Source organism: Oncorhynchus clarkii, chromosome 19, assembly GCF_045791955.1.
Source record: "Oncorhynchus clarkii lewisi isolate Uvic-CL-2024 chromosome 19, UVic_Ocla_1.0, whole genome shotgun sequence".
In the NCBI taxonomy this organism is placed as follows: Eukaryota; Metazoa; Chordata; class Actinopteri; order Salmoniformes; family Salmonidae; genus Oncorhynchus; species Oncorhynchus clarkii.
Window position 1 is genome coordinate 32,726,749 of NC_092165.1, and position 72,089 is coordinate 32,798,837.

Consider the following 72,089-nt stretch of genomic DNA (forward strand, 5'->3'; position numbering starts at 1 on the left):
CCTTTATTGAAAATTGTACCTTGTTCACACCACAGGGCCTACCAAAGCAAGGTTTCTCAAACAACTGTGGGGTGTTTGTTTTGATGGTAAGATGCTGGCTATTCAGTATATTATATAAGTCATATTTTCTGTTATAACACATGACAAGTTATTATTTCTGTGCTTGCAGCTTGCAAAGCACACTATTGTTATTGCTCATACTTTTTCTTGTTTATTATTTTTGGGACCTATTTCCTAGTTTTTACACTACATAAAACAATTCATACCTCAAACTCCTGCAGAGCTTGATGCTGATGTGTCTTCTACATTCTGAAATATATTCCTGGAAGGGGCTGGTATTATGATTTACTATTATTGTTATCATAGCTATCAAACTTAACCTACTCCTTCTTAACTTACAGTACACTCTGTACATTGCAATGGAAGCACAGGTATGTATAAATTATGAGATGCTCATCACTAGTGGATGTTTTTTTGGGATACTCATCTGATTGTGATTTTCTTTTTCAAAGGAAACATGCAGAACATTAGGTGATGGTGGTGCCTCGTTCTCCTGCAGAACTTTCCCATGCAGTAAGTCTTGAACATTATTTAAAAAAAATATATATATAATTTGCATCCTTAAAATCACTTGTTTCACTGTAGCCAGACTGACTTGAATATATGTTCATATTGAGTGGATGTCATTTACTCACTAAGATCTGAAGAGGTTGAAAGATTGAAAAAGGCGGCGAAAACAAAATGCACTACAGGTAGGTGTCATAGGATGAGTGGTAGTCATAAACCAATGTTTAAAGACTTAACCCCCCTCCAATATATTTCAGGAATATGTAGAAGTTGTCCCCCTCCCCCCCAAGAAAACTCTACATGTCACATCAGCATCCAGCTCTGCAGGATCAGGTACGTTATAGGATATTAGCTAAAGTAAGGTGCATTCCTGTACACACATCCTTAGAGGTTCTCTTACATTACTTAATGACCACAATCTGTTTTCTTTCTAGACGATACTGAAAACAAAATGCATGGTGAACTGGGTATATAGTCTACTGTGTATAATGCTGAAGGCTTGATGCATGGCAAGATATAATAGTTGTGATGACTTGTGATGACTAGTTCTACATATCACTGAAAACCCAATTAGTAATAGTGGCATTGTGAAAGTGGGGTGTAGTTTGACTTGATCACCCAAGGAGGCACTACTCTTAATATTTATTCTTCCTTTTTCTTCAAGGAAGCAGATGTTCTTTTCAGGGACACACTAGAGGCAGCAAGGTGGTGCGAACTCAGTTTTAAAGGCACTGTTTTCCCTCCCTAGTGTAATGGGGATGTACGGGGAAGACCGCATTACAAACCTTAAAGAACTACGGGTTATGAAGAGGAAAACACTCTCCTCAAGGAACCATTCATGTTACAGAGAGATTGAGATGTTCTATGTGGAGGCAGTTGACAAGAATTATTGTCTTTGCCTCTCTTTTGAGGAGGATTGAAGCCATTTTTGAGCTGTGGTCAAACCTTGTTTTTGTCTGTGGTGTTAATTGTTTCATGTTGTTCAGTAAAGATGTAGAAGTCACCCGCGTCTCTGATCTCTTTACTGGAGCTGGTATAACTTAATGTACAAAGCACATTCAGCTTGTCAGTATATTCCTGTCTTGCAGGAAATCACGCACAGAACAAGCAGTAGTCTGTCTCCATTCTCATTTGGAAAGTAAATGGCATAAATCAGGATAGGTAGTAACTGTATATATGCTCAATGAAATATTATAACATTTATCAACACAATTTTAACAGTACATGACAAGTCTTTTCACAGCAACCTTATCAGTAGATTGTATCAAATATAGCATGAAACAAAGAGTTAACACATCTGCTGGTACCACTTTAATATTTCTTACAATCTTCAAAAATGACATACGTTTGTATTCAACGTGTGTGATGTCAAACCTCAGATGAAAAAAAGAATAAGTGGGTGGGGTCAAACGTTTGACTGCCCATATTGAGCCTGGCGCGTTTTGGAGGACGCACGGCTCTCGACCTTTGCCTCTCCTGAGTCCGTATGCGATAAGACAAGACTGTAACTACCAATTGGATACCACTTTTTAAAGTTACTAAAAATATAAAATACAAAGCCAACACAAACAATCACAAAAACATCAACAGTAGCATAATTAACTTTACAGAAAACTTTGATACACACTTCAGTATGTACAACATAAAATAAATCTAAGAATCCCAAATGAAGCAACAAACATTACCATTCAAACAAATGTAGCACCTACCGTGATCCGTCTGAATTATTAAAGTAGTGTAAAATTGTTCCTGAAATTCAACAGCTGAAGCCTATAATAGAAAATGCATATCTGTCATGATGGAAATACCCTACCCAAATCTTCCATAAGAGTCTATGAGGTTGAGCCCTTTTAAATTGAAGTCCAAAATCCGAATGAAACACGTCCCTCAAGTTCAGTAATAGTCTGTTAAAGCTGTGTTCATATAGAACAAGACTGTCTGTGATCAAATGGCCTGCATCACTGTGAGCTGGCACACTGCATACTCCATATTCTTCTTAAAGACTTGGTAGGATGGCACCACAGGCAGCACCAGGTGGTTAGAGCTGGGTTGGCTCTTGGGAAAGGCCCCGGCAGGGTCCAGGGGGTTGAGGAAGGATAAGGTGGGGTTGGGGCTGAACCCTATGGCTGGCACCACATCAGCGGATGTGGCATAGATGAGCACGTCCTCTAGCGATGTTGCACATCTGCCAACTGAAACCAGTGAACAGAGACTGGTGAGGATGGGTAATATATGGAGACAGACAGGGACATTCATGTGCTTGTGTTAGTTTTACTGAATAGACATGTAATAGTAGTGTACACTGTCTGAATGGCCTTTGAGTGTGTATTTTTAATCATCACATAAATCAATCAGTCATTGGAGGTCAAAGTACCTTCACACTCCACTAGGTAGTGTCTCCAGAAGGTGACCACAGCACTCTCCTTCCCTGGGGTCTCTTCCTGTTCTGAAAACTTAACAGTGAAGAGGGCAGACATGGTCTCAGCAGTCAGCTTGTCAGGAGAGGAACAGAACAGACTAACAAAGGCCCCCGGAAACATCTGGACCTGGTCAAACACACCAAGGGTTTTCAAACCTTCACAGAACCTAAAAACACAAAAAGGTTCAACAAAAATAGTTAAAGGCCCAGTAAAATCCAAATTGTGATCTTCCTGAGTTAAATATATATATATATATACATATATCCATCCACACTATGAGGTTGGAATAATACGGTGAAAATTATGAAAATTCCCTTTTAGTGTAAGAGCTGTTTGAAAAGACCGCCTGAAATCTCAGCCAGTTTTGGCCTGCCTGGTGACATCAAGCAGTAAATGAGTTAATCAACCAATAAGAAAGAGTTTCAAACCTCTGCCAATAACAGTTAGTTTTACGTTTTCTACTCCCCACAAGACCAGTACCAGACAGTTCTAGCAAAACTCTTGCTTGAGAAATTGCTCTTTGATAAGAAGCTATTTTGGTTTATTTTTTATCATTTTAATTGAAAACAAGTAACACTGAACCCAAACCGGCTGCGAGCGTGCGCCATCGTGCATAAATGTATTTTGTCCCCCTACACCAAGCACAATCATGACACGCAGGTTAAAATATCAAAACAAACTCTGAACCAATGACATTCATTTGGGGACAGGTCGAAAAGCATTAAACATGTATGGTAATATAGCTAGTTAGCTTGCACTTGCTAGCTAATTTGTCATATTTAGCTAGCTTGCTGTTGCTAGCTAATTTGTCCTGAGATATAAACATTGAGTTGTTATTTTACCTGAAATGCACAAGGTCCTCTACTCCGACAATTAATCCACACTTAAAACGGCCAACCGAATCGTTTCTAGTCATCTTTCCTCCTTCCAGGCCTTTTCATCTTTGAACTTATAGGGTGATTGGCATCTACACTTTTACCACGACAACCGGCAAAACATTTCGTCTTTCAATCACCCACGTGGGTATAACCAATGAGGAGATGGCATGTGGGTACCTGCTTCTATAAACCAATGAGGAAATGGGAGAGGCAGGACTTGCAGCGCAATTTGCGTCAGAAATAGAAAGGAGTTCAATTTTAGCCCTTGGAATCGCAGATGCTCGTTGGCACGTGCGAGCAGTGTGGGTGCAATAACGGAATAAAATTGGTTTCTAAATTTATTTTGCAACGCTGGCGCACGCGACGTGTCTGGTCTGCATGTAAGGTACTTAATTGTCACCCAGAAATGGCTGCATTGGCCCTTTGACATACAGCTAACAAAAACCAGGCTGACAATGTCTTAAACATAGTTAAAGTGCATTCGGACCCCTTGACGTTTTCCTCAATCTACACACAATACCCCATAATGACAAAGTGAAAACAGGTTCAGAAATGTTAGCCAATGTATTTAAAATGAAAAACAGAAATACCTTATTTACAAAAGTATTCAGACCCTAAGCTATGAGACTCGAAACTGAGCTCAGGTGCATCCTGCTTCCATTGATTATCCTTGAGGTGTCTCTACAACTTGGAGTCCACCTGTGGTAAATTCAATTGATTGGACATGATTTGGAAAGGCACACACCTGTCTATATAAGGTCCCACAGTTGACAGTGCATGTCAGAGAAAAAACCAAGCCACAAGGTCGAAGGAATAGTCTGTAGAACTCTGAGACAGGATTGTGTCGAGGCACAGATCTGGGGAAGGCTACCAACAAATGTCTGCAGTATTGAAGATTCCCAAGAACACAGTGGCCACCATCACTCTTAAAATTGAAGAAGTTTGGAACCACCAAGACTCTTCCTAGAGCTGACCGCCCGGCCAAACTGAGCAATCAGGGGAGAAGGGCCTTGGTCAGGGAGGTGACCAAGAACCCGATGGTCACTGACTGCGTTCCAAAGTTCCTCTGTGGAGATAGGAGAACCTTCCAGAAGGACAACCATCTCTGCAGCACTCCATCAATCAGACCTTTATGGTAGAGTGGCCAGACGGAATCCACATGACAGCCAGCTTGGAGTTGGCCAAAAGGCACCCAAAGGACTCTCAGACCATGAGAAACAAGATTCTCTGGTCTGATTAAACCAAGATCAAACTCTTTGGCCTGAATGCCAAGCGTCACGTCTGGAGGAAACCTGGCACCATCCCTACGGTGAACCATGGTGGTGGCAGCATCATACTGTGGGGATGTTTTTCAGCGGCAGGGACTGGGAGACTAGTCAGGATCAAGGCAAAGATGAACGGAGCAAAGTACAGAGAGGTCCTTAATGAAAACCTGCTCCAGAGCGCTCAGGACCTCAGACTGGGGCGAAAGTTCCCCTTCCAACAGAACAACAACTAAGCACACAGCCAAGAAAAAGCAGAAGTGGCTTCGAGACAAGTCTCGGAATATCCTTGAGTGGCCCAGCCAGAGCCAACTCGAACCAATCGAACATCTCTGGAGAGACCTGACTGGGGCGAAGGATTCACCTTCCAACAGGACAATGATCCTAATCACACAGCCAAGACAACGCAGGAGTGGTTCGGGACAAGTCGAACATCTCTGGAGTAGAGGTCGACCGATTAATTAGGGCCGATTTCAAGTTTTCATAACAATCGGAAATTGGTATTTTTGGGTGCCGATTTTTTTCTACCTTTATTTAACTAGGCAAGTCAGTTAAGAACACATTCTTATTTTCAATGACGGCCTAGGAACGGTGGGTTAACTGCCTCGTTCAGGGGCAGAACGGCAGATTTTCACCTTGTCAGCTCGGGGGATCCAATATTGCAACCCTACAGTTAACTAGTCCAACGCAATAACGACCTGCCTCTCTCTCGTTGCACTCCACAAGGAGACTGACTGCCTGTTACACGAATGCAGTAAGCCAAGGTAAGTTGCTAGCTAGCATTAAACTTATCTCATAAACAACAATCAATCATAATCACTAGTTAACTACACATGGTTGATGATATTACTAGATATTATCTAGCGTGTTCTGCGTTGCATATAATCTGACTGAGCATACAAGTATCTAAGTATCTGACTGAGCGGTGGTAGGCAGAAGCAGGCGCCTAAACATTCATTCAAACAGCACTTTCGTGCGTTTTGCCAGCAGCTCTTCGTTGTGCGTCAAGCATTGCGCTGTTTATGACTTCAAGCCTATCAACTCCCAGGATGAGGCTGGTGTAACCGAAGTGAAATGGCTAGCTAGTTAGCGCCGCTAATAGCGTTTCAAACGTCACTCGCTCTGAGCCTTCTAGTAGTTGTTCCCCTTGCTATGAATGGATAACGCTGCTTCGATGGTGGCTGTTGTCGTTGTGTTGCTGGTTCGAGCCCAGGGAGGAGTGAGGAGAGGGACGGAAGCTATACTGTTAAACTGGCAATACTAAAGTGCCTATAAGAACATCCAATAGTCAAAGGTTAATGAAATACAAATGATATAGAGGGAAATAGTCCTATAATTCCTATAATAACTACAACCTAAAACGTCTTACCTGTGAATATTGAAGACTCATGTTAAAAGGAACCACCAGCTTTCATATGTTCTCATGTTCTGAGCAAGGAACTGAAACGTCAGATTTCTTACATAGCACATATTGCACTTTTACTTTCTTCTCCAACACTTTGTTTTTGCATTATTTAAACCAAATTGAACATGTTTCATTATTTACTTGAGGCTACATTGATTTTATTGATGTATTATATTAGGTTAATATAAGTGTTCATTCAGTATTGTTGTAATTGTCATTATTACAAATAAAAAATTGGCCGATTTAAATCGGTATCGGCTTTTTTGGCCCTCCAATAATCGTATCGGCATTGAAAAATCATAATCGGTCGACCTCTACTCTGGAGAGACCTGAAAACAGCTGTGCAGCAACACTCCCCATCCAATCTGACAGAGCTTGAGAAGATATGGAGAGAATGGGAGAAACTCCCCAAATACAGGTGTGCCAAGCATGCAGCGTCATACCCAAGACGACTCGAGGCTGTAATCACTGCCTTCAACAATGTACTGAGTAAAGGGTCTGAATACTAATGTAAAAGTTAATTTATTCAAAACCTGTTTTTTGCTTTGATATTGTGTGTAGATTGATGAGGGAATTATTATGTTTTAAATCCATTTTAGAATAAGGCTGCAACGTAACAAAATATGGAAAACGTCAAAGGGTCTGAATCCTTTCCGAATTTTTATTTATCTGTTATTTTACCAGGTAAGTTGACTGAGAACACATTCTCATTTGCAGCAACGACCTGGGGAATAGTTCCGGGGAGAGGAGGGGGATGAATGAGCCAATTGTAAACTGGGGATTATTAGGTGACCGTGATGGTTTGAGGGTCAAATTGGGAATTTAGCCAGGACACTGGGGTTAACACCCCTACTCTTACGATAAGTGCCATGGGATCTTTAATGACCTCAGAGAGTCAGGGCACCCGTTTAATGTCCCATCCGAAAGACGGCACCCTACACAGGGCAATGTCCCCAATCACTGTGGTATGCAGTGGTATGCAGGGTGGTATGCTGCTGTATAGTAGAATTCTAACAGTTTAAAATAGTCTACGTGTACGTACTGAATATACAACATTTTACACACCTACTCATTCAAGGTTTTTTCTTTATTTTTACTATTTTCTACATTGTAGAATAATAACGAACACATCAAAACTATGAAATTACACATGTAGTAACCAAAAAAATATTAAACAAATCTAAATATAGTTTATATCTTAGAGTCTTCAAAGTAGCCACCCTTTGCCTTGATGACAGCTCTGCACACTCTTGGCATTCTTTCAACCAGCTTCACATGGAATGCTTTTCCTACAGTCTTGAATGATTTCCCACATATGCTGAGCATTTGTTGGCTGCTTTCCCTTCACTCTGCGGTCCAACTCATCCCAAACCATCTCAATTGGGTTGAGGTCGGGTGATTGGAGGCCAGGTCATCTGATACAGCACTTCATCACTCTCCTTCTTGGTCAAATAGCCCTTACACAGCCTGGAGGTGTGTTGGGTCACATTTGAAATCTTTTAAATGGGTTTGGAAGAACAGGGAAAGAAAAGGGAAAGAAAATACTTAATAGGGCTGACTGACCTATGATCTCTGTTATGACTTTCTGGTGAGGCCCGATCACCTTCACTAGAAACACTGAAGACATTGGGTGAGATTTACAGTTTAAGTCGGAAGTTTACATACACTTAGGTTGGAGTCATTAAAACTCGTTTTTCAACCACTCCACAAATTTCTTGTTAACAAACTATAGTTTTGGCAAGTCGGTTTGGCCTTCTACTTTGTGCATGACACAAGTCATTTTTCCAACAATTGTTTACAGACAGATTATTTCACAATTCCAGTGGGTCAGAAGTTTACATACACTAAGTTGACAGTGCCTTTAAACAGCTTGGAAAATTCCAGAAAATTATGTAATGGCTTTAGAAGCCTCTGATAGGCTAATTGACATCATTTGAGTCAACTGGAGGTGTACCAGTGGATGTATTGCAAGGCCAACCTTTAAACTCAATGCTACCAAATACTAATTGAGTGCATGTAAACTTCTGACCCACTGGGAATGTGATGAAAGAATTAAAAGCTGAAATAAATCATTCTCTCTACTATTATTATTATAACATTTCACATTCTTAAAATTAAGTGGTGAACTGACCTAAAACAGGGAATTTTTACTAGAATTAAATGTTGGGAATTGGGAAAAACTGAGTTGAAATCTATTTGGCTAAGTTGGATGTAAACTTCCGACTTCAACTGTAAATGGGCATTGTAAAGACTCATAATTACGAAGAAGTTTATAATTAGTGTAATTTGGAACACGAGAAGGAGGTAGAGAACGCTGCCCTGAATGAGGGACACCTCTCTCTAGTCTATTTTACCATTACCTTATGGCAGTGGTTCCCAAACTTTTTATAGTCCCTTACCCCTTCAAACATTCAACCTCCAGCTGCGTACCCTTTCACCAGGGTCAGTGCGCTCTCAAATGTTTTTTTTTGTTGCCATCATTGTAAACGTGCCACACACACACTCCACATTACATTTATTTAACAAGAATGAGTGTGAGTTTTTGTTACAACCCGGCTCGTGGGAAGTGACAAAGAGCTCTTATAGGACAAGGGCACAAATAATAATAATCAATAATTTTGCTCTTTATTTAACAATCTTATATATGAAACCTTATTTGTTCATCGGAAATTGTGAACTCACCACAGGTTATTAATGAGAAGGGTGTGCTTGAAAGGATGCACATAACTCTGCAATGTTGGGTTGTATTGGAGAGTCTCAGTCTTAATTTTTTTTCCATGCACAGTCTATTGCTGTATTTAGTTTTCATGCTAGTGAGGGCCGAGAATTCACTCTCACATAGGTACGTGGTTGCAAAGGGCATCAGTGTCTTAACAGCGCGATTTGCCAAGGCAGGATACTCTGAGCGCAGCCCAAATTTTTACAGAACCGTTTGTTGCAATTTCGATGAGGCTGTCTTGATCAGATATTGGTAAGTGGACTGGAGGCAGGGCATTAAAGGGATAACGAATCCAGTTGTTTGTGTCATCCGTTTCGGGAAAGTACCTGTGTAATTGCGCACCCAACTCAATCAGGTGCTTCGCTATATCACATTTGACATTGTCCGTAAGCTTGAGTTCATTTACATACAAAAAATCATACTATGATGGAAAGACCTGTGTTGTCCTTGTTAATGCAGACAGAGAAGAGCTCCTACTTCTTAAAGCATAGCCTCAATTTTGTCCCGCACATTGAATATAGTTGCAGAGAGTCCCTGTAATCCTAGATTCAGATCATTCAGGCGAGACAAAACATCACCCAGATAGGCCAGTCGTGTGAGAAACTCGTCATCATGCAAGCGGTCAGGCAACTGAAAATTATAGTCAGTAAAGAAAACTTTAAGCTCATCTCTCAATTAAAAAAAAAACATGTCAATACTTTGCCCCTTGATAAACAGCGCACTTCTTTATGTTGTAAAAGCGTTACATGGTCGTTGCTCATATCATTGCATAGTGCAGAAAATACACAAGAATTCAGGGGCCTTGCTTGAACAAAGTTAACAATTTTCACTGTAGCGTCCAAAACGTATTTCAAGCTGTCAGGCATTCCCTTGGCAGCAAGAGCCTCTCAGTGGATGCTGCAGTGTACCCAAGTGGCGTCGGGAGCAACTGCTTGCACGCGCGTTACCACTCCACTATGCCTCCCTGTCATGGCTTTTGCGCCATCAGTACAGATACCAACACATCTTGACCACCAAAGTATATTTGATGTCACAAAGCTGTCTAGTACTTGAAAAAAAGTATCTCCTGTTGTTCTGGTTTCCAGAAGAGGATGTCTTCCTTAATTGACCCCCCACAAACATAACGGACATATACCAGGCCCGCCACATCTGTTGACTCATCCAGCTGCAACGCATAGAATTCACTGGCTTGTATGCAAAGCAGTAATTGTTTCAAAACATCTCCCGCCATGTCACTGATGCATTGAGAAACAGTGTTGTTTGAGGAAGACATTGTCTGTATAGTTTTTTGGCCTTTTCCCCCAGCATTGTCCCAGCCATATCCACAGCAGCAGGAAGAATTAAGTCCTCCACAATAGCATGGGGCTTGCCTGTCCTAGCCACTCGGTAGCTCACCATATAAGACGCTTCTAGCCCCTTCTTATTAATGGTATCTGTTGCTTTTATACATCTTACTACTCGAAAGTCATCTTAATTCTCGCTCAAAAAACTCCCGTGGCTGATTTTCCAAATTGGCATGTTTTGTTTCTAAATGTCTGCGCAAGAGTGAAGGTTTCATCAAGTTGTGAGATAGTACTTTTGCACATATAACATACTGTGGCTGAGGAAAGGCACTACTCCCAATATAAGTGAACCCCAAATCAATGTAGTTCTCATCATATTTGCGCCTCTTCGATGGTCCAACGTCCCTATCTGTTGTTCGGTGCTTTCCCGGGTAAGGGGGCAGTAGCTCTTCGGCTGCATCAGATTCACATCTGTCAGTGTCCATGCTAGCTAGAATAACAACAAATGTAGAATTACTGATGCTAGCAATGGAAGCGCTCGTGGAAGCAGAACAACTTGTGTCGTCGACAGGTGCAGGTGTAGTACTGCTGGTAGTAGCAGTACTACCAGTAGAGCTGGTATGTGTCTCCATGGATGCGGGCCATACTTTTTTTTATACCATTTATCAATTTTCGAGAAAATGGAATGAGCAGCAGCTACGTTTGGCTACATACGGAATTTGGTAAATATTCACATTTGTTTCTTCACAACGCTTGAAAGAATAGACACAGATCCCTTTATATAGGAGACCATCTCACCGGAAGAGAAGTTCGCTGTAGTAGTAGCATCACCACATCTCCTGCAGAGGGTGCCAAATGATAGTTGACCATTGCTGTACCTTCATACCCTTGGGTGAGGGTAACTTGACTATTGTAGCGAAACATGTTAACCTCACTAGGGTAGGGGGCATTATTTTCACCTCCGGATGAAAAGCGTGCCCAAAGTAAACTGCCTGTTACTCAGGCCCAGAAGCTAGGATATGCATATAATTGGTAGATTTGGATAAAACACACTCTAAAGTTTCCCAAACTGTTAAAATAATATATGTGAGTATAACAGAACTAATATGGCAGGCGAAAACCTGAGTAAAATCCATCCAGGAAGTGGGATATTTTTGTTGTCGGTGCTTTTCTCTTGCCTGCCTATACAGTATGTCAATGGTTAGGACCTAGGTTGAGGTTCCTATGGCTTCCACTAGATGTCAACAGTCTTTAGAAATGGTTTCAGGCTTGTATTCTGAAAAATTAGGGAGTAAGACCACTCTGAGTCAGTGGATAGTGGGAAGTCCAGAGCTGTTTGCTGCACGCGACCGAGAGCGCGCCTTTCTTGTTTTTCTTTTATATGACGAAGCTATTGTCCGGTTGAAATATTATCGATTATTATGACTAAAAACAACCTATGGATTGATTATAAACATTGGTTGACATGTTTCTACAAACTTTACTGATAGTATTTTGATTTTGTGTCTGCCTGTTGTGACTGCCTTTGAGCTATTGGATTACTGAACAAAACGCACCAACAAAACAAGAGGTTTTTGGATATAAAGAGGGACTTTATCGAACAAAACAAACATTTATTGTGAGTGCAACCATACGAAGATCATCAAAGGTATGTGATTAATTTTATTGCTATTTCTGACTTTTGTGACTAATCTACTTGGCTGGTAACTAACTGTATGTAATGTTTTGTGTGCTGGGCGCTGTCCTCAGATAATCGCATGGTATGCTTTCGTCGTAAAGCCTTTTTGAAATCTGACAACGGTTGGATTAACAAGAAGTTAATCTTTAAACCGATGTATAACACTTGTATGTTTAATACATTTTTATTATGAGTATTTCTGTTGTTGAATTTGGCGCTCTGCAATTTCACCGGATGTTGGCCAGCATGTGACAAATCCCGTTGATGTACTATCTGAAGGAAGTAATCTGTGTGGAAACGGGCATGAAGGTACAGAGAATAGGGTGAGCCCTCATGCTATCAACGTCAGCTATCTTAACATACAAGCTTTTGTATACTATGTTCCGTCCATTTTCTACACATCTGCTAACTGTCATATAGATAAGATGAGGCACTTTCTATAAAATGAGAGGGACAACTGTGTTCATTGAGCTTTCAACTATGCACTGTTAAAAACATGGTTGATTCTCCATTTTGCAAATTTGATAATAAAGTGTTGTTTAAAATAATCTGCAGTCTCTCTTCCCTTTGATTAGAATTATCACGACAGTGGCTACTTTGAAGAATCTCAAATATAAAATATATTTTGATTTGTTTAATACTTTTTTGGTTACTACATGATTCCATGTGTTATTTCATAGTTTTGATGTCTTCACTATTATTCTACAATGTAGAAAATAGTAAAAATAAAGAAAAACCCTGGAATGAGTAGGTGTGTACAAACTTTTGACTGGAACTGTATGTTGGAGCAACAATAAAACAAATTGAGAAATGGTGAAACTAGGGATGCATGAAATATCGGTGAACATATTGGAATCAGCTGATATTAGCTAAAAATGCCAACATCGGTATTGGCCCGATGTCTAGTTCAATGCTGATGTGCAAAACCGATGTCAAAGCTAACGTGCATACCTATATAACGTAATGACGGCAAGTAAAATTCTGCGCTACATTTGCAACACAGCATTTCTAAACTCGCCCACAATGTCTGCTGTGTGGATCTAGCAGTCATTTGAAAGAGTAAGAAAATTTCCGCGAGACAACTCAAAGGTTGAAATCCATTAACGCCAAGATAATGGAATTCATTGCCCTTGACAATCAACCGTTCTCTGTCGTGGTTGATGTTGGCTTTCGCGATTGGTCGAGCACCGGTACACACTAACGTTACCAAGTGCTCTATTTTTCATATGTTGCCCTACCGGAGTTACACAGTAATAGCGTCACTGCTATTAGCTTCACAACATACTACGGAATGCTGTTTGGTCAAAAAAGACACACGTCAAAGATCTAGTACAACGCTGTGTGCTAGTCCCTTCGCAGAACAGCGCAATCTGGCTCTAACTAGAATAGAAAGAGTGGGAGGCCCCGTGCACAACTGAGCAAGAGGACAAGTACATTAGAGTGTCGAGTTTAAGAAACAGATGCCTCACAAGCCTTCAACTGGCAGATTCATTAAATATTACCCTCAAAACACCAGTCTCAACGTCAACAGTGAAGAGGCGACTCCGGGTTCCTCTGTCCAGTGTCTGTGTTCTTTTGCCCATCTTAAACTTTTTTTATTGGCCAGTCTGAGATATGGATTTTTCTTTGCAACTCTGCCTAGAAGGCCATCTCTTGCTCAGTTGTGCACCGGGGCCTCCCACTCCTCTTTCTATTCTGGTTAGCCAGTTTGCGCTGTTCTGTGAAGGGAGTAGTACACAGCGTTGTACGAGATCTTCAGTTTCTTGACAATTTCTCGCATGGAATAGCCTTCATTTCTCAGAACAAGTATAGACTGATGAGTTTCAGAAGAAAGTTCTTTGTTTCTAGCGATTTTGACCCTGTAATCGAACCCACAAATGCTGATGCGCCAGATACTCAACTAGTCTAAAGAAGACCAGTTTTATTGTTTCTTTAATCAAAACAGTTTTCAGCTGTGCTAACATAATTGCAAAGGGGGTTTCTAATGATCAATTAGCCTTTTAAAATGATAAACTTGGATTAGCTAACACAACATGCCATTGGAACACAGGAGTGATGGTTGCTGATAATGGGCCTCTGTATGCCTATGTAGATATTCCATTAAAAAAAAAAAGCTGTTTCGAGCTACAATAGTCATTTACAACATTAACAATGTATACACTGTATTTCTGATCAATATGATGTTAGTTTAATAGATAAAAAATGTGATTTTCTTTCAAAAGTGACCCTAAACTTTTGAATGGTAGTGTACGTAAATGCCAACAAAATAACTTTTTGGTCAGTGTGGTGTGTGTGTGTGTAACCTTTATTTAACTAGGCAAGTCAGTTAAGAACAAATTCTTATTTACAATGACGGCCTACCCCGGCCAACGCTGGGACAATTGTGCCCCGCCCTATGGGACTCCCAATTACGGTCGGATGTGATACAGCCTGGAAACAAAACACCGAACTGTAGTGACGCCTCTTGCCCTGAGATGCAGTGCCTTAGACCGCTGCGTCCATGTGTGTGTGTGTTAACTATTTAACTGTACTATAATGATTAAAAGGCCGCAATTCTTTTTTATATCGGTATCGTTTTTTTGCCAAGGAAAATATTGGATATCGGTATCAGCCAGAAATGTTATATCGGTGCATCACTAGGTGAAACGGTCAAAAAGGTACTCGTAAAAACATTGACATTACGAACCTTTGGAAGGGTAACTGCAGTCTTGTGATTAGGTGGAAGCTCACAATATCTTCAACAAGTGTGTCTTTGTCAGAAAGGCTGTCAACTGGTCTCATGCACCCAGCCACTTCCAGGTATTCTGAAGCTGACTGCATTGCCTCTCTCAATTCCTCCAAGGATCTAGATTCCTGAATCTGAAGAAAAAGAGTTGGCAAATGAGTTAAAACCTTTCAGTGTTTCCCCTAGGATTTCTTTCTTTCTGTGAGAATGACTGTGAGAAGGTCACTTCTGTTGACATTTTTAAAGGACATTCTAAGAAAAATGTATAATATGACCTGTAAACCAACTGATGCAGCATAGCTGCTTTAAATAAATATGCTGAAGCATGGCGTTGCCCATCTGCATTTACCTCATTGAAAACGCCCAAGACTCAATGCATCAAACGCTACAAATATACATTGTAACTTGTCACGCCAGGGTTTTTTCTGGAACAAAACGGGGCTTAGGTGGTGGGCATGATGGGGGTGTGGTAGTGGCTGTGGCCAATGGCATGGTATCCGACTGAACATTTTATAGGCCGTCCGCAAAACAAAATGTTGCTGTTTTAAAGACAATTTCCTGCAATTCTACACATTTTGCCACAGGGCGGAGAGAAGACTATGGTTTTAAAGCTAGTTTCCTGCCTATGGCATATGTTGCGTTCTTATGCAATCTGAGTGACTCAAACATTATAACAAGATCAATGTCAAACCATGATATTTGGGGAATTTTTTATTCTGCCTGACTGTCTAGTTTTTAATTTGTCGATTATTAGTTCTCAAAGATTATCTTATTTATTAGGTTCATTATGTTTTCATACTTCATATTTGGTTTTAGTCATTTAAGTTTACACTGAAAATGTTTCATATTTTTTGAGTGGCAATGATTTAGCAATGAATAGGAATAGCCATAGGGTGGTCCAGCGGTCATATTCTGCAACAGCGGTATCTTTATCTTTCCTCCATCTGTCCTATCCAATTAACTATTTTGGGGGGGGAGAAGTGCGACTGCCCCACATTTAAAAATAATCTATCTAGAATTCAGCATCTAAGAGAAAAAATAGACATGGTAAAAGATGTACCTTCTTGACTTTGTCTGTGAATCCAGTGTTGCCCATGTCCTCCACAGTGAGAGGAGTATCCCTGGGGAAGTTGAACAGCTGCTGGTATAGAGCCCTGGAGAAGAAGCCCAGAGGAGGTCCCCCGTGGATCAGACTCAGGGACAGTAGACACCCTACGTCAAAGTAGACATCCTCCCTCAGAGCTAGGAAAAACATGACATAGAAATGAGACAATACATAGAAGCTGAGAACCTATAGAAACCACATCCCCCGTGCTTGATAACAATGTAACTCCAAAATGTATTGCTGAGAGATTAACCACATTTTCAGTAATTTTTTTGTTTTTAAACAACTAATTGACCAACGTCGGTTCAATATTTTTTTCTCTCTTTTTTTTTGTTGGTGCGAGATCAATGCGCATATGGTACTGTTTCTCTAGAGATAAATCAGATCTGGCCTGAACTGGGCAATGTAGTAGGGAGTTGTAGTTTCCAACAGGCCAATATTCTACATAGTTTAGCGCATAAAACATGGTAATTAAAAAAACAATGACCATAATCCATTGCGCATCTACTTGTCCGGTCTGTGTTTCTTTTACGCCTGCTACAGAAGAGATGGAAAAATGCACGATCGATATTACAGTAAAACAGACAGATCTTAGTACAGATATTACAGTAACAGACAGATCCTAGCACAGCTTTTACAGTAACACAGACAGAAATAGATTGTGAGGGGATATAGAGAGCAGCTGTTGCTTCGAGAGGTGTCTCCATCTAAAAATACAAAATCTAAGTGATTGATAGTTGGTATTCAGCAGTCATAAAAGTATGCTTTATTTACTTTGAAGAATTACAAAATAGTGATTTTGTCAAACAGCATAGGCAGCTTTATAGAGATAAGATGACTTGGAATGAAATAATAAAGTCATCAAATACAACAAATGTAAAATACACAGCTGAAATCATTTCTGAAAGTAAAGTGAAAAAATGGTCATTAAGTGGCGTGTAGTAATGGGCAGTCACTATCATCATGGGACTTTTATTAATTGTTATATTCTGTGTTGATACAGCATTCAATCCCAATAATCGAAACCAATATCTGTGATTATTTTTTATAACCGAACACAAAAAGCATTCATCGCTCAGCACGACCAAAACATAACTACGAATGTGAGTTTATGACACCAGACTCAGCAAGGGATGGTGGTAGTGTGAGTTTATGATAGAGAGCTGGAGCGTGTTGTGTACAGGGGGGCGGGGGGGGAGGGGAGTTATTGACCCACCTTGTGCGTCGAGAGTCAGGTTCTTGGCACCATCGGGACCTTCAAAGATGGTGTTTTGCAGCTGCTGCACCAGGAGGCTGAGGAAGTGTCGGGTGTTGCCAGAGCTGGGAATGTGCTTGCTGCTTGTAAATCTCACCGCCAGGGCATGGGACGGCTTGAAGTCGCTCCTCTTCACTAGCTCCATGGCAGCCTCCAGGACCTTGTTCCCACTCACCACCACTGGCATGGACGGGTGGTGCTGTGATATCTGACTGGCAAGCTCCTGTAGGATCTCTTTAGCAGAGCTTCCCGACAACGATGGCCTACCCATCATTAAAAACAATCTGTTTATCTCCAATATGGCTGATGTGTTCTTAGCACAGCATGTAATGAAAAACTAAACAATTGCTCTGGAAAACATCTGGACTTGGTCTATGTCGCCAATAATAATAATTATTATTATTTGTACGTATTTTGTTTTTATTGATAGATACCGTGAATATGTAGTTATTGAGATATGGAGAGTGGGACATAGAATGGAAAATGGCGCAGTCGGGATTTGAACCCATGCCTCCAGGGACAATGTGTGGTCCAGGGCCGACAGCACTATCAATAGACCAGCCCCTGACCGAAGGGCACCATGGATTTTTGTCTGAAGACAATGCTAGACAATAACGTACAGTACCTTTTACAGACTATGGGTGATTGACGAGGGGTCAGGATAAGACTCCTTTTAGAAGACCTGCTTCTTCTCTGCCCAGCGGGCTGTGGAGAGTCAGTGTGTCTGGGTAGTGAAGCTAAACAAGAAAGAAGACTGATTATAACAGATGTAGAGACTTCATACACACACATAATAAAAATCAGTTCTTCATTCCTATCATAACTGGTCTGGTCATAACTTCACTGTTCAGTTAGACCAAAACAAATACAGTACGGCAAATAGAGCACCTGTTGCATCCACAGCTGCTGCACAGTCCTCACAAGCCCAGTCAGTCTCAGAAGTGTTGAGGGAAGCACACTTTCGGTGTGTACCTCTTGAGCCACAGAGCATGCAACGCAATATTTGAAACCATCTGAAAACCAAAAAGACATACGAGACAAATCAAATCAAATGTATTTGTCACATACACATGGTTAGCAGATGTTAATGCGAGTGTAGCGAAATGCTTGTGCCTCTAGTTCCGACAATGCAGTAATAACCAACGAGTAATCTAACCTAACAATTCCAAAACTACTACCTTATACACACAAGTGTAAAGGGATAAAGAATATGTACATAAAGATATATGAATGAGTGATGGTACAGAACGGCATAGGCAAGATGCAGTAGATGGTATCGAGTACAGTATATACATATGAGATGAGTAATGTAGGGTATGTAAACAACAAAATGGCATAGTTTAAAGTGGCTAGTGATACATGTATTACATAAAGATGCAGTAGATGATATAGAGTACAGTTTATACATATACATATGAGATGAGTAATGTAGGGTATGTAAACATTATATTAAGTAGCATTGTTTAAAGTGGCTAGTGATATATTTTACATCAATTTCCATCAATTCCCATTATTAAAGTGGCTGGAGTTGAGTCAGTGTGTTGGCAGCAGCCACTCAATGTTAGTGGTGGCTGTTTAACAGTCTGATGGCCTTGAGATAGAAGCTGTTTTTCAGTCTCTCGGTCCCTGCTTTGATGCACCTGTACTGACCTCGCCTTCTGGATGATAGCGGGGTGAACAGGCAGTGGCTCGGGTGGTTGTTGTCCTTTATGGCCTTCCTGTGACATCGGGTGGTGTAGGTGTCCTGGAGGGCAGGTAGTTTGCCCCCGGTGATGCGTTGTGCTGACCTCACTACCCTCTGGAGAGCCTTATGGTTGTGGGCGGAGCAGTTGCCGTACCAGGCGGTGATACAGCCCAACGGAATGCTCTCGATTGTACATCTGTAGAAGTTTCTGAATGCTTTTGGTGACAAGCCAAATTTCTTCAGCCTCCTGAGGTTGAAGAGGCGCTGCTGCGCCTTCTTTACGACGCTGTTTGTGAGGGTGGACCAATTCAGTTTGTTCGTGATGTGTACGCCGAGTAACTTAAAACTTACTACCCTCTCCACTACTGTCCCATCGATGTGGATAGGGGGGTGCTCCCTCTGCTGTTTCCTGAAGTCCACGATCATCTCCTTTGTTTTGTTGACGTTGAGTGTGAGGTTATTTTCCTGACACCACACTCCAAGGGCCCTCACTTCCTCCCTGTAGGCCATCTTGTCGTTGTTGGTAATCAAGCCTACCACTGTTGTGTCATCCGCAAACTTGATGATTGAGTTGGAGGCGTGCATGGCCACGCAGTCGTGGGTGAACAGGGAGTACAGGAGAGGGCTCAGAACGCACCCTTGTGGGGCCCCAGTGTTGAGGATCAGCGGGGTGGAGATGTTGTTACCTAGCCTCACCATCTGGGGGCGGCCCGTCAGGAAGTCCAGTACCCAGTTGCACAGGGCGGGGTCGAGACCCAGGGTCTCGAGCTTGATGATGAGTTTGGAGGGTACTATGGTGTTAAATGCTGATGAACAGCATTCTCACATGAACAGCATTCGATGAACAGCATTCGTGTCCATTCATGAACACTCGATGAACAGCATTCTCACATAGGTATTCCTCTTGTCCAGATGGGTTAGGGCAGTGTGGTTGAGATTGCATCGTCTGTGGACCTATTTGGGCGGTAAGCAAATTGGAGTGGGTCTAGGGTGTCAGGTAGGGTGGAGGTGATATGGTCCTTGACTAGTCTCTCAAAGCACTTCATGATGACGGAAGTGAGTGCTACGGGGCGGTAGTCGTTTAGCTCAGTTACCTTAGCTTTCTTGGGAACAGGGAAAATGGTGGCGCTCTTGAAGCATGTGGGAACTGGGATAAGGATTGATTGAATATGTCCGTAAACACACCAGCCAGCTGGTCTGCGCATGCTCTGAGGACGCGGCTGGGGACGCCGTCTGGGCCTGCAGCCTTGCGAGGGTTAACACGTTTAAATGTTTTACTCACGTCGGCTGAGAGTCCGCAGGTTTCGGTTTCGGTTGCGGGCCGTGTCAGTGGCACTGTATTGTCCTCAAAGCGGGCAAAAAAGTTATTTGGTCTGCCTGGGAGCAAGACATCCTGGTCCGTGACAGGGCTGGTTTTATTTTTGTAATCCGTGATTGACTGTAGACCTTGCCACATACCTCTTGTGTCTGAGCCGTTGAATTGTGACTCTACTTTGTCTCTATACTGACGCTTAGCTTGATTGATTGCCTTGCGGAGGGAATAGCTACACTGTTTGTATTCGGTCATGTTTCCGGTCACCTTTCCCTGGTTAAAAGCAGTGGTTCACGCTTTCAGTTTCACGCGAATGCTGCAATCAATCCACGGTTTCTGGTTTGGGAATGTTTTAATCGTTGCTATGGGAACGACATCGTCAACGCACTTTCTAATGAACTCGCTCACCGAATCATCGTATTCGTCAATGTTGTTGTTGGAAGCAATGCGGAACATATTCCAGTACACGTGACCGAAGCAGTCTTGAAGCGTGGAATCGCGTTCATTAGTCTCAAATTTATTTGAGTAATAAACAAATTTTTGCCAGTCAACCATTTCAGCCATACCCACACTACAGTAGAGCTTACCCAGTGCGTGAAGAGTTTGTCCGACCACTGTGGGAGAGACATTTGTTGGCATCACAGTGTTGGTACACCTGCAGTAACTCTCCATAGGCATTTTCTTCCAGCTCCCAGGCTGCATCTCTATGGCACACAGATACAGAATACTTTAGCTAAAACTCATAATGCCACAACACTAATACAATAGAAATTAGACTTCTGCTCCCCCCCCCCCCCCCCCCCCCCCAACACATCCTGTAGACCCTGGAAAAGGCACAGTGATGAATAATGTTCTAGAAGGTGACTAATACCTCTCTGGTATGTGGATTCCCATCCGGAGCATCTCCTGCTGGAACATGTCCTTGTTGTTGCACAGAGTGCATCTGAAGAAGAACATGGCAGCACTGTGAGCCTGGTTCTGGTGGAATAGATAGAAAATAGATAAGAGACTGCATGCAGTCACAATTAACAGTTTTATGAAACATTCATAAACCCTCTGTATAGGTGCTTCACAAACCATTTACAGTGCCTTGCGAAAGTATTCGGCCCCCTTGAACTTTGCGACCTTTTGCCACATTTCAGGCTTCAAACATAAAGATATAAAACTGTATTTTTTTGTGAAGAATCAACAACAAGTGGGACACAATCATGAAGTGGAACGACATTTATTGGATATTTCAAACTTTTTTAACAAATCAAAAACGGAAAAATTGGGCGTGCAAAATTATTCAGCCCCCTTAAGTTAATACTTTGTAGCGCCACCTTTTGCTGCGATTACAGCTGTAAGTCGCTTGGGGTATGTCTCTATCAGTTTTGCACATCGAGAGACTGAAATTTTTTCCCATTCCTCCTTGCAAAACAGCTTGAGCTCAGTGAGGTTGGATGGAGAGCATTTGTGAACAGCAGTTTTCAGTTCTTTCCACAGATTCTCGATTGGATTCAGGTCTGGACTTTGACTTGGCCATTCCAACACCTGGATATGTTTATTTTTGAACCATTCCATTGTAGATTTTGCTTTATGTTTTGGATCATTGTCTTGTTGGAAGACAAATCTCCGTCCCAGTCTCAGGTCTTTTGCAGAATCCATCAGGTTTTCTTCCAGAATGGTCCTGTATTTGGCTCCATCCATCTTCCCATCAATTTTAACCATCTTCCCTGTCCCTGCTGAAGAAAAGCAGGCCCAAACCATGATGCTGCCACCACCATGTTTGACAGTGGGGATGGTGTGTTCAGCTGTGTTGCTTTTACGCCAAACATAACGTTTTGCATTGTTGCCAAAAAGTTTAATTTTGGTTTCATCTGACCAGAGCACCTTCTTCCACATGTTTGGTGTGTCTCCCAGGTGGCTTGTGGCAAACTTTAAACAACACTTTTTATGGATATCTTTAAGAAATGGCTTTCTTCTTGCCACTCTTCCATAAAGGCCAGATTTGTGCAATATACGACTGATTGTTGTCCTATGGACAGAGTCTCCCACCTCAGCTGTAGATCTCTGCAGTTCATCCAGAGTGATCATGGGCCTCTTGGCTGCATCTCTGATCAGTCTTCTCCTTGTATGAGCTGAAAGTTTAGAGGGACGGCCAGGTCTTGGTAGATTTGCAGTGGTCTGATACTCCTTCCATTTCAATATTATTGCTTGCACAGTACTCCTTGGGATGTTTAAAGCTTGGGAAATCTTTTTGTATCCAAATCCGGCTTTAAACTTCTTCACAACAGTATCTCGGACCTGCCTGGTGTGTTCCTTGTTCTTCATGATGCTCGCTGCGCTTTTAACAGACCTCTGAGACTATCACAGTGCATGTGCATTTATACAGAGACTTGATTACACACAGGTGGATTGTATTTATCATCATTAGTCATTTAGGTCAACATTGGATCATTCAGAGATCCTCACTGAACTTCTGGAGAGAGTTTGCTGCACTGAAAGTAAAGGGGCTGAATAATTTTGCACGCCCAATTTTTCAGTTTTTGATTTGTTAAAAAAGTTTGAAATATCCAATAAATGTCGTTCCACTTCATGATTGTGTCCCACTTGTTGTTGATTCTTCACAAAAAAATACAGTTTTATATCTTTATGTTTGAAGCCTGAAATGTGGCAAAAGGTCGCAAAGTTCAAGGGGGCCGAATACTTTCGCAAGGCACTGTATATGCCAATGTAAGGCTAGATAGAGGTTGGAATAAGGGTTATGCCACACTATGTAAAGCCCTGTTACAACACCTTCTATATAGTATGAAGTTGCTTATAAATAATGTGTTCACACATTCACTCAAGAGGGTCACTGCTAGTTTGGATGTCAGTACCTGCACACAGTCTCTGTGAAACCAGCTGCCATGGCAGGCAGGACACTTGAGGACGGAGTAGGAGAGAACAGCCTCTATGGGATCCAGACACACTGAGCAAGACAGGGGCTCACTGACACAGGACGAGACTGGCAGCGACTGGGTGGGACTGTGATCCTTGCAGTAGGAGCTGGGGAAAAACAAGCAGAGGTGCACCAAAGCATTAAACAACGTTTCTGTGAGATAAGAGTGCGGATTTCATTCTGATGAAGACCAATAAGACTTAACCATTATTTTTGAATAAAGGATATATTTCTAATCTCAAAAACAAGAATTGAGCAGAATTCTTCCCTTGTTACTATGTTTGCCATGGCTGCTGTGGATTATGTTTAGAATCTCTAGACACAAAACACACTGGTAAAATATAATCATGGTCACTTACGGAAATGGGTCTGTGAATTGAAAGATGAATTGGTGTTGTTTGCCACATGGAAAATGGACCATTTTCCGGCAGCTTTTGATGTAGCACCCAACTGAGGCACCGTTCTTCTTGCAGACTGCACACTTCTAAAACACAAGGTACACAGAAAGCAAAAATGTACATTGACGACACAATAACGTTTTTGAACAAGAATCCAAGCAACCAGAAACTATTGAAGGCTAAATCAAAAATATGTACAGAACGGTTCTCGTGATAAAAATGCTACTTGGGCTTGGAGTGGACAAACACTTTAGGATTGGGCTAACCCTGATACAAACGTACACCATACTAAACAACTTGTACAGACTTCACTACTTTCAGTGGTCTCTCAGCAGGGGTGAGCAGCAGTTCTGCTCGGTGAGTGATCAAGCTCCTGACCTCTACCTGGTGTCAAGCCACTCAGTAAAACTCTATTCTACTGAAACAGCTCGGAGACCATGCGGGCCATGGCAAGCACAGATTTAAATAGAACACATGTTTGTGTGTGTTTTGTACCGTATCTCTATGGCAGCAAGCGTCAAAGTGCCTGCTCAGCTGAAGAGGGTGAATGGTACCTAGCCTATAAAGAAACAGTAAAGTAGGCTATATAAATACTCACTCAACATGAATGAACACACTGACTTACTAGTCTGTAGGATCTGCTGACCTCCTGTTTAATATCATCCACCAAGAAGCCATAGATGCCTTCGTTTTCCTCGCCACGCTGATACACTCCACTTGACATCAGCTGGAATATTTGTAAAAATCAGACACCGAAAACATTCTGTACATTTAAGCTTCCTTTAGTAAACAACTGAACAATAAAACAAATAGATTGCTACTGTTTGAATAATGATATTCCACACTGAGAAAATATTTTGGTTCAAGCTAGGCCATAATCAATTACTTTAACAATGAGTAATTCTAACATACACACACAAACACACAAACACACTCCCTCTCTCTTACCAGGCAAAAGTAGTGCACAGTGAGTTCATGTGACTTAAGTGTGATCTTCTCGCCATATTTGTCCGGACAATTTTCATTGAGTTTACAAAGTGCACAACCTTAAAATAGAGAGAAGTACCATAACTTTCTGCTAGGGTGGTTTGATCATGCGCGTGTGTTCGTTCACCATTGTCATCAAAATGTTATACTACAACAACATAATGGCCTTCATACTGATCACTCACAGTCTATTGAGTATTCCTGCTCAGATCTTCGAATCCTCCTCTTCATTTTCAATAGTCAGACCGAAACGTAATTATTCACGTGGAAATTGCCTGAAAAATGAATGTCATAGCTGTATTAGAGAACTTTCAACATACTAGACTGTCAAATACACACTGGGGCCGAGCTCTCTGCCATTCAGGTCCTCTATACCAGGCGGTGTCAGAGGAAGGCCATACAAATGGTCAAAGACTGTTGGTTCCAGTCACCAAGTCTGGAACCAACAGGACCCTGAACAGCTTCTACTCCCAAGCCATAAGGCTGCTAAATAGTTAAACGTTTAACAATTTCTGCACTTACTTGTTTGACTCATCACATACACTAGACTCTGTACTGGTACCCTGTGTATATAGCCAAGTTATCGTTACTCATTGTGTATTTATTCCTTGTGTTATAATTTGTCTATTATTTATTTAGATTATTTTCTCTCTGCATTGTTGTGAAGGGCCTGTAAGTAAGCATTTCACCACTAGTATACACCTGTTATTTACGAAGCATGTGACAAATAAAATGTAATTTCACCTAAGCTAGTTTGCTTTGTAGAATGGAGCCAATGGAATAGTCCCAAAAGTACAAACCCCCAGCTGAATCAAGCCCACCTCCAACACTCTACTGTTGCATGTAATGTAATTCCTTGAGCACTACAGATACATCATAACAATAAGTGCTATTTGCATGTGAAAATGTCTTGGAATACTTTGGCTCCATTGTTTACTTTTTGTTGGTGGGCAAGGGCCCACTCTCTGTGAGTGTGTTAGCTCTGGTCCATGTGCATGCGTCTAACGCACATGCAGCCAAAGATGGTCCAAGGCTTGCAAAAATAAATCAGACCAATTATTGGTATACAATCTAAAACAAATGCCTGCAAAATTGTGGAAATTAACCTTGAAAGCCAGAATTTTCCTTAAAATCACATTTGAATTTAATTTACCAGTTGTCTGGGAATAACACTATATTTGAACTTACTCGCCAGACTGTCCATGGAGTCCTTCAGCTGGTCCAAAATTGGGGCAAAATATCCACAGGAAGTAGTTTTATTAAACCAACAAGCTGGTCTGGCTGTGTTTAGACAAGCAGCCCAATTCTGACATTTTTTCCACTCATTTATATTTTGCCTGAACACAGATCTTCTCAATCAGATCTGATTGGTCAAAAGACCAATTAGTGAATAAAGATCAGAATGGGCCTGCATGTCTAAATGTAGCCGATTGTGTGAAGCGATCAAGATGTTTCGTCATGACCCTAGGCACATGCACACCATGGACACATACTAATGTGTGTTTACATGATTTTGTGCATGTGCCAGGTGATAAAAATGTATTATTCAGTAAAGCACTCTAAAAGTTGAGTAAACAATACTTTCCTGTGGACATGTTTCAAATTTCGAGCAGCTGAATGAGAAACACCATGGACAGTCTGCAGAGTAAGTTCTAATATAATTTTTTTATAACCTGATTTCACAATTGAAGGCATCACCACGTTTCGTGACTAGTCCGAGGCTTGAGCATGGACCTGACAAAGTTCCCAAAAGTTGTTCGCAATGCTACCAAATACTAATTGAGTGTATGTAAACTTCTGACCCACTGGGAATGTGATGAAAGAAATAAAAGCTGAAATAAATAATTCTCTCTACTATTGTTCTGACATTTCACATTCTTAAAATAAAGTGGTGATCCTAACTGACCTAAGAAAAGGAATATTTACTAGGATTAAATGTCAACAATTGTGAAAAACTGAGCTGAAATGTATTTGGCTAAGGTGCATGTAAACTTCTGACTTCAACTGTATATTCATATACACACATACATATGTACATATACACACACGTATATACATACACGTATATACATACATATATATACACACACACATATATATATATATATATATATATACACACATACACACACACATATATATACACACACGCACACATATATATACACACACGCACACATATATATACACACACGCACACACATATATACACACACGCACACACATATATACACACACGCACACACATATATATATATATATACACACACACACACACATATATATATATATATATATACACACACATATATATATATATACACACATACACACACACATATATATACATATACACACATATATATACACATATACACACACATACATATATACACACATATATATACACATACATATATACACACATACACACATATATAGCTGTATGGGGAATAATCAGAATTGGTTGGTAACATAGGTAAGATGTTTTATATTCATCATATGCGACCTGTACGCTCTCGTTGGCTGGCCCTCGCTTCATACTCGTCGCCAAACCCACTGGCTCCATGTCATCTACAAAACCCTGCTAGGTAAAGTCCCCCCTTATCTCAGCTCGCTGGTCACCATTGCATCTCCCACCTGTAGCACACGCTCCAGCAGGTATATCTCTCTAGTCACCCCCAAAACCAATTATTTATTTGGCCTTCCAGTTCTCTGCTGCCAATGACTGGAACGAACTACAAAAATCTCTGAAACTGGAAACACTTATCTCCCTCACTAGCTTTAAGCACCAACTGTCAGAGCAGCTCACAGATTACTGCACCTGTACATAGCCCACCTATAATTTAGCCCAAACAACTACCTCTTTCCCTACTGTATTTAATTAATTTATTTATTTTGCACATTCTCCCATTGCAAATCTACCATTCCAGTGTTTTACTTACTATATTGTATTTACTTTGCCACCATGGCCTTTTTGCCTTTACCTCCCTTATCTCACCTCATTTGCTCACATCGTATATAGACTTGTTTATAGTGTATTATTGACTGTATGTTTGTTTTACTCCATGTGTAACTCTGTGTCATTGTATGTGTCGAACTGCTTTGCTTTATCTTGGCCAGGTCGCAATTGTAAATGAGAACTTGTTCTCAACTTGCCTACCTGGTTAAATAAAGGTGAAATAAATTTTAAAAAAATGTTTGTAAGTTACTTCTCATCAGAATGTTATTTTTGTATAATACTGTGGCGGGGGTTACAGTATCTGTTCTATGTCAAGACTAAGTTGCTTGGGCCGGAGAGAGGGGAGAGGTCAAGCGTGTATCTCTTGGCTCCACAATGTCTGTGTGCCAGTCAGTGTGTCTCTGTGATCTTGTCAAGATAGGATGGATTTGATATATGCCTGTTGATATGGAGGATTGGTTTATGGTTCTGAGTTTGAGAAAAGAACATGTTTTAGGAGACAAAGCTGAACGATGAATTATGCCGATGCTGTCTATTCCTGTGTGTGTCTTTGCTATAAAGGATCTCAGTTGAAATGTGGAAGGGACTCTCAGAGAATTCATTGATAGACACTGAATTGATATGAGAGTCACAGGGTTGTGATAGAGCTCATATAATTAAAGATGGACTTTGTGATAACTAACTCTGACTTGTGTGTGGTTTGCTCTCATGATTTGGTAGATAGAGGAAATTTCCACGACAATACACACACACACACATATATATATATATACACACACACACACACACATATATATACATACACACACACATATATATATGTATACATACACACACACACACATATATACATACACACACACACACACACACACATATATATACATACACACACACATATATATACATACACACACACACACACATATACACATACATATATATAAATACATACACACATATATATACAGTGCCTTGCGAAAGTATTCGGCCCCCTTGAACTTTGCGACCTTTTGCCACATTTCAGGCTTCAAACATAAAGATATAAAACTGTATTTTTTTGTGGAGAATCAACAACAAGTGGGACACAATCATGAAGTGGAACGACATTTATTGGATATTTCAAACTTTTTTAACAAATCAAAAACTGAAAAATTGGGCGTGCAAAATTATTCAGCCCCTTTACTTTCAGTGCAGCAAACTCTCTCCAGAAGTTCAGTGAGGATCTCTGAATGATCCAATGTTGACCTAAATGACTAATGATGATAAATACAATCCACCTGTGTGTAATCAAGTCTCCGTATAAATGCACCTGCACTGTGATAGTCTCAGAGGTCCGTTAAAAGCGCAGAGAGCATCATGAAGAACAAGGAACACACCAGGCAGGTCCGAGATACTGTCGTGACGAAGTTTAAAGCCGGATTTGGATACAAAAAGATTTCCCAAGCTTTAAACATCCCAAGGAGCACTGTGCAAGCGATAATATTGAAATGGAAGGAGTATCAGACCACTGCAAATCTACCAAGACCTGGCCGTCCCTCTAAACTTTCAGCTCATACAAGGAGAAGACTGATCAGAGATGCAGCCAAGAGGCCCATGATCACTCTGGATGAACTGCAGAGATCTACAGCTGAGGTGGGAGACTCTGTCCATAGGACAACAATCAGTCGTATATTGCACAAATCTGGCCTTTATGGAAGAGTGGCAAGAAGAAAGCCATTTCTTAAAGATATCCATAAAAAGTGTATTTTAAAGTTTGCCACAAGCCACCTGGGAGACACACCAAACATGTGGAAGAAGGTGCTCTGGTCAGATGAAACCAAAATTGAACTTTTTGGCAACAATGCAAAACGTTATGTTTGGCGTAAAAGCAACACAGCTCATCACCCTGAACACACCATACCCACTGTCAAACATGGTGGTGGCAGCATCATGGTTTGGGCCTGCTTTTCTTCAGCAGGGACAGGGAAGATGGTTAAAATTGATGGGAAGATGGATGGAGACAAATACAGGACCATTCTGGAAGAAAACCTGATGGAGTCTGCAAAAGACCTGAGACTGGGACGGAGATTTGTCTTCCAACAAGACAATGATCCAAAACATAAAGCTAAATCTACAATGGAATGGTTCAAAAATAAACATATCCAGGTGTTAGAATGGCCAAGTCAAAGTCCAGACCTGAATCCAATCGAGAATCTGTGGAAAGAACTGAAAACTGCTGTTCACAAATGCTCTCCATCCAACCTCACTGAGCTCGAGCTGTTTTGCAAGGAGGAATGGGGAAAAATGTCAGTCTCTCGATGTGCAAAACTGATAGAGACATACCCCAAGCGACTTACAGCTGTAATCGCAGCAAAAGGTGGCGCTACAAAGTATTAACTTAAGGGGGCTGAATAATTTTGCACGCCCAATTTTTCAGTTTTTGATTTGTTAAAAAAGTTTGAAATATCCGATAAATGTCGTTCCACTTCATGATTGTGTCCCACTTGTTGTTGATTCTTCACAAAAAAATACAGTTTTATATCTTTATGTTTGAAGCCTGAAATGTGGCAAAAGGTCGCAAAGTTCAAGGGGGCCGAATACTTTCGCAAGGCACTGTATATACATACACACATATATACATACACACATATGTATATATATACACACACACATTTATACATACACACACACACATGTATACATACACACACACACACACGTATACATACACACACACACACACATATATACATACACACATACATACATACACATACACACACACACATATACATACACACACATATACATACACACATATATACACACACACACACACACATATACACACACACACACACATATACATACATTCACACACATACATATATACACACATACATATATACACACACACATATATACACACACACATAGATATATTTACACACATGTATACAGTCATTGTTTTAACAGCAACTAAAATCGTTTCTATTGGACATATTCAGGTATGTCCCTCCCCGTGTCATTTAGAAACGCTTTGTAACCAAATGAATGAATACACCCTAGAGCTATGGGTATGTAGCTAGGTATGCACATTTAGCTAACAGTTAAGTTAACTAGATTAAACTCTCATTTTATAGGCTTCCTCAAATGGTATCTGCATGTAGCAACGAGATTTAAGAATTCGTGGAATGACCCAATTACTCTCTCGTCTTCGTTATTTAGCTAACTTTGGCTGTACATTCTAGCTAGTTCATGCAAAAAAATGCATACCATAGGCTAACGTTAGCAAGCTAACGTTATCAAATTTGTAAACTCAATTAGACGTGCATAGCTAAACTCTAGCCAACTAGCTACATTACAAATTGAGTATATTCGTGTCTTGTTAACGTGCATCTTACTTTTACTCGATTTCTATCTTAATCAAAAGTGTCAGCTTTTCCAATATTTTAAAATTTCCCTCGTGCTCTTCAAGTTCTTACTTTGGTGTTTAAATTTCAAACCGAACCGAAACATTCGGAAATGGGAGGAGTCAAAGTGTATTCCGGTAGAAATGTCGAAAGCTTTTCAAAATAAAAGACAATCTGAAAAATACTATTAAAAGTCAACTACATTACAGGTGCTATACAACTTTTTTTGTCCCTTGATTTGCTGTGCAATGATTTTTTTAACATTTTAAATAAATTAATAAAATAACACAAAGAGATAAATGTATGCATATAGTAAATGTAAATGTAAATTGTCCGGTGGCGATTTTATGAAGTGTTCAGCAGTTTTATGGCTTGGGGGTAGAAGCTGTTGGCGCTCCGGTTTTTGCTTGCCGTGCGGTAGCAGAGAAAGCATTCTAAAACTTCGGTGACTCGAGTCTCTGACCATTTTATGGGCTTTCCTCTGCAATACATGGGTAAATAAATAAACAACCGACTGATATGTCTTTCTATCTAGCTTATAACATGTTCTTAGTATGCTTGATTCATATGCATACTCAGATATTTTTTGTCTTATTCGGATATATTTTATTTGTCTGAAATACCGGTACTGTTGTATTGTGAAAAATGAATGGTTAGTTGCGAATGTCTAGGTAAATGTCACTCACACTCAATTCGAGCATATGATTAAATCACAAAAACGTGCACCAAGTTATATAAAATCAAAATTCCCTATGCTGTAAAAAAAATACATTGCTTTATAGAGCTCCGTAACTTATTCATCATTAAATTAATTGTATGTACACTAGGCTATGTTCTGCATCTGTTGGACAAAGAAATGAAAATATTTTGGTATTATTGCAGCGACACACCAATAGATGGCGCTAATAGACAATCAATTCCTTTTAATATGTACTTTTTTCAGGCTTTTGAAAGTGTCAAGGTCCATATTTTTGGATGTTTGACATATTAATCTGGCATACAGTATATAAAGAACATTTCACACTATGCAGATAAAAGTCATAGACATATCCATACTGCAGCACTGTTCACTAAAGTGTCCCTTTCATGTCCCCAGCTGGCCACCAGCAATCTTGTTCTTTGGGTACCCTAGCTTGCGTGAAGACCACATGAAACATATGTGGACAACATCTGCCCAGTCACTAGTCTCAGAACAGAGGACCCACCAGCTGTCATGAGCAATGGAGAGCTATGATATGCCATCGTCAGGCTCATAGCACCACCATATGTAAAGTAAATAAATCCCATTCTAATATAAAATAATACTACAATGATATTCCCTCCCTGTCACTTTTTCAGTTTATCCTGGATTTCATAGATTTGACGATGTACAGTAGCCATCTTACACAGTAACTGGAACCTGCCATGAATACATGAGAATCATACAGGAGGACTATGGATAGTCTGATGTAATTTCATTGGGCAAGGAGGCACGGCACACTGTAATGAGACTCAATGTATGCATCTTAAACGCAACACAAGTGGAGTTTATAAACTAAATAGCCACACAAGTTTTCTCTGCACTGTAATATAAGCAGTACTGTACGGCTATCTGAACTACCTGATTTACCTCGTGTTTGTCAACAGCACTCTGAAGACACACAAGTGTTCCTTTGCCATGAGCTCCGAGATTACAGACTATTCCTCTCCTCCCCTGACAAGTTTCCTAAGGGAGTCTAAACAACAACCTAGATTTCCAACACCACACACCTCCTCCCCCTGAAGTCCACCACTATTCAGAGCTGGCGTTATACAAGCTAATTTAGCCAATTATACACAGGTGTGATGCTAATTCCCCTCTCACATCTCAGCTCCTGGCAGTAAAAATAGTATAATTACACATCTGTCCTGTTAGCTTCCTGTGCCTTTTCACTAGCTTCTGTCTCATTTGAAAAACACCTTTCCATATGAAAATACCATTTTGTTGTATTGGACTGACAAAATACAATGCTGCCTGCGGAGAGGAAGGAGTTGGTTTGTTGTGTGCTGGAATGTTACAGTTTCTCTTGTGTTTGGAGGATTCAATAGATGTTCTATGATAGACACAGATTTACACAGATGAATACGCTTACCTGGTACTGTAATACTGTTCAGCATTTTGATAGATATAATAACAGGAGCTACATTGTTCACACCATGTGCAACTAATGTGCAGAAGTGTCTATAAGACCAGCTAATTTGACTATGAATATACATAACAATGGCAAAATAGTTAGTCGAAACCACACATCAGATCACACATCAACACATGTATATTTCAGACCTGACACAGAAATACATGTTACATGTTGTCTCAACCAACCTCACCTTCAACAAAAGCAAAGTGCAGTACATTGACATGAAAAACAATAGTGAAAAGGAGGTCTCTTCCTTATAAATGGTCTTTGTCGTGTTGACAATGGATTTATAGATTGGGATACAGTGCATTCGGAAAGTATTCAGACCCCTTCCCTTTTTTTCACATTTTGTTACGTTACAGCCTTATTCTAAAATTCTTTAATTATTTTTGTTCTCATCAATCTACACACAACACCCCATAATGACAAAACAGGTTTTCAATATTTTAGCAAATACATAAAATAAAAAAAACGACACCTTATTTGCATAAGTAATCAAATCCTTTTGCTACGAGACTTCAAATTGAGCTCCAGTGCATCCTATTTCCGTTGATCATCCTTGAGATGATTCTACAACTTGATTGGTGTCCACCTGTGGTAAATTCAATTGATTGGACCTGATTTGGAAAGGCATACACCTGTCTATGTAAGGTTCCACAGTTGACAGTGCATGTCAGAGCAAAAAACCAAGCCATGAGGTTGAAGGAATTGTCCGTAGAGCTCCAAAACCGGATTCTGTCGAGGCACGGATCTGGGGAAGGGTACCAAAACACTTCTGCAGCAATGAAGGTCCCCAAGAACACAGTGGTCTCCATCATTCTTAAATGGAAGAAGTTTGGAACCACCAAGACTCTTCCTAGAGCTGACCGCCTGGCCAAACTGAGCAATCCGTGGAGAAGGGCCTTGATCAGGAAGGTGAACCAAGAACCCAATGGTCACTCTGACAGAGCTCCAGAGTTCCTCTGTTGAGATGGGAGAACCTTCCAGAAGGACAACCATCTCTGCAGCACTCCACCAATCAGGCCTTTATGGTAGAGTGGCCAGACGGAAGCCACTCCTCAGTAAAAGGCACATGACAGCCTGTTTGGAGTTTGCCAAAAGGAAACTAAAGACTCTCAGTCCATGAGAAACAAGATTCTCTGCTCTGATAAAACCAAGATTGAACTCTTTGGCCGGAACGCCAAGTATCACGTCTAGAGGAAACATGGCACCATCCCTACGGTGAAGCATAGTGGTGGCAGCATCTTGCTGTGGGAATGTTTTTCAGCGGCAGTGACTGGGAGACTAGTCAGGATCAAGGCAAAGATGAACGGAGCTAAGTACAGAGAGTCCTTGATGAAAACCTGCTCCAGAACGCTCAGGACCTCAGACTGGGGTGAAGGTTTACCTTCCAACAGGACAACGACCCTAAGCACACACCCAAGACAACGCAGGAGTGGCTTCGGGACAAGTCTCTGAATGTCCTTGAGTGGCCCAGCCAGAGCCCAGATTTGAACCTGAACGAACATCTCTGGAGAGACCTTAAAGTAGCTGTGCAGTGACGCTCCCCATCCGACCTGACAGAGCTTGAGACTCCCCAAATACAGGTGTGACAAGCTTGCAGAGTCATACCCAAGAAGACTCAAATCTGTAATCACTGCCAAAGGGGATTCAACAAAGTACTGAGTAAAAGGTCTGAATATTTATATAAATTTGATATTTCAGGTTTTTATTTTTAATACATTTACAAAAATGTCTAAAATCCTGTTTTAGCTTTGTCATTATGGGGTATTGTGTGTATACTGATGGTAACATTTATTCTTTAGAAAAGGCTGTAACGTAACAAATGGGGGTCTGAATACTTTTCGAATGCACTGATTCCATAATCTATTAGTCTGTTCCGAGTTAGCATGGACACAGGTCTCCACTCATATACACATACTGTAGTCTAAAGGCATAGCTCACTGAGACGCACTTTTTATGAGCCAAGTGGGAGGGCATACACAGGAGACCTCAAACCCATCATTAAATTCTACCACGTTTGATGAGTTAGAAGGACAAGACAGTCATATGACCACCAACCTTAACCCCGAATCCAACTCTCTCTCTCGTCTAAAATAAAGAGAGAAGTATTCAGACGTGATTATCAGGCTATGTCAGAGCTGTGAACTCAACCAGCCCCTGAAATTGAAAGCTGAGACTGAGGGGACAGTCCTTCCCTTTTGTAAGGAGTCAAATTAAATGATTCGGTCCCTAGTTAGTTGGTGCTTTCAATATTCGGATTGCTGTGGGGAATATAAGATTGACTTTGACCCCACTCGCATGGCTTCCCGGTGCACATTTGTAACAGCTTGTGATATCTCATCTCATGTGGCTTGAGGAAATTGCTGTCTACACAAGCCAAATAATTCTGTCTCTTTGACCCCGAGTCTAATTATCAGCTTCAGCTCTCGGCTCACTAGGGTCCCCATGTCATCTCTCCAGCCCTGCCTGCCTCCTCACCCCCTCCCTCTCCCCTCAACGAAAATTGAGTTGTCTACAGAGTGATAAAATGTGACTGCTAATCAGAAATGTGAAAAGGCTCTGAGCCCTGAGACAGAGGCAGTCAAATAAGCCAGGTTGTTTGGCACAGCCACTCTCTCGCTCTCTTTATTTCCACTGAATAAATCTAAATCACACTAGGCTAAAGGCAGTCACACTGTTTGACTCTCCTTTCAAAACTCGACTCTTATTACAAACTGTCTATGGTTTCTGTCATGTAGGCATATCTGTGCATATACCTTTGGTTAATCACAAGACAATACGGTAGCATTGTTTAAATAACAGTAACTAGTTTTGATAATTGTTCCAGAAACATCTACTGTACCACTTTATGAGATATACATGTATTTTCCCTTAGCAAAATCCTCTCCACAGATATTCAATCACCCAGGGTCACACAGATACTGTGAATGATAAAGTTCTTATTTCTTTTAGTAAAGGTTATACCGCACTCTGAAGTCGGGGTGAAAGCTCATGCCAGACCTCCATATATGTAGCCTAATAAACAAGTAATTAGACACACATTAGTATTAGGTAGATGACTGTCTTATGATTGGAAGTGAAGGACTGTACTACACGCATCCAGGGTTCTATAGATCACTGTGATGTTATGATTGATTGTGAGGGTTGGGTGACAGGCAGGGTTGGTACTGGGATGGCCCGGATGGGCTATCCCTTAGCCCTAACCCTGCATGTCATCCTCAGGGCACTGAGTTCCAAGGAGGGCGGAGCCTATGTTTGGGCTCTCCAGTGTCTCTCCACATGGCAGGGGTATCACTGACCACTGTTTCCCCACAAAGGAGAAACACCCTCTTTTTTTAAAACTGCCATATGAAAACAAACAGAGCGAGGGAGAGGAGCTGCACAGGCTGCTGAGAGCCCAGGATACTGCAGAGAGGTACTACCTTCACCTGTGCTTTACACTATCACTCACTACTTAGTCAGTTGTGAAGCAAAAAAATCTAAATGTCCTCTCTTTAGGTATTTTTGTATGGTTTGAGATAGTGTGAGGGGATGTATTCAAGTATGTCATCTCAATGGAGAAGACTGGAGAAACACTTGATGAGTTAATGGTTTGGCAGTTAATCAGTTTATGGTGTTTGTTCCTCACATTGAAGAATAGCAATTGAATATGTTAGCAGTAGGTTTTACATTTGTCGTTCATGGTTATTTTTTAAATAATTTACCCAGCTATGTACTAGTTCACTTCAAACTAATATCGTTTTCAGTTCAGGTCCAAATCGCGAGAGTCATACCAGCTGCTTTGTGTATGACGGGAAACTTATAGAAGCCACCATTTACCTTTTCAACCTTTCAACTTTATTATAAAGAGGATATAGCTTCTCCCTCTTTTTGCCAATTTGAATCGCTCGAGATTGACTTGTCACTCTGCCCTCATGACTCTTCTTTGAATTAAATTAAGGGAACATTTCTGTAATGCGCCTTTGAATTTAACAGCACAGTGCTTCAGTGGAAATCTAATTTGAGAGAAAATGGCAACCCAGCTGTTCTTTTGACAGAGCAAAACCAAAACATGGGTTCTTTCAGCGCAACACACATAGTCCATCTTCATCTGCACATCAATGGGCCTCTTGGTGCATCACGCAGGGTTGTAATTACAGTAGTGTGGCAGTGCTAGGGGTAATTTACAGTCTCTATCTGGCGCGTCTCTCAGGTATTGGGGGGGAATGATTGCAGAGAGAGAGGATGGGGAAGGGGTGTGTGTTCCGCCTCTCTTACACAATGCCGCTGCTTTGTGTTGTTCCTGCCAGCAGCGTGCGTGCAGATGAGCTCCCATTAAATATCCAAATTTATTATGCAAACAAAAGGGGTTAATTGTCCACATATTTGCATGCAGTTGGGTAAATTAATTATGCAAGATTGTTTCATAGCAACCGCTCCGAGCCAGGCCGAGGGAGGAGCTGGGCTGGGATTGGTGGGTTTGGGGGCAAACAGGGTCAGGCTTGGATACAGACAGGACTGTAATGTCCTTTTCACATTACTTAGCCAAGCTGAGGCAGGCCAAGCGGAGCTGTACTGAGCTGGCCTAGTTACTCATCCAGCATAGTTGCTGGAGCCAGCACAGTACTGTCCTGGTTGTCTCCATAGTGTGAAAAGGGAATAAGACAAAGATGTCAAAAAGAGAGCAGTTAAAAACAATAGGCAAACCTTGCATATTAAAAAATATTTATTGAAGCTTTAACACTCACTAAGACCAGGTCCTCTTGGCAGTAAGGAATTATGATAACAGTTCCCTTAATGATAGCAGCTAGAACTTTTAAGTTAGTAAAGGTACATAACGTCTTTAGACTGTGAGTAGGTAAAGAAAAAAGTATTTCAATGCAGATAATTGGTGTGGCTCTCTGCACACTTAAACATCACATATGCAGCGCTGCAGGTATAGCAGTCATTTGAATAATGTATTAGGCTACTATTCACTTCTGCCGAGTCTTAATTGGTTCAGCTTGTCAATTAGCCATATATGTTAACACCTATGCAATCCCAAAAGACAAAGGAGTGAAACACTTTCTAAGGACCCCAAATTAATATTCAAAACTGTAATATATCATTGTCAACGTCTTTAAAGTGTCAAATGGTTAACATATTATTAATTTAACAGCATGAATCGTGAAACAAATCAGCTCTCAAAAGTTAGACTGAACTGCAGTGGCTCAAAATACATAATATGCCCAGTGCTATCATTCTGGATAGACAGCAGCTGTGGGGCCGTCTGTAGTCTATCCATCCATGTTGTTGTGCTAGCTGAACCTGCTGTCTGGCGACAAGAGGAGAGTGCAGAGCACGGCCGTGCGCACTACACATGCACCATAAGACAGTGTTAGTAAATCGTTTGCCCACATTTTAGATATCCAGGGGATTAGTCGTGGGATTGCTGTGTAACACACTTGCCCTGCAGCGGGGAGCTGGGTCTGGATTGGCCAATGGGGAAGGCATTTGGAATAGCAGTTTAGTCTGAGTCAAAGGGGTCTTGAACTTCACTACGGTGTACATCTTCCCCCTGGGGGGGTTGGTTGGCGTGACAACTCCAGACTCCTCATCCAACCATAGGATGGGTCATCTTCACGGGTTGGTGACCCTGTTTTATAGATGTATTTTAATTTAAGGTTTGCAGACGGTCTTTCGCAATACAGTAGACCTGGAAATCAGGACACGCATATCTCCAGACTATGTGCAGTGTCAGTGATGTAGTGGTGTTAAAATAGTTGGGTGATCGCTGTTCGCAATGAATAAAGTAACACTCCCTATAGTTTCAATATATTTTCAGTGTGTCTGCCCTCCTCTACACCACTGACTGTAATCTACTATCCCCATGCATGAGTGTTTATCATTCATTCATAACTGCCAATCATCCACAGACGGACTACAACCGTCCAGACCTTGTGATCCTATGGTACTGCACGCCACCTGCTTAACCCAGGTGGCGTTAACTCCGGCTACCATGTGCTACTAGTTAAGCCCCCTTTGGATCAGGGTAATGACTCCTTGAGCATTTGGCCTCATATTTGACATCCACAAGGAGATCAGCACATGGCTTGCACTTGAACCAGCAAGACAATCCTTATCCCTATTGATAAAGCTTCACCTGGTTAATGTGATTACAATCCTGCCTGCCTGTCTGCCCCACAGCAAATCATGAAGTTGGACCGGACAATCTGGCAGTACAAATATTTTGCTCATTATAATATCAGAAACAATGTTGATTTTCTGTTTTGAGGTCAATATTTGTATGTTTATTTAACAAGCAACAAGAATGCTGTAGCTGAGACATACAATATAGTTAGACATCAATGTTTGATGGAGCCACGGTACAGCTTTTGTTTCAGAAGTCCTCCCTTAGTGTTTATCTTGGAGCACAGTGGACTTTTTCTACAAGAACTTAGTTTCTTAAGAACATAGTTTCATATCCAACTGTGGGGAAAAACAAGGAATTGTCTGCCATAAATAAAGCAGATTTTCAACCACCCATTGTAATTGTTAGGCTTATGTTATGTCATAATGACACGACTGTTATAAAGGTTGCTTTCACTGCAGTGCCTTTTGTGGGGAGATTTTCAGCATTGCAGATGTTTTCCTTTACCCACAGATGTACAGTAAAATCCTGTCATTTTAGCAGACTTTGTTTTAGCTGTTTGAACAATGACATACAGTATTGATAAGTAATGTCTTGATATGGTCATTTCAACGACATTGACAAATGGAGCTGTTACACTAATACATTTAGAACAGCTACATGTAGCGTTGTTGACAGTGTGACCATATTTAAGTCAAGACAATACTTACTAATATTTAGTGAATTGTATGCAATACTGTATAATCAATCCAAGGATGTCAGGCATATAGTAACTATTGTAATAATATACTAAACAAAAATATGAACAGCCTCATGCAACAATTTCAACGATTTTACTGAGTTACAGTTCCTATAAGGAAATCAGTCAATTGAAATAAATTAATTAGGCCCTAATCTATGGATTTCAAATGACTGGGCATGGGCGCAGCAATGGGTGGGCCTGGGAGGGCATAGGCTCCACCCAATCAGAATGAGTTTTCCCCACAAAAGGCTTTATTACACACCGAAATACTCATCAGCTGGTCAGACCATCCAGCAGGTGAAGAAGCCGGATGTGGAGGTCATGGGCTGGTGTGGATACACGTGGTCTGCAGTTGAGATGCCGGCCGGATGTATTGCCAAATTCTCTAAAATTACGTTGAGGCGGCTTATGGTAGAGAAATTAACATTCAATTCTCTGGCAACTGCTCTGGTGGACATTCCTGCAGTCAGCATGCAAATTGCACGCTACCTCAACTTGAGACATCTGTGGCATTGAGTTGTGTGAGAACTGCACATTTTTGTGACCTTTTATTGTCCCAAGTACAAGGTGCACCTGTGTGATGATCATCCTGTTTTATCAGCTTCTTGATATGCCACACCTGTCAGGTGGATTGATTATCTTGGCAAAGGAGAAATTCTCACTAAATGCTCACTAAACAAATGTGTGCACAATTTGACAGAAATAAGCTTTTTGTGTGGATGGAAAATTGCTGGGATCTTTTATTTCAGCATGGGACCAACACTACATGTTGCATTTATATTTTTGTTCAGTAGTCTCTTTGAGAAACAGGATGTTTATTTGTGTTGCCTTACTAGAGTGTCAGTGTGACCGTATGAAAGAGGAAGTGAAGCAATATGTTGCCTAGAAACTAATGGAGGAATGAGAAACCCAATGTGCCCCTGTTTGAACTGTTGAAGGTAACCATTGGCAACAGCAAAATATTTCCCAGCTATTGTGTATTATTTTACAGATGAGGGGCGCTCTTTTGACAATATCTTACTTTTGTAAGGCACAGCATTGTGTAAGTCCCAACAAAAGCAATATTGTATACTTTATGTACATTTTTATTGAATGGATTGTTCTTGCCACATAGCTATTATGCTCAATCCTACTAGTACAGAATGCATAGTCATATTGTTGTGAGAGGGAGGGAGAGACAAAATGAATAAAGGAAATCAATTGGAAAGAAAAGCATGTCTTTATTCCACATAGAATGTTTGGTTAAATTATTGAAATTCAACTTATTAACATGGGCAACATTTGTCTTTTATTTAAAGGTCATACTTTATCTATAGAATCAACAACCCAGTATCACAGATTGTGAAATAATAATAATTTATTGGAAATTTGTGACGAGTACATGTTTGCAGTACACAATCTTCTATACAGTGAATTTCAATCACAGATAAGGACAGTAGTTGGTCGGGTGGGCGTATAATGCGAACATCAAGCAACACAAAAGTTATGGGTTCGAATCTCATCATGAATAGCATTTTCGCTACTTTGTAACTACTTAGCATATTAGCTAACCCTTTAACTACTTATCTAGCATGTTAAGCCAGCTAACATGTTAAGCCAGCTAGCCCAGCTAACATTAGCCACCTAGCTAGTCTAGCTATTTTATTTAACTAGGTAAGTCAGTTAAGAAGAAATTCTTATTTTCAATGACAGCCTAGAAACAATGGGTTAACTGCCTGTTCAGGAGCAGAACGACATATTTGAACTTGGTCAGCTCAGGGATTTGAACTTGCAACCTTTCAGTTACTAGTCCAACACTCTAACACTCTAACCACTAGGCTACCGTGCTGCCCCAGCTAATGTTAGCCACATATTTGTGAATTTGTGCAATGTACACAAATGTGCTATGAAGAAGGAAAATCGAGTAACACACACAAAATTAACTTTTTTTGTGTGTGCGCCTGTCACAAATTTCTAATAAGTAATTTATATATTTCACAATAAGCTGTGATAGTGTGTTGAGCTTAATTGGTTGACTCTAGCAGTATTTTTTTTCTATTTTTTTTTTAGTTCAGCTTTAATATTGTGGATAGATTGTAGCTTCCATCAATGTAATTGTCTGCATCATTTGAATCCTCTAATATATACAGTGGGGGAAAAAAGTATTTAGTCAGCCACCAACTGTGCAAGTTCTCCCACTTAAAAAGATGAGAGGCCTGTAATTTTCATCATAGGTACACTTCAACTATGACAGAAAAAAATTAGAAAAAAAATCTAGAAAATTACATTGTAGGATTTTTAATGAATTTATTTGCAAATTATGGTGGAAGATAAGTATTTGGTCACCTACAAACAAGCAAGATTTCTGGTTCTCACAGACCTGTAACTTCTTCTTTAAGAGGCTCCTCTGTCCTCCACTCGTTACCTGTATTAATGGCACCTGTTTGAACTTGTTATCAGTATAAAAGACACCTCTCCACAACCTCAAACAGTCACACTCCAAATTCCACTATGGCCAAGACCAAAGAGCTGTCAAAGGACACCAGAAACAAAATTGTAGACCTGCACCAGGCTGGGAAGACTGAATCTGAAATAGGTACGCAGCTTGGTTTGAAGAAATCAACTGTGGGAGCAATTATTAGGAAATGGAAGACATACAAGACCATTGATAATCTCCCTCGATCTGGGGCTCCATGCAAGATCTCACCACGTGGGGTCAAAATGATCACAAGAACGTTGAGCAAAAATCCCAGAACCACACGGGGGGACCTAGTGAATGACCTGCAGAGAGCTGGGACCAAAGTAACAAAGCCTACCATCAGTAACACACTACGCTGCCAGGGACTCAAATCCTGCAGTGCCAGACGTGTCCCCCTGCTTAAGACAGTACATGTCTAGGCCTGTCTGAAGTTTGCTAGAGAGCATTTGGATGATCCAGACGAAGATTGGGAGAATGTCATATGGTCAGATGAAACCAAAATATAACTTTTTGGTAAAAACTCAACTTGTCGTGTTTGGAGGACAAAGAATGCTGAGTTGCATCCAAAGAACACCATACCTACTGTGAAGCATGGGGGTGGAAACATCATGCTTTGGGGCTGTTTTTCTGCAAAGGGACCAGGACGACTGATCCGTGTAAAGGAAAGAATGAATGGGGCCATGTATCGTGAGATTTTGAGTGAAAACCTCCTTCCATCAGCAAGGGCACTGAAGATGAAACGTGGCTGGGTCTTTCAGCATGACAATGATCCCAAACACACCGCCCGGGCAACAAAGGAGTGGCTTCGGAAGAAGCATTTCAAGGTCCTGGAGTGGGCTAGCCAGTCTCCAGATCTCAACCCCATAGACAATCTTTGGAGGGAGTTGAAAGTCCGTGTTGCCAAGCAACAGCCCAAAAACATCACTGCTCTAGAGGAGATCTGCATGGAGGACTGGGCCAAAATACCAGCAACAGTGTGTGAAAACCTTGTGAAGACTTACAGAAAACGTTTGACCTCTGTCATTTCCAACAAAGGGTATATAATAAAGTATTGAGATAAACTTTTGTTATTGACCAAATACTTATTTTCCACCATTTTTTTCCCTAATTTTGTCTGTCATAGTTGAAGTGTACCTATGATGAAAATTACAGGCCTCTCTCATCTTTTTAAGTGGGAGAACTTGCACAATTGGTGGCTGACAAAATACTTTTTTGCCCCACTGTGTATATATATATATGTATACACACTACCGTTCAAAAGTTTGGGGTCACTTAGATGTTCTTGTTTTGTCAAAAGCACATTTTTTGTCCATTTAAAATAACATAAAATTGATTAGAAATACAGTGTAGACATGGCTAATGTTGTGACCATTGTAGCTGGAAATGTAAATGACCATTGTAGCTGGAAACGGCTGATTTTTAATGGAATATCTACATAGGCGTGTGTTCTAATGGCACGTTGTGTTAGCTAATCCAAGTTGATCATTTTAAAAGGCTAATTGATCATTAGAAAACCATTTTGCAGTTATGTTAGCACAGCTGAATACTGTTATGCTGATTAAAGAAGCAATAAAACGGGCATTCTTTAGACCAGTTGAGTATCTGGAGTATCAGCATTTGTGTGTTCGATTACAGGCTCAAAATGGCCAGAAACAAATAACTTTCTTCAGAAACTCGTGTCTATTCTTGTTCTGAGAAATGAAGGCTATTCCACGCAAGAAATTGCAAACTGGCCCTAACCAGAATACAAAGAGGAGTGGGAGGCCCCGGTGCACAACTGAGCAAGAGGACAAGTACATTAGAGTGTCTAGTTTAAGGAACAGATGCCTCACATGTCCTCAACTGGCAGATTCATTAAATAGTACCCACAAAACACCAGTCTCAACGTCGACGGTGTAGAGGTGACTCCGGGATGCTGGCCTCCTAGGCAGAGTTTCAAAGAAAAAGCCATATCTCAGACTGGCCAATAAAAATAAAAGATTAAGACGGCAAAAGAACACAGACATTGGACAAAGGAACTCTGCCTAGAAGGACAGCATCCCGGAGTCGCCTCTTCACCGTTGACATTGAGACGGGTGTTTTGTGGGTACTATTTAATGAAGCTGCCAGTTGAGCACTTGTGAGGCGTCAGTTTCTCTAACTAGACACTTTAATGTGCTTACCTCTTGCTCAGTTGTGCACCGGGGCCTCCCACTCCTCTTTCTATTCTGGTTAGAGCCAGTTTGCACTCTTCTATGAAGGGACATTCAGGTTATGTCGATATAGGACTCGTTTTACGGTGGATATAGATACTTTTGTACCTGTTTCCTCCAGCATCTTCACAAGGTCCTTTGCTGTTGCTTTGGGATTGATTTGCATTTTTCGCAACAAAGTATGTTCATCTCTAGGAGACAAAACGTGTCTCCTTCCTGAGCAGTGATTGCTGCGTGGTCCCAAGGTGTTTATACTTGCGTACTATTGTTTGTACAGATGAACATGGTACCTTCAGGCGTTTGGAAATTGCTCCCAAGGATGAACCAGACTTGTGGAGGTCTACAATTTTTCTTGGCTGATTTCTTTTGATTTTCCCATGATATCAAGCAAAGAGGCACTGAGTTTGAAGGTAGGCCTTGAAATACACCCACAGGTACACCTCCAATTGACTCAAATGATGTCAATTACCCTATCAGAAGCTATGCTATATTCCTAGATTGAGGTAATTCCAAGGTCATTTTTGGAGACTAGCATTTTTCGAGGAGCACCAATCTGAATGTAATTCTTTAACTACGCAGATAGCTGCACCCCTATTAGCCTAGCCCTCCATCGCTCAGCCACCTAATCAATCGGGGTGGCAGGTAGGCTAGTGGTTAGAGCATTGGACTAGTAACTGAAAGGTTGCAAGATTGAAGCCCCGAGCTGACAAGGTAAAAATCTGTCATTCTGCCCCTGAACAAGGCAGTTAACCCACTGTTCCTAGGCCATCATTGAAAATAAGAATTTGTTCGTAACTGACCTGCCGAGTTAAATAAAGGTTAAAAAATGTTTTAAATAGGGCAAAGTGGAATGTGCCCCAGCCAGGAAAATTGTCTCTCTCTCGAACCAGAGCCTGTTCATTATAAACTTAAAACACTTAGAGACAAAAGGCTCACTGCATCTCTCTCGCACTCTCTGCTTTCCATTCGCGTAAATGCTCTATAAATACAGTACCAACATAGCAATGCATAATTAACCAGGGTTCTGTCTTCCAAGCGTTCCTTCTTCCACACAGCTGGGTGAAGCAAGGGGTGCTTAGAGGGAAGTGGCGGGGATAGGTTAAATTCACTCCACTTTGGCCTGTTAGTTGGCAAGCAATTCCCTGGATTATCTGGGCTGTCAGAATAAGGCATTATGTGTTTATTGACAACATTGGAAAACTAGCAACACCCACAGTTTAGGCTAGATGCCCACCAGTGGAAAACAATGCCACACAATTACAATTTACAGTTCTCTGGGGTCACGCTCAACAGGAAGATCATAAACTTTTACAGTGAAATGGTAATACCTTTATTTTTATGTAATCTCATCCACTGGGATGGAATGGACTGGCATAGGAAGCACATATTTGAGATTCTGTTTCCAATACCAATATCATTCCTTTTCAAATACTGTATCTACAAAAACAATGGGTCAAATCTAGAGAATTGTGTTGGATCTATATACCATATTTCTAATTTCTTTAGAATTGTTTTGGACATCAATACCTTTTATGTAACCAGTTATGTCAAAAACTCTTCAGAGAGGAGCTAAGGAAATCACGAGCATCATGCGTGTGAGAAATGACGGTCTGAATCACAGCTGGATCACCACTACTGTAATGGAATGAAATATTCCCCTTCCTCCTCTCAAATCAAAAAACATTTGATTTTTCACGTGCCGAACACAACAGGTAGAGCTTACAGTGAAATGCTTACAAGCCCTTAAGAACAATGTTATTTTAAGAAAATAGAGTTAAGAAAATATTTACTAAATAAACTAAAGTTTTAAAATGTAGAGTGTAAAATGTAAAGTTTTAAAATGTATCACAAAATAACAATACTGAGGCTATATACAGGGGGTACCGATACTGAGTCAGTGTGTGGGGGTACAGGTTAGTCAAGGTAATATGTACATATAGGTAGGGGTAAAGTGACAATGCATAGATAATAAACAGCGAGCAGCAGCAGTGTAAAAACATAGAGGTTTGGGGGTGCCAATGCAAATGGAAAAGGTGGTAATTTGATTAATTGTTCAGCAGTCTTATGGCTTGGGGGGAGAAGATGTTAAGGAGCCTTATGGACCTAGACCTGGCGCTCCGGTACCGCTTGACATGCGATATTAGAGAGAACAGACTATGACTTGGGTGATTGGAGTTAGACAATTTTTTGGGCCTTCCTCTGACACCACTTTGTACAGGTCCTGGATGGCAGGAAGCTTGGCCCCAATGATGTACTGGGCCGTACGCACTACCCTCTAGCGCCTTACAGTCGGATGCCGAGAAGTTGCCATACCAAGCGGTGATGCAACCAGTTAGGGTGCGCTCGATGGTGCAGCTGTAGAACTTTTTGAGGATCTGGAGACCCATGCCAAATCTTTTCAGTCTCCTGAGGGGGAAAATTTGCTGTCCTACCGATGCCCAGCCAACTGTACATTATCCGTGTCGTCGTTCAGACACGACTCGGTGAAACATAAGATATTACAGTTTTTAATGTCCCGTTGGAAGGATAGTCTCGAACGGAGCTCCTCCAGTTTATTCTCCAGTGATTGCACGTTGCCCAATAGCACTGAGCGGGTTACCGACTCGTCATTCATGCGAATGACGGGAATTGGGCCTTGTCTGAGAGCAACATTATATTCTTTGCTTCGGACGCATTAAAGAAAAAATCTTTGTCCAGTTCAAGGTGAGTAATCGCTGTTCTGATATCCAGAAGCTCTTTTCGATCATAAGATATGGTAGCATCAACATTATGTACAAAATAAGTAAAACAATGCGAGAAAACACACAAAATAGCACAATTGGTTAGGAGCCCGTAAAAAGGCAGCCATCCCCTCCGGCGCCATTTTAATAAATCAAAGAGAGGAAAGAGAAAATAAATATGTCCTCTTGCTCTCTCCCTCTACTGTTTGTTCTCTAAAGTGTCAATTTGTAGTGGGAGGGAGTTCAGAGTAGTTGAGTCCTGCGTCTCTGCTCATATCCATGCTTCATTAAGCTGCAGCCAAAACCGCTCTGTGGTCTGCTCAGCCATGAATGTCCCATTGCAGGCAGGGGAGATAGCAGTGATAGGGCAGGGGAGGAAATGGCAGTCAGGTGGAGGCAGGTGAGACCGGTTGAGGCAGGCAAGAGGAGAGGAGGGGAGGCAGGGAGAGGCCAGGGGGAGAGAAGGCCAGCCCAGCCTAATAAGGTCTGGAAGTCATGACGTTTTTAATCCAGAGAGGAATTCCAGCAGAGCATTAGACAGATTGGGCAGAGCGGTTGAGGTTCGTACACTTGCTGGCAGAGCTCTGATCCGTGTTCTTCCCATCATTAGCACCAATTCAGGCTTGCAGAACCTGACCTGGCAGAACAAATTAGTCCACCTGCAGGCCCCCTGCCAGGTTAAGACCTGGGCTCCATCCTGTCAGGGGCCCTCATGGTCAGTTTATTAATGAGCATGTCTTTTCATCCAGAAGAGAGAGAGAGAGATTCTCTACATATTCTCCCCCAGAGCCCTTACGGATTCCAACACTTTTCATAACAACAGTAACGGTAATGCATGTACAACAAATTGTTTAAGTGTCAAATCAGATTTGGTTATGCATCCTGAAATGTTTCATTTCAGTGCAGGAGGAGCAGCTGTGTATGCTGGTTGGTGCAACTGTAGTGTGATTCGGGTTAGACTTCAGAATACCTGGGTTGTATTTATTAGGCACTAAAAGGAAGAAAATGGACTGAAAACAGAGGGACTACCTGGACATGTCCAATAAGAAGCGCTTGTTTCTCTACGTTGTGCCCCAATCAATACAACCCTGCTTACCCACTATACTGGACCCCCCCCAGTGTTTGACGAGACCCTGAGTGCCCCGGATGCTCGATGGTCCCACCACAACCCTCTATATTTCATTAAAACAATTAAGAGGGCCGGCGCAGACGCTCCCCCGTTGACAGAATCCCTCACTGTTGAGAAACGCCTGCACTGTGATATGTTGCCTGAACCAAACCATTCAAAAAAACATCCCTGTTTGCACCAAGTCTGCTCCTCAACCACAGCTCAGAGCTATTGATGTCAAGTTATATTAAAAGCACAGTATTGCGCTCTGGGGCCCAGGGTTGGCGTGTTTTTGCAGGTGAATTTACTAACATTGCACATGATAAGGCTGTGGTTCACAAATCTCCTAAAAGCTGATTAATAATACAGAGGAATTCAATTGAACGAGGCAAAGAAGACAAGTCCTATGCCGTGCATTAAAGGGAAATAATGCACGCTCTAGAATGCCCTTCAAGCCAATCACAAACAAAATGGCTTTGTAAATAAAAGTATACCAGTGACTGAGCCTACGAGTGACTAGAGGCCAGCCAACCCTGGTATATAAAGTGCAGTGGTGCGTAAGGGTTTTGCAGTTTAAAATAAATCTCAATGCGCCATGGTAAAGAGTGTCAATTGATCTCAAACACTGAGCGGAAGTAAAATCCTAAATGTAGCTGATACTAGCCTCCTTCTGGCTTCAAAAGAAAAACATGCCTTATTCCTAAAATACAATCCAAACTTCAGTTAAAAAAAAAATGTAAGTTGTTGAATATGCAATTTCAATTAATATTCAAGATATTTATATTCAGAAGTTACAGTCTCAATCTCATTGCCCTGACAGGTAGTAATAGGTGAAAGGTTCAGATATCTATTTCTTGCTTTAGAAAACACCATTAGTTTAGTTTTGATGGTGTCTGTCAATCAATATTTCCTCCAGGAAGAGCTTGGAGAGTTGTATGGCTCGCAATGTGGGTATAGGTCCTCCTCCCTCCAAATATGCAACACTGCATCTTAGACTAGACAGAGCTATGCAGTATTTTCTCTCTGTCAGACAATTGACAAACTATTCTTTATCTGGACATCGGGACACAAGACGAGGGCGCCTTTAAAAAAAGTCTCAATTTGGTTAAGAGCAACTGCCAATTGAATAGAAACAAGCTTTTGAGAGTTCTGGCTTGGTATTTGTGCACTGATAGCTAGAGTGCAGGATGTCAACCATCTCCCATGCAGCCTCTGTATAGGATGTTTGCTATCTGAGTCCCGGGGACAGCTGCTGTGTATAAACTGGGCTGCATCTTAAATGCAATAAATTCAGCATATTTCATTAGCATGCATTCTCAGTGTTTGTGTTTAGGGCCAGAGGTGGCTGAGGGAGGATTTTCTGGCGACACTGTCATCCTCAACCCCATTATGCATGTTGGCATGTTATTCTATCTTCTATCCTTTTTTTCATCCCTTGTAAAACACTGCATCTTAGACTTTTGAACAACTGAACATTTACTTATTATTTTTCCATCCTGGTTTACGTTAGATTATGAAGAAATTGTCCGTTTGTCTTAAATATATCTAAAATATGATTTAAAAAGTGTTGGCTGGTGGCAGTACGGCCTAGTAAGCTGCCTCTTACCGCCTTTTCCTCAACCTAGATTCCCAGAAATATCTTTGAACTTGGCAGAGGAAAGTTCACTTAATGGGTGGGCAAACACCACCAGCAATTAGCGAACAGCCAGTCATATGAGCCTAGCTGTGTTAGTCTTTTTATATTTTTTTGTGTCAAATCGACCGTTACAGACTTACAAATCCTGAAAAAGTTAATTTGTGACACCTTATATTAAGAGTATCAATGTATATTTGTAGTTATGCCCGCTCAGTTATCATTTAGCTTGATTCCAATAACTACTGCATGCAGCATTGAAGGGTACTGTACTGTAGCAATAGGAATGTGTAGTTGTGTTTTCCTGAATCCCAGATAACCTTTTTGGTCTGTGAGCCCAGGGGATATCATGTTTGTTTTGGATATGAGGGTGTGTTGATACTGTATGTTCAGTGCTGTAACAAGCAGCCTTCCCCACCAATAGACATCAGTCTATATCAGGGGTGTGGGGACGTGATGGCTGCCACACACAATATCCCCCCACTCCAACAGCTCACAAAGGGCCTGACGAGGGGGAGGCACTGGGGCCCAGGTCACACAGCAAGCCACCCTGCATGGCCCCTGTTTCCATCGCCAGTCCACGTAGGGCCAATGGAGTTTAACACAATCTATAAACTCATGTCTGTTTACATATCAGCAAATGATACATCTCTCCAATCCACTCTCGTCTCATAGCATAATGTATACACAGAACACGAACGTTGTGTACACAAGACACGGAGATAGCTGGGAGCTGTGTGCTGTCCCCGCTTTCACAGCAGACTGTCACTTCAATAAATAAAGCGCTCGCTCCAGCTAGCCACTCCATGAGGGCAGGCACAGCCACATTGCGTGCAAACCCAGCTCACTGCGTGAGCCTGGCTGCCTCTTGAGCCTAATCCAAACGGACATGTTACAGTAAAAGTACTTTATGAAATCAATATTAAATTCACAGCCTTTGACATCCTGGGACATCTAAGATAAAGGGGAAATAAGGCGTCGAGTAAATAGTCCTGCAGCTATGTCAGTGGCTGATGGAGGAAGGTAGGATAGGACACAGCGAGGGGAATTAGTGCAGTGCTATTCATGTTTTATACCAAGGTCTTGACATCAATGAAAACATTATAAAACGGCACGCAAACTCTGACAGAATGAAAAAAAAGCAAAGCACAGCAGAGGGAAGACCCAGAGCTGCAGGAGCCTGGCTGCATGCTTTATCACTAGGTTGCCATTCATAGAGAGAGGGAGGCTGGAGAAGAGGATGGCTCTGAGAGACTGTAGGAGCTGGCTATAGCGCAGGAATTGTATCACTCAGTAGTATATTTACTCTATATGCTACACTAGGTATGATTTACCTTGATCTATTTGTGTTAACAAACCTCCAAACGAGCTTCAACGCCATACAACACTCCTGCCGTGGCCTCCAACTGCTCTTAAATGCTAGTAAAACGAAATGCATGCTCTTCAAACGATCGCTGCCCACACCTGCCCGCCCGACTAGCATCACTACTCTGGACGGTTCTGAATTAGAATATGTGGACAACTACAAATACCTAGGTGTCTGGCTAGACTGTAAACTCTCCTTCCAGACTCACATTAAGCATCTCCAATCCAAAGTTAAATCTAGAATTGGCTTCCTATTTCGCAACAAAGCCTCCTTCACTCATGCTGCCAAACATACCCTTGTAAAACTGACTATCCTACCGATCCTGGACTTTGGCGATGTAATTTACAAAATAGCCTCCAACACTCTACACAGCAAATTGGATGCAGTCTATCACCGTGCCATCCGTTTTGTCACCAAAGCCCCATATACTACCCACCACTGCGACCTGTATGCTCTCGTTGGCTGGTCCTCGCTACATATTTATTCGCCAAACCCACAGGCTCCAGGTCATCTATAAGTCTTTGCTAGGTAAAGCTCCGCCTTATCTCAGCTCACAGGTCACCATAGCAACACCCACCCCTAGCATGCGCTCCAGCAGGTATATCTCACTGGTCATCCCCAAAGCCAACACCTCCTTTGGCCGCCTTTCCTTCTATGCTGCCTATGACTGGAACGAATTGCAAAAATCACTGAAGTTGGAGACTTATATCTCCCTCACTAACTTTAAGCGTCAGCTGTCAGAGCAGCTTACTGATCGCTGCAGCTGTACACAGCCCATCTGTAAATAGCCATCCAACCAACTACCTACCTCATCCCCATATTTGTTTTTCTGCTCTTTTGCACACCAGTATTTCTACTTGCACATCCTTATCTGCACATATATCAAATTGCTAAATTGTAATTACTTTGCCACCATTGGCTTATTTATTGCCTTACCGCCTTACTTCATTTGCACACACTTTATACAGATTTTTCCTATTGTGTTAGTGACTGTATGTTTGTTTACCTTATGTGTAACTCTGTGTTGTTGTTTCTGTCACACTGCTCTGCTTTATCTTGGCCAGATCACAGTTGTAAATGAACTGGCCTACCTGTTTAAATAAAGGTGAAAAAAAAATAATGTCCATAGACTAGTGTTGAATGTTTATGTTTGTAATATTGCACATATACATTTGGTTAAAGCATCATAGATTGATTTGGTAACAGTGAAAATTGCCCATAAACTGGAACAGCACAATCTGGGAGCTGCAGTTAGCCTGGTATGTATTTCAATGGTGAATGAGGTTCTATGAGCACTAGAATTGTGTGTAATTTTATGGACACATCTTCAATATGTATGATCTATAGTGAAACCATTTTGGATAATGTACAGTCTATAGTGCTATTTTTGGGGGACATTTAAGATCAATGTTTATGGTATTTTGGGTACAGGCATAGCATATTTCTATTTAGAAACTCTACACACGGATCATACTGTATGAGTTAAACACATACACTCTGAACATGTTCTTACTGTACACATGACTAGAGTTACTTGTGTATAATTTACATGTAGATAACCATGAATGTATGTTTACTTTCCTAAAGTTACTGTCGTGACACATTCCCTACAGCACTACGACCTCCTGAACTCTCACTGCAGCACAGATGATGGTTATGAGAGCAGTTTCAGTCTGTGTCCCAAGTTACACCCTATTCCCTATGTAGTGCAAGACTTTCGACTAGGGCCCATAGGGGTCTGGTCAAAAGTAATGCAGGTTGTAGGGAATAGGGAACCATGTGGGACCTAACTCTACAGTACGACTGACTGTGTTGCCAGGATGTTGAATAACCATTCTAATTCTACCATGAGGATGATGTATTAACGATGTCTGGAAATGTAAAGGGAAACTGCACTTTTAAAGGGAAAGAGATATCGTCCTTTTTTGAGTGCAGTACAGTGTTTTTTGTTTTTGTTTACTTGTTTTAAGTTGTATAACTAGGGACAATTGTTTTTATTTATTTTAATTGTATTTCCAGCATTATCCACTAGGTTTGCTGCAAGTAGAAATTCCTAGGAAATGTTATTTCATTTACACAAGCTCTCTCCAATAAATCAATCTTATGTCTGGTGAGTGTTTGGGTGGGAGGCTTGCCTAAGCCATGGGAGGTGTAGCTCTAGGAATCTTAATCACACTAAACATATTATTGGGCAGGGAATGGTATGGCCTCCGACTGCAGGGCACTACAGAGTGTAGTGTGTTCTGCCCAGTACATCACTGGGGCCAAGCTTCCTGCCGTCCAGGACCTCTATACCAGGCGGTGCCAGAGGAAGGCCTTAACAATTGTCAAAGACTCCAGTCACCGTAGTCATAGACTGTTCTCTCTGCTACCGCACAGCAAGCGGTACCGGAGCACCAAGTCTAGGTCCAAGAGGCTTCTAAACAGTTTCCTGAACATCTAATCAAATGGCTACACAGACTATTTGTCTTGCCCCACCCCTCTTTTACACTGCTACTACTCTGTGTATTCTTATCTATGCATAGTCACTTTAATAACTCTACCTGCATGTACATATTACCTCAATTACCTCCACTAACCGGTGGCCCCGCACATTGACTCTGTACCGGTACCCCTGTATATAGCCTCGCTATTGTTATTTACTGCTGCTCTTTAATTATTTGTTACTTTTATTTTTTGTAGGTATTTTTTCTTAACTGCATTGTTGGTTAAGGGATTGAAGTGTGGTATAGAGGTCTGGTATAGAGAGAGGCCCCTTAATGGCAGGAAGCTTGGCCCCAGTGATGTACTGGGCAGAACACACTACACTCTGTAGTGCCCTGCAGTCGGAGGCCGAGCATTTGCCATACCATTCCCTGCCCAATATGTTTAGTGTGATTTTACACCTCACTTTGCTCAAGGTCATCCTCCAACAAATGGTATTCCCTGCCAAATAATAAGCTTTATGCAATTAAGATTCGTAGATCGACACCTCCCCTGGCTTAGGTGATCCCCCCCCCAGCACAATCATGCACAACCAGACTTTGATTATTTGATTGGAGACAGCTTGTGTCAATTAAAATAACGTTTCCAAGGATTTTCTACCTGCAGCAAACCTAGTGGACAATGCTGGAAATACATGCCCCCCCCCCCCCCCAAAGAAAAACCCTAAAACAACTGTCCCCATCTATGAGTAATTATGCATACAATTAAGGAAATAGTATCAAGTAGGGATGTAATGACCTCATATGTACTGTATATACCCAGATCATGCTTTAAAAATCCTAATTCCTCTCTACAGGGAGTAAGGAAATATGTCATCAAACACATTTTCAGGGCATCTTTATAATCAAAAACCTACCATTTGGAGTTGAGGATAGACTGTTTTAACATGGTGGCCCTGGGTCTTAGACCGTTAACCCTAACTGAGGTATTTATTGACCTGACCCCTCCTCGATACATGCTCCATGTTGAGATACATAGAGAGGATGAACTTTGCCCCAAATACACTAGGAGCCTTAATTCCATCCATGCCAAGTGTGTGTGTGTGTTGGGTATTGTGTTGCCTGGCCTGATCTTCCCGGCCTGGTCGCTGCAGAGAGAGAGAGAGACTGCCTGAGACAGGGGATGGAGGGGAGGATGGGGACGGGAGATGGAGCAATTAGTTTATTAGGTCATAGCCCAGAGGAAATGTGCTGTGACAAGGACGGAGATTCTAAAAGGTCAGGGGAGAGGGAGCATGGCGTGTGACCCACCTACAGCCCCCCTTAGAGCCCCTAAATCTGGCATCATGCTGTTTAGGGAAGGAGGTGAGGAGGGTATGGCCATGTGGGGTAAACACCCATGTGGTTTGGTTGTTCCTGGATTTATTTATACAACCTGAAACTCGTCGTCAAGTTGGTGATGGAGACTACAGACTAGTCACTTGGGATAGGGCTAGACCATTGAGGTTTGAATGCCATTGAGTAGTCCTGTTCACTCATACAGTGACAGACATTTTTGTGTGCACAGGAGATGAAATGGATTCAAAAGAGGGATCCAATAAGTAGCAAAGATTCCTCTAGTTTTCAATATTTTCTCTAGAATGTAGTGCATCAAACTATACTGAACAAAAATATAAACGCAACATGTAAAGTGTTGGTCCCATGTTTCATGAGCTGAAATAAAAGATCCCAAAGATTGTCCATACGCACAAAAAGCTTATTTCTCTCAAATGTTGTGTTTACATCCCCATTAGTGAGCCGTTCTCCTTTGTCAAGATCATCCATCCACGTGACAGGTGTGGCATATCAAGAAGCTCTAAAATGTGCAGTTTTGTCACACAACTCAATGCCACAAATGTCTCAAGTTTTGAGGGAGCATGCAATTGGCATCCTGACTGCAGGAATGTCTGCCAGAACTGTTGCCAGAGAATTGAATGTTCATGTCTCTACCATAAGGCGCCTCAACGTAATTTTTAGAGAATTTGGCAGTATGTCCAACCGGCCTCACAACCGCAGACCACGCGTTGTGAGGGCGAGTGGCTTGCTGACGTCAAAGTTGATGGTGGTGGTGGGGTTGTGGTATGGGCATGCATAAGCTATGGACACTGAACACAATTGCGTTTTATCAATGCCAATTTGAATGCACATAGATACAGTGACGAGATCCCGAGGCCCATTGTCACGAGACATGCCACCCGTTGAGCATGTTTGGGATGCTCTGGATTGACGTGTACAACAGCGTGTTCCAGTTCCCGCCATTATCCAGCAACTTCGCACAGCCATTGGAGAGGAGTGGGACAACATTCCACAGGCCACAGTCAACAGCCGGATCAACTCTATGTGAAGGAGATGTGTTGCGCTGCATGAGGCAAATGGTGGTCACACCAGATACTGACTGGTTTTCTGATCCACGCCCCTACCTTTTTTTTTTAAAGTCATGTGAAATCCATAGATTAGCGTCCTAATACATTTATTTCAGTTGAATGATTTCCTCATATGAACTGTAACTTAGTAAAATCTTTGAAATTGTTGCATGTTGTTTATTTTTGTTCAGTATAATGTAAACAATGGTGTGTACTACTTATCTCAGTTGATCATTTTTAAATTCATTTTGAATAAAAGTGTAATTTTCCATTTAATTTATTCTAAATGATTTTAGATGCTGTATTGTCTCTGTTAAAAGTGTTCCTCAACAGTAGCTACAGTTTACGTGGGTTACCCAACTGTGGCAGATTGTCATCGCAAGTGTTGTCTCAGTGCATGGGGGGGATGTGTTAGTTTAAGTGTTCATGTTTGATGTGACTTAATGTGAGTTGGAGGCTGTGGCCATACAAAGAGATAACGTAATGGAGGTTAAAAGTTTAAATATTGAGGCAGGATGAGCAATACAAATTAGCAGTGTTGGGGAAGCTACTGTGAAAATATAGTTTACCAAGCTACTGATTACTTCACACTGGAAGAAGGTAAGCTACACTAAAGTTACCCTTAAGAAGAAAAAAACATGTTTGACTTAACTACAGTTACTTTGAATAGATAGTTTAAACAACTTAGTGATCAATTATCGTTTCTAAAATGTCAGACTACAAATTGCAAGAACAGATCAATCTGGAGTCAAATGTTAACCGAATGTGTAATTTGAGAATTAAGAAGGTCTGACACTGAAAAAGAGAGGAAAATATTGGTTACTTCACTCATTTGATTTTTGCACAAAAAGTAGTGTGTAGTTTGGGTATTTAGCTACACCACTAAATGGCAAAAAAGCAAATAACTACTGAAAACACTACCTAGATTTGCATTTAGTTCAACTTCCACCAAGCTACTGCAGAATGTTGTTAAATGACTAGTTAAACTACATGTAGTTCACTACTCCCCAACACTGTGAATATTTAGCCAGTGTTTGTCACCTGCTCCGAGGGGTCACAGAAAACGTGTTTCGGGTTAAATGTTTTTGCATACGACTCTACATGCATAAAATTGTCAGTTGTGTTCAGATTTTCAGTTATTATAATAATGATTAAGATGAAGCACAAGGTCAAAGATTTGTTGTTTTAGAGAAAAGCATGGGTTGATATTTAAGACTTTGTGCTTGTGAAAACTCATTGTTTCGAAACTAAAGTTAATCTGAGTCCCCTACCTATTTTACTTTCCCTCTTATAGAAATGATGGACACAGGCCTAACCAAAAACTGTTGATTTGCCAACCAGCACACAATCCATTTTCCAATGATGTACAGTACAATTAATAATCTATCCTCAAAGTCACACAGCGGCTACATCCAGCCAGTTAATCCGCCACAGCTATATCATCTTCACACCAAATGATTTCCTGTTCAAGTCTGTATTCTGATTTGATATTTGTGAGTTTTGTTTGGTGTTATTGTGGGCTGTCCTGGGTTTTGTGCTCCCTCAGTGCCTCGCCACCCACCCAGTCGGTTAGGCCAGGCAGGAGGGAGAGCAGAGAGCATGGGGAGAGCGGCCGCACGGCTCCCTCTGAATGGATGAATGACCTGACCTGAAAATCAATGCCAGCTTGGCTGCTTCTGGTTCCTTTTACAACATCAACACTGTGTAGCTCTGTAAGGGGATCCAGACACACACTACAGTAGCTACTACTTTTCACAGGCTCATTTTGTCTGTTTTGTTAAGGACAATGATGGATGAGGGCACTGCTAAGACGGCCTGGACGGTGGCCTGTTGGTGACACACTGGGTGGAGGGGGTGGGGGCACGGAGTTCAGCTTAGTTTGCGCTGAAATGGGACTGTTTTGGTTTTCGTGGTAGGTAACAATTATGTCAGGGAGACGCGTAAATTGGAAAAGGTGAAATTGTTTAATTCATGGCTAAAATGTAAGATGACATAACTACTTTTATCATATGTTCAGAAACGCATAAAATATATATATATTTTTTAATAGAATCTATAATTTGCATTTTATATTGTTAACCCAAAAGCAGCCTAGCTAGATGTCAATCTGGGGAAAGAAGGCCAGTGTTGGACAGAGAGAATTCTGATATGCTTTTCCATAATTCATACGGGCAATGCACAAAAACCATTAGCATCTGAAGTATGAGTCTCTTCAATACTACATGGCTGAATTACTGTTAGAAAAGTCCCTTGGCTTGAACCAGCCCCTTTAAACCATCTGAGAGGAGAGTTTAGAAAGTAATATGGACTCTTCTGGGTGAATTCACCGGCTCACCTGAGAAGAGATCAACATACCCAATTAAAATTACACCACTACAAGGAAAAACTCTTAAAAATCACAGACGTGTCATTTCCACTCAGGGGAAAAATACATCTAGGTGGTTTATAATATACGCTGAATATAAAATAAATCATTAGGAACATCTGCTCTTTCGATGACAGACTGACCAGGTGAAAGCTATGATCCCTTATTACTTATTACCTCCACTTCAATCAGTGTAGATGAAGGGGAGACAGGTTAAAGAAGGATTTTTAAGCCTTGAGACGTTGATTGTGTATGTGTGCCCCTCAGAGGATGAATGGGCAAGACAAAATATTTAAGTGCTTTTTAATGGGTATGGTAGGTACACCGGTTTGGGTGTGTCAAGAACTGCAACGATGCTGGGTTTTTTCACGCTCAATAGTGTGACCAAGAATGGTCCACCACCCAAAAGATATCCAGCCAACTTGACACAGCTTTGGAGTCAACATGGGCCAGCATCCTTGTGGAACACTTGACACCTTGTAGAGTCCATGCCCAGACCAATTGAGGCTGTTCTGAGGGCAAAAAAGTGGGTGCAACTCCATATTAGGAAGCTGTTCCTACTGTTTTTTACACTCAGTGTATTTTTCAGAGTCTTCCTGGATTTGCAATTGATAGGCATGCAGTTACGGTCTCCCGAGTGGAGCAGCAGTCTAAGGCACTGCATCTCGGTGCTTGAGGCGTCACTACAGACACCCTGGTTCGATTCCAGGCTGTATCACAACCGGCCATGATTGTGAGTCCCATAGGGCAGTGCACAATTGGCCCAGCGTCATCGGGGTTTGGCCGGCGTAGGCCGTGATTGTAAATAAGATTTTTTATTAACTGACTTGCCTAGTTAAATAAAGGTTTGTGATAACATATTTTTTGTAAAATTATCTCATTGATACCAGCGCATCATTTGTACCCAAATTGTCTTGAATTAAACATAGGATTAAGCCATTACTGTCTATGCATGTCCAAGTGGCAAAATTGTCAATTTAATTAATCTGTAGAAAGAAAGTGGCTGAAACCTTGACATGGCACAGTGTGTAGGCTATGTAAGATAAAACAGTGTTCGGCCACAACCTCATTCATCACCACTCCTTCCTCTCACTCCTCCTCCTTCTCCTCGAGAGTCCCACCATGGAATGATGGAGGGGGATGTCAATCGTGCTTCTGTCCCTCATTAGCGACAGGCCCTTTCTCTGTGGTGTGACAGACAGCTTGTTACACTCAACCTGAGGCTGAGGCTCGTTAACACGGCCTTCCTGGAATACACAGACATAATGAAAGAACCTGGCAACACATCTCACTTAGTCTATTAGCCTCTCAGTTTCCTCTCTGGGAAACTGCTCAGGGCCTCCTTTCAGACCAGGGCCAAACAAAGACCCCTCGTTCTTAAATGCCAGACAGCCCCACGGATGGACAGCTGGGTAGGAAATGTCACACCGTGTGCGGAATGCCCATTATCAGACAGTCATTTGTTCTCTCTGGCTCTCCACCCTCCACCCCCCACTCCATCAATCCCTGTTCCCCCCCCCCCCCCCCAGCTTTACAACCTGATATGGAATTGACAAATCAAGTCCTGTGTCTGTGACAGAATATAATCAACTAGAAAGTGCATGGGAGCCAAGTCCTCCAGCACCCATTCTGCTCAATCTAATTGGTTTTCTGCATCAAAGGTGTCACTCAACGAGAGACTACCCTTTTTTAGGCACTCTTCTCCCTCATTATGGCCCTGGGTCTGAGTCCCATTTACAGGCGGACCATCAGTTCTCCATACAGTGGGAAATCAAATTGGGAGGGGAAGGTTATAATTAGTCATTTCATTTGACGGAGCATTTCTGTCTCCATTTAATCCTTGACACCCCAGGCCACTTTTCTCACAGTCTCCGGTTGTCTCGATCTATGTGACCGCCACACCTGGCCTCATGGCACATGGCAGTGACATCACGTCATGGCTCCTTCAGAGGGTTGGGTGGGTGCTCAGCTCGCTCTATATTCATAGACAACCTCCATATGGACAATAGATACTCTGTTGCTTAAGAGTAGTAATGGTAAAAGCACATACATTAGTGTGTTTGATGTCATGGAATGCAATTTCAATGCTTTAATATAACGTCATTTCAAATATATGATCATGTTCTCAGAGGCTTCAGGGTTGGAGTTGTAGATTCAGGTCTGTGGGACAAAGACAAAAGGCCCTATCCCAACTGAGTGAAGCCACAAAATGCATGAAACAAATTAGTCCCAAAAAATGTATTTGTCTTCTCAACATTTGAACTTGGTTCAAGCACTCCACAAGCAACAAAAATACATTCCATAAGAGTAATTTTCATTTACAATTTACAGCCCACCCACAACCATTGTCAGGTCAGTAATATATATATAAACAGTATCTTTGGATATCACATCAGTATATAACTGAAAAATCTACCATAAGGGTTTTAGAGGATAAGCCTTATGACACGTTAGGAAAGGTCAAGGTTAAAGAATCATGAGCCATTTTTTAATAGCATGTCACAAGGATTTATTGTAAAGAAGCAGAAATAATATGAGATGTTGAAGATCAGTACATTATGTCTAGGTATGTGTAGTGGCAATAACATCACTATCAAGCAAACAAAGAGAAACCAGATTGCAGGCTTACCAATGACTGAATATATTAGGGACTCACTCAGAACTTTTACATAGTACTGCAAATGGCAGCATAAAATATACTGTAACAACAAATAGGTACAGTAAATTCCAAAGAATGATGGAAGGCATTCTGGAATGAAGAGACTAAACACAGCAAGCCCTGTTGTAAACAGGGTTTGACACCCAAGGTTCCATCGCTTCCATCCATACGTCCCCTGCTGCTAGACTGAGGCACAGAAATTGCCCAACTGACAAATAGGGTATGAGAGAAAGGGAAGGGAGACACAATCAGTTGCTTTTTCAAGGGTAGCCTAAAACTACACTAGACCGAGGAAGAAAGGTGGGATTCAGTAGTCTGAGTTTCACAAGCCCCCTGGACATAAGAAGGAGATAACGTAATACAGTTTTTATTTTGGTACCAAATTGAAGAGGTCTATTTATGGTTAGTGTAATATGTCAAGGTTATTAGTAAACCGAAATTGAAACTAAAAAGAAAACAAATCATGAAAAAACTATTTTGAAAACTGAAATAAAATAATTAACACTTGTTTTGAAAAACAAACTATACTGAAACTCTGACTCCAAAACAAATGTGGTTTTCAAGCTTTTGAAGCTGGAGGGTAAATGCTGCCAGGAGATGACGATGTTTCGAACAAATAGATGACGATGATTCGAACAAATAGATGAGGATGACGATGTTTCGAACAAAGACCCTACCGTTATGGGGTATTTTTCAGCAGGGCACTGTGGAAGGTCTCCAGATCACCTGAGTTTTACCAAGAGAAAAGGGGTACATTAAACTGATTACATGGTCCGGGAGGTACTCTTGTGGCCCTTAAACACAGACATAAACCCATACAAACACTACCCAGTTCATGTTTATGCCATGCTTACTGTAAATTCAGCTATCTTAGCCATCATCTTGTAAATATTTTTGCCAACTTACCTTCACCTTGTGAAAAGCTAGGGTTTGGAAGCACATGCCAGGGGAATCAGATTCTGTACCACCTACAACAAAACACACTAATTGTATTGATCTCTATTAGACTGGCTAGCTTTGCACACCTAACATGGTCATTTCAAGATTGTCAGCTTGCTGTTAGCTAGCGTCACTAAATTGGCAGCAAGATTGCTAGCCAGCTGAGAACCAACTAACCAACCATAGATTTATACACACTCATCATTGCTACCAACACACAGAGAGTGAGTACGCTATATCGGCAATTCTATTTTTAGTAACGGAGGGTTTTCCAGACAAGGGTGGAATAGATGGCTATCTGATTGAGCTACTCTTATTTGCTAACATTAGCTTAGCTGCTGAAGGTACCAGTCTAGCAGTGACTACAATGGCATAGGTCAAAATTGATTGACAGTGTGTATCCAAAATATGATTTAGCTGATGGCATTTAGAGTTCTATACAGGACTGTAACATTAGCTAGCTAGCAAATTTACCTAGTCCAGCTAAGGTAGCTAATGTTATGTTCTGTCTAATAGAGAATCTTTCGTTTTGATTTGAAGGGGGAAAAAAACAATGGTATCGCATCAATTCTCAGCTGTCGTTGAAATAGATTCCCCATCAGCTCAGCCTGAAAATCCCTCTGATAACATTTGGTCACTGTGAGCAAGTTATTGGCAACATCGGGGTAAATCTCTGGTAGGTAGAACGGTGAAAGAAAACTAATTAAAACTAATTCACGCTTGTTCGTAATCAACACAGCCAGACACAGAACACCACATGGACATGATGACAAACGCTAGTGAAAACAAATGTTTTCAAAAAGGATTGTGTCTAGAGAAGATCTGAGATTACTGAGTGTTGGTCGCCAGCTTCCAAGTTGTGAGCACGCCCCATCTAGCTATCAGGGTGGTATCTGCATTTACTATGAGTGCCGGACCCTGTGGTTCACTATGAGCTGCCTAATACACAGGAAGTCGAAACTTCTCGATTCTACCTGTGAAATGAAAATGCTCTCGTTCTAGCTTGTGGTTTGGAAAATGTTTATGACAAAAGTAATGTTGTTAATATAGCCATGACTATATGCTGTGGCAGAGCCAGGCTCTTTAATGTTTTAACCCTATCCCAAACCTTGACTTAAAAACACTTCGAAATTTGACGTTTGGATAAACGTGGATATGCGGCAGAATCTGAAGTCAAATTGGTAAAATTGGGAGATTTTGGTGCTATATTTGTGCTTTAATGTAACGCATACACATACATATTGTTTTTAAGGGCTAATATTTTAGTCATCTACTGATATGAAAAAGGCTTTTCCATGGTAAGATCCTGGTGGGTCATATGGCCTACTGGAGTGGATTTATGTGAGTGATGGAGCGGAGAGAAATTCACACGCCACATAACCTATTGGAGGGTCCAAATTGCATGATGCATCACTCTGGGCCTAGGGTCAGGCGTCACTGCCAGCCAGGTCCTGGTGAAAGGCCAAACATCCTCCCTTCTTCCAGCTCTATCCCCCAGTTTGACCATCTCTCTGTCCAGCGAAACGAAAGCTCTCTCTTTCTCACACACACATACGCTACTGTATGAATGGAAACAAAGACATACCTTTTGGAGAGGAATTAGGACTGTAATCCATCATGTGACCATAACAACCGTACTCCTCCCCAACTTTCACAAGGTCAATAGCTGAATTCCCATTGTGGAATGCATGCAGATAAAGGCATCCACTTTTAATGAATGAATCAATAAGCATACTATAAAGGCTCAATTAAATCTGTTTCGTGGAAGTGTAGCGCGATTCAAATGTAAAGGTCATGTCCAATTGAGCCGACATGTGCCGTGTTTACTGTGAATGCAGTTTATGCGAACATGGGAACATTGCCTTTAAATTTCAATTGCGCTATAGAGCAGATCTTACGAGATACGTATTGAATCGAGCCCTAAAATATCTCATATCAAAATGTATTTGGCACGCACCAGAATACAAATCAAAGACAACATACTGTATATCAAATAAAAAATGAGCTAAACCATGTTTTCATAGTTTTTACATGTTTTATTTATTATTGGAGGTTAAAATCCCCCCAAAAGGAACTTCCTGCTCTCCTGTTGTTGAATATTTCCCCCAGGAAGCAACAGGAAGCAGAGTGTATTATGGGACATGAATGTGCCTGTGTGCTCAGTGCTGTAGCTCTAGCTATCCAAGGCACCACCTGCTGTTTCTGTGCCTGTTTTCATTCAGTCTGTCATTCACAGTACAAGATATACAACATCAATAAATAAATAAATAACCAGGGAATAAGTTCATTAAAATAATCATTTTACAAACTAGAAAAAGAGGCTTTGTGTGTGTGTGTGTGTTATTGTAGATGTAGTGATTCAAATGGAAATCTAAAATCCTGACACTCTGACACATTCTCCTTTAAAGATCTTTTTCCATCTTCAGCGTTTTCCTGGTTCTGATTCTAGAGGCTCACAGCTGGACTTTTGTGATCTGCTGTTTCATTACATGTTTCATTTCCTTTTCTCATTACTGGGGGACTTGCAGTACACACTGATCACAAATCAAAAGGCAGAATCTTTAAGATGTCAAATCCAATTCAAAGCTTGATTTATTTTATACAATAAAGAGATTCCAATCCCAAACCAGTGTGTGTCCAAAATGGAACCTTATTCTCGATAACATAAGTTCACAAATATAGTGCATTTTATATGGAATAGTGTGCCATTTCAGAGCTGTTGACAGTTAAAAAGCTCCCCAGGAAAGATAACCCTGATGTGTCGATCTACCATCAACTAGCAGAGAAAGATGACAATAGGGTCTGTGTATAGGGAGGAGGTCAGAGACCTGGCCGTGTGGTGCCAGGACAACAACCTCTCCCTCAGCGTGATCAAGACAAAGGAGATGATTGTGGACTACAGGAAAAGGAGGACAGAGCACGCCCCCATTCTCATGGACGGGGCTGTAGTGGAGCAGGTTGAGAGCTTCAAGTTCCTTGGTGTCCACATCACCAACAAACTATCATGATCCAAGCACGCCAAGACATGAAGAGGGCACGACAAAACCTATTACCCCACAGGAGACTGAAAAAATTTGACATGGGTCCTCAGATCCTCAAAAGTTCTACAGCTGCACTATCGAGAGCATGGTTGCATCACTGCCTGGTATGGCAACTGCTCGGCCTCCGCAAGGCGCTACAGAGGGTAGTGTGTACTGCCCAGTACATCACCGGAGCCAAGCTTCCAGCCATCAAGGACCTCTATACTAGGAGGTGTCAGAGGAAGGCCCTAAAAATAGTCAGACTCCAGCCACCTTAGTCATAGACTGTTCTCTATGCTACCACACAACAAGCGATACCGGAGTGCCAAGTCTAGGTCCAAGAGGCTTCTCAACAGCTTCTACCCCCAAGCCATAAGACTCCTGAACAGCTAATCAAATGGCTACCCAGACTACCCCCCCCCCCCCTCTTTTAAGCTGGTTGTTGGTTAAGGGCTTGTAAGTTGACTCTGGCTGGAAGCACTTTTGCTCTGTTAATCACATAAGCCATTTAGTGGGTGAGAAATTGTGCTGCTTAGAAATAATGCCATAAAGTCCAACTCTATGCCATGATCACAAATCAGCAAGGACTGAAACCAACCGGTGGTTTTATCAGGCATCCACTGTATATTGTAATTCCAAATAGTTTCCTTTTTTTATACTGCACATGTTTACATAATAACAAAGTCAGTTGGCTATACAGGTCAACCAAATATTCTACTTTAACCATTGTAAACGTTCCGTGCTGTGTACAGTACTGCAATTTCTTATACATTGTGTGTTGTTGGGTCAACCCTTGTCAGAGTGATATGATCTTACAGTGTATGGGTGGCTGTGGCCCCAACTGTGGCTGACTCTCAGTTGCCTGGTGGGTTACGCTGTGTGTGTGCATGCATGCCTTCATTCAGTACGTGCATGTGTGTATGCGTGCTTTCGTACAGTACGTGAGTGTGTGCATGCATGCCTTCGTACAGTGTGTGTGTGTGTGTATGTATGTGCATGCGTGCCTTTGTCCAGTTCATGCATGTGCGCGTGGGCCTGGGTGTGTGTCAGCTGCTGTCCCACTGCGGAACACCCTCCAGAGACTGAGTGGCTGATGATTGCTGTCCACATTCTGAACAGGCACCCACCTGACCTGAGCTGCCAATCCTCAGGGCATGAGTCCTGTTGACATGCCAACATGGCAGGCATGTAAGCAATGGCTCTAATATCCACACTAGCATAGCTATTAGAATGCATGTCCTGTGCTTCATTCTAGTTGGTATGATAGTATAGATTGTAACCTGTGAAAGAAAAATTACATATTTACCTGGCTTATTTAATATTAATGGTTAACAATGAATAATTGTCTAATAATAAGACATTTCTGTCTTGTTAGTGTCTGTGTTTTCATGGGCTCCACTCTAGTTCCCCATCACAAACCCCGGACCGGACCGAATCTGACCCAATCATAGACGTCTATGTTTCACAAGGTTGGACATCACAGTTCAGTAGAGCACATTAGAGGACAGTACAGTAAAGACAAGTAGAGTATTGATAAGTACATTAGTGTCTACTGTACAGTAGAGTGGTGTAGAGTTGAGTACTCCAACTCTACTGTATTCTACTGAGCTTTACTGTGTTGTACATTGTGTACCTATTTGGGATACAATGCCATGAATAGAATAACGTTCATAATTATGCATTTCTGTGTAGTACATATCAGGAACCCATGAGGAAATTCCGTTACCACAATTCTGTTACCGGGTGTAAATCCACGTCACTTAATGTAGTTCAATGACCAAAATGAATGTTTTCAAACTCAAGCTGTCATGTTATAGCAGACATCTTTCTGTAGAAATCTTTCAATCTTAATTCGGAGTAGACACTTCAAAGTTTTTGGAAACAAACAAAGGGAGATTTTACAAAACGTATTTTACCAAACTTTGCATCTACACAGTTCTTCCAGTAAAAGTGTTTTGTAGAATGTTCAGTGTACATTTTTTTAAAAGAAGTCATTGAAATCAAACCATACATTTCTATGCACAAAGCTGAAATATTTTTGGTTCGTTTCGCGCTGTACTTCCATCTCAGCACAATTCCGGGAACCATGGAATTGCCCTTCTTCCTAGACACCTGCACATTGTCACATTTTGCCACAGGGACTTCACAGGACCTCACAAAGGGAATTGTGTTTTTCACATGTATCATGTTTTTTTTCACATATATATTTCTATACAATCATTTTTGTTTCCTACATAAAGGGCAGAGCTGTGACAGCGGTGTCTAAGGGATGGTATCTTGAGATGTAGGATGCGGGCTAAATTCTCAAGTGGTCTCCAACCTAAACAAAAGTCACATAGGTTGAGAGACAATATGGTGTATATAACAATGTATGGCCACATGATTATAAATGCTATGCAAACCACACAACTTATATCATCTCTAGATTCCTCTACAGTTTTGACCAGACTATCAATGTGCCAAACATGCATGAAGCCTTGCCTATTTTTGTTGGACATGCTGATTAAAGAACAACATCTCTACAACCTTCAACATACACACTATAAAAGAGCATTCACCAATTGATTGTTCACTGTAGTTTGCTATGGAATGAATAAGTAAATGGCAGCTTCCAACCAAAAAAACAGAGCCTTTAAATGAACTAGACAAACAGTGCCCCCTGTTGGAGAGGATGCCTCAGAGCAGAGCCACAGTGAGAGAACTGTCAGAAGAGGTTTGGGCTTGTTGGATAATGGATATTGCCTTTGGTCTCTACTTCTCCTAGACAAAATATAACAATTACGTAATCATGCTAAATAAGCATATTCAACGTCTAAACTGTCAACAAACCAGTTTAGCCTACTATCTGATTTCTAAAACAATGTATTATTATTGTTTTTACACTAGACCTACAGGAGGATACCGTCCAAATAATATTCATCTGTTTCTGTGCAAAATTAGGAATTAAGTATCCAGGTATGACCAGTTTCGTATGTAGGCATCACCAGTGGTCCTCTGTAGCTCAGTTGGTAGAGCATAACGCTTGCAACGACAAGATAGAGGGTTTGCACCACCCACGCGTAAAATGTCTTATGCACGCATGACTAAGTCGCTTTGGATAAAAGCGTCTACTAAATGGCATATATTATTACCAGAGGAATGATAGAACGAAACCCACAGTAGTGTATGTGCTCTACAACAGACTGTAGGTGGCAGTGCAGAACACAAATTGAGCGACAGTCATTCACTATGGCTTATATATATTTTTTTTAAAGGATACAAAATCAAACAAAATGATTTGCAACGACAAAACACATGAATTAATTAAATTATTTTCCCCCTTCATTTGATTAATTACTTTCTATTATCACTGAGTGGAATAAGAACTGGAACATCTAAAAGGGAACTAGAGACTCATTTAAAGGTAGTTATCTTCTAAATAACATCTGTCTATCACAGTGTGGTGGAAGTATAGATGGTAAACAAGTTCAGATGATTTACTCAGTCGAAAATGTCCCCAAAATACCCATTTTAGTTGTGTGGCGTGAGTCACTAATGGCTGGATGACTGAACCTTCAAATCCTGTCTGCTCTGTGGATGGAGCTTTCACAGAAGCATATAAATAGAATTCATTCTAATTCTATGGCTTGAACAAAGCTACATAGGCTACCTAATACCACTGTATCGTGCATGGCTTACCTAGGCGTAACTATTTATGGTTGAACACGCAAATACTGGAATGAAACTGGAAATGATACACAAAGCCAAGGGTCAGTGGTTTTCATGAGCAGTGTGCAGTCAGTCATAAGTCTTTCCCTGCCTCAGACTCAACCCTTACTAGACTCAGCCCCTACTAGACTCAGACTCAGCCCCTACTAAACTCAGACTCAGCCCCTACTAGACTCAGACAATACTAGACTCAGACTCAGACCCTACTAGACTCAGCCCCTACAAGACTCAGACTCAGCCCCTACTAGACTCAGACTCAGCCCCTACTAGACTCAGACTCAGCCCCTACTAGACTCAGCCCCTACTAGACTCAGCCCCTACTAGACTCAGACTCAGCCCCTACTAGACAGCTACTCTTACATTTTCAGACATCGGCTCATGCATTTTGGACAGTAATTAAGTTGCTCTATTTCCCCCGATTGTGTCATCTGAATGAAAAGCCCATGGAAGTTGCTTTAGGGCAAGAAGTGCGTTGCAAAGTAGACTGATGAAGGGAGGGAAGGAAGACTGAGGGATAAAAAGGGATGCAGCTTGCAGTATGAATTAAGGTAAGGCCAAGTCAAATACTGGGTAGAGATACACTATATATACAAAAGTATGTGGACACCCCTTCAAATGAGTGGATTTGGCTATTTCCACCCCACCAGTTGCTGAAAGGTGTATAACATTGAGGACACAGCCATGCAATCTCTATAAACAAACATTGGAAGTAGAATGGTCTTACTGAAGAGCACGCATAGCGCGTAGAAATAGTCTGTCCTCTGTTGCAACACTCACTACCGAGTTCCAAACTGCCTCTGGAAGCAACGTCACCTCAAGAACTGGTCGTCAGGAGCGTCATGAAATGGGTTTCCATGACCGAGCAGCCTAAGATCACCATGCGCAATGCCAAGTGTCGGCTGGAGTGGTGTAAATCTCGCTGCCATTGGACTCTGGAGCAGTGGAAACACGTTCTCTGGAGTGATGAATCACGCTTCACCATCTGGCAGTCGCACGGACGAATCTGGGTTTGGAAGATGCCAGGAGAATGCGATCTGCCCCAATGCATTGTGCCAACTGTAATGCTTGGTGGAGGAGGAATAATGGTCTGTGGCTGTTGTTCATGGTTCAGGCTACTCCGGTGTGGAAGAACTTGACTGGCCTGTACAGAACCCTGACCTCAACCGCATCGGACACCTTTGGGATGAATTGGAATGGCGACTGCGAGCCAGGTCTAATTGCCCGACCTCACTAATGCTCTTGTGGCTGAATGGCAGCAAGTTGGCACAGCAATGTTCCAGCATCTAGTGGAAAGCCTTCCCAGAAGAGTAGAGGCTGTTATAGCAGCAAAGGGGGGACCAACTCCATATTAATGCCCATGATTTTGGAATGAGATGTTCGACAAGCATGTGTCCACATACTTTTGGTCATGTAGTGTATCCTGGCTACTGAGCAGAAGAAATGCACATTTTTACATTTGACATTTGAGTTATTTAGCAGATGCTCTTACCCAGAGCGACTTACAGTAGTAGCACACATTGATACTTCTTTTGTACTGGAAGCAACTTTGAAGCAACTTTATTAGTTAGTGTAACTATACCAGTTAGCAGTAGTGTAAAAATACTGCTTTGCTTAATATAAGGAATTTTAAATTATTTAAACTTTCTTTTGATACTAAGGTATATTTTAGCAATTACGTTTGCTTTTGATACGTAAGTATATTTAAAACCAAATACTTTTATTCCAGTAGTATTTTACTGGCTGACTTTCACTTTTACTTGAGTAACTTTCTATTAACTATACTTTTACTCAAGTATGACAATTGGATACTTTTTCCACCACTGCCAGTTAGTAGCTACAGTATGATGATGCTATTAACAGACTTAGTCCAATTTCAGTACTGTATCTTCATTTTGTCAGTATTAATATCAAGGAGGCAGGAATGGACATGCTATAGTTCATCTTACACTACCTCATCTAACAAGTCCATGAAAGCCTCAATACCACATGCACACTCTTGTGACAGGAAACAATAATTAAGCAAGCTAATTAGGTAACATGTAAATGTGCCCATGGTGGATACTGATGCGCAGAGTGAGAGAGAGATCCTAAACATTCAAACTTGGTACTGACGACATACATATTGTGAACACACACACACACACACACACAGCCTTTAAAAGACAGGGAGACGTTGTCACGGTAACGGAGGGAAAACACACTCCAGTCAGTCCACACACTACCGTGAGAGAGAGGGAGAGCCAGGCAGCCTTTGAGAGACACAGGCAGACTACTGCCGTCTGCCTGCCTGCAGGGTCAGAGTAGAATTTGTGATGATTTGACAAGAGCGCCACATTTGCAGTACATAGCACCCCTGTCGTTTACGTTTGACACCCAGCAGTCAGAAACAATCTCATGTTGCCTGAACTAAGGAACATCATCTACTGTCTACACTACAGATGTGTGACGTTCCGGCCAATATGCCTTGCACTTAACTACTTCTCTCATTACCATTCTCACCTCACAATTACTATGTACGAGGGCTGGTGTGGCTGTTTTGAAACAATGGTCTTAAGTATATGCAAGATGTCTCTACCGTCTTTTTTTAATTAACTTGAAACACAATAAATCTGTGGGGTACAGGAGGACTGTTTATTGTACACAGGGAGAGAAATGAAAGGAAAAATGTAATCTCTATAAACAGATTGATGGTGAAATGTGTTCTACAGGGAGCAGACCTGGGTTCAAATAGTAGGTCCTATTTGTTTTCTTTTAAATACTTTAGCTGTGCTTGATTGAGCTTGTCTAGCGCAATGGAACCAATGGAATAATCCCAAAAGTGCAAACCCAAACTCATCTGGCACTCCAGGTAGACTCACACTTTTTTTTTTTTTTAAGAAAACCAAAACTATTTGAACCCAGGTCTGATTCATGGATGGCTGCACAGTTTCAGAGGAGCAGTCTGTCTGTTAGAGCCCACTGTGCCAAATGACCCTAGAACAAGGCACTAAGAACTGAACACTGAGCACTGCCATCACGTCCCAGGGTCACTCTGATGTCATTACAAACGTACAACCATCTACTATAGGTTGCAAAAAGGTTTCCCCAGGCAATTGTGGTTGGAAGATTCCCAGAATCAGGAAGAAATA

General features: G+C 41.4%; 1 protein-coding gene across 2 annotated transcripts; it reads right to left on the bottom strand.

Annotated features, from left to right (window-relative positions):
- Window positions 1-1,858: 1,858 nt before the first annotated feature.
- On the bottom strand, window positions 1,859-31,066 carry LOC139374215 (G2/M-phase specific E3 ubiquitin protein ligase). Of its 2 annotated transcripts, none has more exons than XM_071115236.1 (15): window positions 30,950-31,066; window positions 24,787-24,876; window positions 24,563-24,660; window positions 24,240-24,341; window positions 23,576-23,700; window positions 23,155-23,323; window positions 21,165-21,271; window positions 20,881-20,997; window positions 18,186-18,310; window positions 17,923-18,034; window positions 17,259-17,560; window positions 15,998-16,179; window positions 14,899-15,071; window positions 2,942-3,153; window positions 1,859-2,759 (listed from the first exon to the last, which is right to left on the bottom strand). In XM_071115236.1, the coding sequence occupies exons 2-15, from the start codon at window positions 24,830-24,832 to the stop codon at window positions 2,512-2,514; spliced, it is 2,118 nt and encodes a 705-aa protein (XP_070971337.1). In that variant the 5' UTR covers window positions 24,833-24,876; window positions 30,950-31,066; the 3' UTR covers window positions 1,859-2,511. The 2 variants fall into 2 exon arrangements, with proteins under 2 accessions (XP_070971337.1, XP_070971338.1); XM_071115237.1 differs by having other exon boundaries at window positions 2,602-2,779; window positions 30,950-31,057.
- Between the last annotated feature and the right edge of the window lie 41,023 nt (window positions 31,067-72,089).

Coding starts and splice junctions, on each gene's coding strand:
- LOC139374215 (XM_071115236.1), bottom strand. CDS start 24,832: ATGAAGAGGAGGATTCGAAGATCTGAGCAGGAATACTCAATAGACT. Junction 23,701..24,239: donor TCAGCAGATCCTACAGACTA/GTAAGTCAGTGT, acceptor CTTGTGTTTTAG/AAGTGTGCAGTCTGCAAGAA. Junction 20,998..21,164: donor GGAATCCACATACCAGAGAG/GTATTAGTCACC, acceptor TGTGTGCCATAG/AGATGCAGCCTGGGAGCTGG.